The sequence below is a fragment of the Mobula hypostoma genome (assembly GCF_963921235.1).
Source record: "Mobula hypostoma chromosome 30 unlocalized genomic scaffold, sMobHyp1.1 SUPER_30_unloc_6, whole genome shotgun sequence".
In the NCBI taxonomy this organism is placed as follows: domain Eukaryota; kingdom Metazoa; phylum Chordata; class Chondrichthyes; order Myliobatiformes; family Myliobatidae; genus Mobula; species Mobula hypostoma.
In genome coordinates this window covers 54,802-126,890 of record NW_026948163.1, presented here as the reverse complement: position 1 = coordinate 126,890, position 72,089 = coordinate 54,802, and the positions used below count along the sequence as shown (strand labels likewise).

At 48.9% G+C, this 72,089-nt stretch overlaps 1 protein-coding gene across 2 annotated transcripts; it reads right to left on the bottom strand.

The window, feature by feature from the left end:
• Nucleotides 1-15,852: 15,852 nt before the first annotated feature.
• On the bottom strand, nt 15,853-70,257 carry stx5a (syntaxin 5A). Of its 2 annotated transcripts, none has more exons than XM_063039227.1 (11): nt 70,053-70,257; nt 43,971-44,181; nt 41,881-41,951; nt 39,941-39,996; nt 32,484-32,554; nt 27,894-28,010; nt 27,723-27,779; nt 27,152-27,236; nt 24,424-24,524; nt 20,755-20,876; nt 15,853-19,996 (listed from the first exon to the last, which is right to left on the bottom strand). In XM_063039227.1, exons 2-11 carry the CDS (start codon nt 44,160-44,162, stop codon nt 19,837-19,839), a joined length of 1,032 nt encoding a protein of 343 aa, XP_062895297.1. In that variant the 5' UTR covers nt 44,163-44,181; nt 70,053-70,257; the 3' UTR covers nt 15,853-19,836. The 2 variants fall into 2 exon arrangements, with proteins under 2 accessions (XP_062895297.1, XP_062895299.1); XM_063039229.1 differs by lacking the exon at nt 70,053-70,257 and adding an exon at nt 69,846-69,934.
• Nucleotides 70,258-72,089: the final 1,832 nt, after the last annotated feature.

Below are 72,089 nucleotides of genomic sequence, written 5' to 3'. Positions count from 1 at the left end.
AATGGGATCAGTTCAGAGATGAGGTTATCCTCACTGGTTCAGGAGCCTGATGGTTGAGGGGTAATAACTGTTCCTGAACCTGGTGGTGTGGGACCTGAGTCTCCTGTACCTCTTCCCAATGGGATCAGTTCAGAGATGAGGTTATCCTCACTGGTTCAGGAGCCTGATGGTTGAGGGGTAATAACTGTTCCTGAACCTGGTGGTGTGGGACCTGAGTCTCCTGTACCTGCTTCCCGATGGGATCAGTTCAGAGTTGAGGTTATCCTCACTGGTTCAGGAGCCTGATGGTTGAGGGGTAATAACTGTTCCTGAACCTGGTGGTGTGGGTCCTGAGGCTCCTGTACCTCCTTCCCGATGGGATCAGTTCAGAGTTGAGGTTATCCTCACTGGTTCAGGAGCCTGATGGTTGAGGGGTAATAACTGTTCCTGAACCTGGTGGTGTGGGACCTGAGGCTCCTGTACCTCCTTCCCGAGGGAATCAGTTCAGAGTTGAGGTTATCCTCACTGGTTCAGGAGCCTGATGGTTGAGGGGTAATAACTGTTCCTGAACCTGTTGGTGTGGGACCTGAGTCTCCTGTACCTCTTCCCAATGGGATCAGTTCAGAGATGAGGTTATCCTCACTGGTTCAGGAGCCTGATGGTTGAGGGGTAATAACTGTTCCTGAACCTGGTGGTGTGGGACCTGAGTCTCCTGTACCTGCTTCCCGATGGGATCAGTTCAGAGTTGAGGTTATCCTCACTGGTTCAGGAGCCTGATGGTTGAGGGGTAATAACTGTTCCTGAACCTGGTGGTGTGGGTCCTGAGGCTCCTGTACCTCCTTCCCGATGGGATCAGTTCAGAGTTGAGGTTATCCTCACTGGTTCAGGAGCCTGATGGTTGAGGGGTAATAACTGTTCCTGAACCTGGTGGTGTGGGTCCTGAGGCTCCTGTACCTCCTTCCCGAGGGAATCAGTTCAGAGTTGAGGTTATCCTCACTGGTTCAGGAGCCTGATGGTTGAGGGGTAATAACTGTTCCTGAACCTGGTGGTGTGGGTCCTGAGGCTCCTGTACCTTCTTCAAGATGGGATCAGTTCAGAGTTGAGGTTATCCTCACTGGTTCAGGAGCCTGATGGTTGAGGGGTAATAACTGTTCCTGAACCTGGTGGTGTGGGACCTGAGGCTCCTGTACCTCCTTCCCGAGGGAATCACTTCAGAGTTGAGGTTATCCTCACTGGTTCAGGAGCCTGATGGTTGAGGGGTAATACTGTTCCAGAACCTAGTGGTGTGGGACCTGAGGCTCCTGTACCTCCTTCTGGATGGAATCCGTTCAGAGTTGAGGTTATCCTCACTGGTTCAGGAGCCTGATGGTTGAGGGGTAATAACTGTTCCTGAACCTGGTGGTGTGGGTCCTGAGGCTCCTGTACCTCCTTCCCGATGGGAATCAGTTCAGAGTTGAGGTTATCCTCACTGGTTCAGGAGCCTGATGGTTGAGGGGTAATAACTGTTCCTGAACCTGGTGGTGTGGGACCTGAGGCTCCTGTACCTCCTTCCCAATGGGATCAGTTCAGAGATGAGGTTATCCTCACTGGTTCAGGAGCCTGATGGTTGAGGGGTAATAACTGTTCCTGAACCTGGTGGTGTGGGACCTGAGTCTCCTGTACCTCTTCCCAATGGGATCAGTTCAGAGATGAGGTTATCCTCACTGGTTCAGGAGCCTGATGGTTGAGGGGTAATAACTGTTCCTGAACCTGTTGGTGTGGGACCTGAGTCTCCTGTACCTCTTCCCAATGGGATCAGTTCAGAGATGAGGTTATCCTCACTGGTTCAGGAGCCTGATGGTTGAGGGGTAATAACTGTTCCTGAACCTGGTGGTGTGGGACCTGAGTCTCCTGTACCTGCTTCCCGATGGGATCAGTTCAGAGTTGAGGTTATCCTCACTGGTTCAGGAGCCTGATGGTTGAGGGGTAATAACTGTTCCTGAACCTGGTGGTGTGGGTCCTGAGGCTCCTGTACCTCCTTCCCGATGGGATCAGTTCAGAGTTGAGGTTATCCTCACTGGTTCAGGAGCCTGATGGTTGAGGGGTAATAACTGTTCCTGAACCTGGTGGTGTGGGACCTGAGGCTCCTGTACCTCCTTCCCGAGGGAATCAGTTCAGAGTTGAGGTTATCCTCACTGGTTCAGGAGCCTGATGGTTGAGGGGTAATACTGTTCCAGAACCTAGTGGTGTGGGACCTGAGGCTCCTGTACCTCCTTCTGGATGGAATCCGTTCAGAGTTGAGGTTATCCTCACTGGTTCAGGAGCCTGATGGTTGAGGGGTAATAACTGTTCCTGAACCTGGTGGTGTGGGACCTGAGTCTCCTGTACCTCTTCCCAATGGGATCAGTTCAGAGATGAGGTTATCCTCACTGGTTCAGGAGCCTGATGGTTGAGGGGTAATAACTGTTCCTGAACCTGATGGTGTGGGACCTGAGTCTCCTGTACCTCTTCCCAATGGGATCAGTTCAGAGATGAGGTTATCCTCACTGGTTCAGGAGCCTGATGGTTGAGGGGTAATAACTGTTCCTGAACCTGGTGGTGTGGGACCTGAGTCTCCTGTACCTGCTTCACGATGGGATCAGTTCAGAGTTGAGGTTATCCTCACTGGTTCAGGAGCCTGATGGTTGAGGGGTAATGACTGTTCCTGAACCTGGTGGTGTGGGTCCTGAGGCTCCTGTACCTCCTTCCCGATGGGATCAGTTCAGAGTTGAGGTTATCCTCACTGGTTCAGAAGCCTGATGGTTGAGGGGTAATAACTGTTCCTGAACCTGGTGGTGTGGGACCTGAGGCTCCTGTACCTCCTTCCCGAGGGAATCAGTTCAGAGTTGAGGTTATCCTCACTGGTTCAGGAGCCTGATGGTTGAGGGGTAATACTGTTCCAGAACCTAGTGGTGTGGGACCTGAGGCTCCTCTACCTCCTTCTGGATGGAATCCGTTCAGAGTTGAGGTTATCCTCACTGGTTCAGGAGCCTGATGGTTGAGGGGTAATAACTGTTCCTGAACCTGGTGGTGTGGGACCTGAGTCTCCTGTACCTCTTCCCAATGGGATCAGTTCAGAGATGAGGTTATCCTCACTGGTTCAGGAGCCTGATGGTTGAGGGGTAATAACTGTTCCTGAACCTGTTGGTGTGGGACCTGAGTCTCCTGTACCTCTTCCCAATGGGATCAGTTCAGAGATGAGGTTATCCTCACTAGTTCAGGAGCCTGATGGTTGAGGGGTAATAACTGTTCCTGAACCTGGTGGTGTGGGTCCTGAGGCTCCTGTACCTCCTTCCTGATGGAATCAGTTCAGAGTTGAGGTTATCCTCACTGGTTCAGGAGCCTGATGGTTGAGGGGTAATAACTGTTCCTGAACCTGGTGGTGTGGGTCCTGAGGCTCCTGTACCTCCTTCCCGATGGGATCAGTTCAGAGTTGAGGTTATCCTCACTGGTTCAGGAGCCTGATGGTTGAGGGGTAATAACTGTTCCTGAACCTGGTGGTGTGGGTCCTGAGGCTCCTGTACCTTCTTCAAGATGGGATCAGTTCAGAGTTGAGGTTATCCTCACTGGTTCAGGAGCCTGATGGTTGAGGGGTAATAACTGTTCCTGAACCTGGTGGTGTGGGACCTGAGGCTCCTGTACCTCCTTCCCGAGGGAATCAGTTCAGAGTTGAGGTTATCCTCACTGGTTCAGGAGCCTGATGGTTGAGGGGTAATACTGTTCCAGAACCTAGTGGTGTGGGACCTGAGGCTCCTGTACCTCCTTCTGGATGGAATCCGTTCAGAGTTGAGGTTATCCTCACTGGTTCAGGAGCCTGATGGTTGAGGGGTAATAACTGTTCCTGAACCTGGTGGTGTGGGACCTGAGTCTCCTGTACCTCTTCCCAATGGGATCAGTTCAGAGATGAGGTTATCCTCACTGGTTCAGGAGCCTGATGGTTGAGGGGTAATAACTGTTCCTGAACCTGTTGGTGTGGGACCTGAGTCTCCTGTACCTCTTCCCAATGGGATCAGTTCAGAGATGAGGTTATCCTCACTGGTTCAGGAGCCTGATGGTTGAGGGGTAATAACTGTTCCTGAACCTGGTGGTGTGGGACCTGAGTCTCCTGTACCTGCTTCCCGATGGGATCAGTTCAGAGTTGAGGTTATCCTCACTGGTTCAGGAGCCTGATGGTTGAGGGGTAATAACTGTTCCTGAACCTGGTGGTGTGGGTCCTGAGGCTCCTGTACCTCCTTCCCGATGGGATCAGTTCAGAGTTGAGGTTATCCTCACTGGTTCAGGAGCCTGATGGTTGAGGGGTAATAACTGTTCCTGAACCTGGTGGTGTGGGACCTGAGGCTCCTGTACCTCCTTCCCGAGGGAATCAGTTCAGAGTTGAGGTTATCCTCACTGGTTCAGGAGCCTGATGGTTGAGGGGTAATACTGTTCCAGAACCTTGTGGTGTGGGACCTGAGGCTCCTGTACCTCCTTCTGGATGGAATCCGTTCAGAGTTGAGGTTATCCTCACTGGTTCAGGAGCCTGATGGTTGAGGGGTAATAACTGTTCCTGAACCTGGTGGTGTGGGACCTGAGTCTCCTGTACCTCTTCCCAATGGGATCAGTTCAGAGATGAGGTTATCCTCACTGGTTCAGGAGCCTGATGGTTGAGGGGTAATAACTGTTCCTGAACCTGTTGGTGTGGGACCTGAGTCTCCTGTACCTCTTCCCAATGGGATCAGTTCAGAGATGAGGTTATCCTCACTGGTTCAGGAGCCTGATGGTTGAGGGGTAATAACTGTTCCTGAACCTGGTGGTGTGGGTCCTGAGGCTCCTGTACCTCCTTCCTGATGGAATCAGTTCAGAGTTGAGGTTATCCTCACTGGTTCAGGAGCCTGATGGTTGAGGGGTAATAACAGTTCCTGAACCTGGTGGTGTGGGTCCTGAGGCTCCTGTACCTCCTTCCCGATGGGATCAGTTCAGAGTTGAGGTTATCCTCACTGGTTCAGGAGCCTGATGGTTGAGGGGTAATAACTGTTCCTGAACCTGGTGGTGTGGGACCTGAGGCTCCTGTACCTCCTTCCCGAGGGAATCAGTTCAGAGTTGAGGTTATCCTCACTGGTTCAGGAGCCTGATGGTTGAGGGGTAATACTGTTCCAGAACCTCGTGGTGTGGGACCTGAGGCTCCTGTACCTCCTTCTGGATGGAATCCGTTCAGAGTTGAGGTTATCCTCACTGGTTCAGGAGCCTGATGGTTGAGGGGTAATAACTGTTCCTGAACCTGGTGGTGTGGGACCTGAGTCTCCTGTACCTCTTCCCAATGGGATCAGTTCAGAGATGAGGTTATCCTCACTGGTTCAGGAGCCTGATGGTTGAGGGGTAATAACTGTTCCTGAACCTGGTGGTGTGGGTCCTGAGGCTCCTGTACCTCCTTCCTGATGGAATCAGTTCAGAGTTGAGGTTATCCTCACTGGTTCAGGAGCCTGATGGTTGAGGGGTAATAACTGTTCCTGAACCTGGTGGTGTGGGACCTGAGTCTCCTGTACCTGCTTCCCGATGGGATCAGTTCAGAGTTGAGGTTATCCTCACTGGTTCAGGAGCCTGATGGTTGAGGGGTAATAACTGTTCCTGAACCTGGTGGTGTGGGTCCTGAGGCTCCTGTACCTCCTTCCCGATGGGATCAGTTCAGAGTTGAGGTTATCCTCACTGGTTCAGGAGCCTGATGGTTGAGGGGTAATAACTGTTCCTGAACCTGGTGGTGTGGGACCTGAGGCTCCTGTACCTCCTTCCCGAGGGAATCAGTTCAGAGTTGAGGTTATCCTCACTGGTTCAGGAGCCTGATGGTTGAGGGGTAATACTGTTCCAGAACCTAGTGGTGTGGGACCTGAGGCTCCTGTACCTCCTTCTGGATGGAATCCGTTCAGAGTTGAGGTTATCCTCACTGGTTCAGGAGCCTGATGGTTGAGGGGTAATAACTGTTCCTGAACCTGGTGGTGTGGGACCCGAGTCTCCTGTACCTCCTTCCCGATGGGATCAGTTCAGAGTTGAGGTTATCCTCACTGGTTCAGGAGCCTGATGATTGAGGGGTAATACTGTTCCTGAACCTGTTGGTGTGGGACCTGAGGCTCCTGTACCTCCTCCCCGAGGGAATCAGTTCAGAGTTGAGGTTATCCTCAGTGGTTCAGGAGCCTGATGGTTGAGGGGTAATACTGTTCCAGAACCTAGTGGCGTGGGACCTGAGGCTCCTGCACCTCCTTCCCGATGGAATCCGTTCAGAGTTGAGGTTATCCTCACTGGTTCAGGAGCCTGATGGTTGAGGGGTAATAACTGTTCCTGAACCTGGTGGTGTGGGACCTGAGTCTCCTGTACCTCCTTCCCGATGGGATCAGTTCAGAGTTGAGGTTATCCTCACTGGTTCAGGAGCCTGATGGTTGAGGGGTAATAACTGTTCCTGAACCTGGTGGTGTGGGTCCTGAGGCTCCTGTACCTCCTTCCTGATGGAATCAGTTCAGAGTTGAGGTTATCCTCACTGGTTCAGGAGCCTGATGGTTGAGGGGTAATAACTGTTCCTGAACCTGGTGGTGTGGGACCTGAGTCTCCTGTACCTGCTTCCCGATGGGATCAGTTCAGAGTTGAGGTTATCCTCACTGGTTCAGGAGCCTGATGGTTGAGGGGTAATAACTGTTCCTGAACCTGGTGGTGTGGGTCCTGAGGCTCCTGTACCTCCTTCCCGATGGGATCAGTTCAGAGTTGAGGTTATCCTCACTGGTTCAGGAGCCTGATGGTTGAGGGGTAATAACTGTTCCTGAACCTGGTGTTGTGGGACCTGAGGCTCCTGTACCTCCTTCCCGAGGGAATCAGTTCAGAGTTGAGGTTATCCTCACTGGTTCAGGAGCCTGATGGTTGAGGGGTAATACTGTTCCAGAACCTAGTGGTGTGGGACCTGAGGCTCCTGTACCTCCTTCTGGATGGAATCCGTTCAGAGTTGAGGTTATCCTCACTGGTTCAGGAGCCTGATGGTTGAGGGGTAATAACTGTTCCTGAACCTGGTGGTGTGGGACCCGAGTCTCCTGTACCTCCTTCCCGATGGGATCAGTTCAGAGTTGAGGTTATCCTCACTGGTTCAGGAGCCTGATGATTGAGGGGTAATACTGTTCCTGAACCTGGTGGTGTGGGACCTGAGGCTCCTGTACCTCCACCCCGAGGGAATCAGTTCAGAGTTGAGGTTATCCTCACTGGTTCAGGAGCCTGATGGTTGAGGGGTAATACTGTTCCAGAACCTAGTGGCGTGGGACCTGAGGCTCCTGCACCTCCTTCCCGATGGAATCCGTTCAGAGTTGAGGTTATCCTCACTGGTTCAGGAGCCTGATGGTTGAGGGGTAATAACTGTTCCTGAACCTGGTGGTGTGGGACCTGAGTCTCCTGTACCTCCTTCCCGATGGGATCAGTTCAGAGTTGAGGTTATCCTCACTGGTTCAGGAGCCTGATGGTTGAGGGGTAATAACTGTTCCTGAACCTGGTGGTGTGGGTCCTGAGGCTCCTGTACCTCCTTCCCGATGGGATCAGTTCAGAGTTGAGGTTATCCTCACTGGTTCAGGAGCCTGATGGTTGAGGGGTAATAACTGTTCCTGAACCTGGTGGTGTGGGACCTGAGGCTCCTGTACCTCCTTCCCGAGGGAATCAGTTCAGAGTTGAGGTTATCCTCACTGGTTCAGGAGCCTGATGGTTGAGGGGTAATACTGTTCCAGAACCTAGTGGTGTGGGACCTGAGGCTCCTCTACCTCCTTCTGGATGGAATCCGTTCAGAGTTGAGGTTATCCTCACTGGTTCAGGAGCCTGATGGTTGAGGGGTAATAACTGTTCCTGAACCTGGTGGTGTGGGACCTGAGTCTCCTGTACCTCCTTCCCGATGGGATCAGTTCAGAGTTGAGGTTATCCTCACTGGTTCAGGAGCCTGATGGTTGAGGGGTAATAACTGTTCCTGAACCTGGTGGTGTGGGTCCTGAGGCTCCTGTACCTCCTTCCCGATGGGATCAGTTCAGAGTTGAGGTTATCCTCACTGGTTCAGGAGCCTGATGGTTGAGGGGTAATAACTGTTCCTGAACCTGGTGGTGTGGGTCCTGAGGCTCCTGTATCTCCTTCCTGATGGAATCAGTTCAGAGTTGAGGTTATCCTCACTGGTTCAGGAGCCTGATGGTTGAGGAGTAATAACTGTTCCTGAACCTGGTGGTGTGGGACCTGAGGCTCCCGTACCTCCTTCCTGATGGCGGCACGACCTGCGTGGTAGGGGTCCCTGATGATGGATGCTGGTTTCTTGCAACAACACTCCAGTAGCTGTGCTCAATGGTGGGGAGGGCTTTACCACCATGGACTGGGCCGTACTTTTGCAGGGTTTTCCATTCAAGGGTATCGATGTTTCCAAACCAGGCTGTGATGCAGCCAGTCAATGTACTCCCCACCACACATCTGCAGAAATTTTAGATGATATGCCAAAGCTTTGCAAACTTCTGAGGAAGTAGAGACACTGTTATGCTTTCTTCATAACTGCACTTACCTGCTGGGCCCAGGAGAGTCCTCTGAAATAATGACACTGAGGAATTTCAAGTTGCGGAGCCTGTGCATCTCTGATCCTCCGGTGAGTCTCATGGACCTCTGGTTTCCTCCTCCTGAAGTCAACAGTCAGCTCCTTGGTCTTGCTGGCATTGAGTGAGAGACTGTTGTTGTGATACCACTCAGTCAGACTTTCAATCACCCTCCTGTAGGCTGAGTCATCACCACCTTTGATTTGGACAATGACAGTGGTGTCGTCAGCAAACTTGAACATGGCTTTGGAGCTGTGATTAGCCTCACAGTCGTAGGTGTAAAACGAGTTGAGCAGGGGGCTGAGCACACAGCCCTGTGGGGCACCTGTACTGATGGAGATCGGGGAGGAGGGTGTTGTTCCCAATTTGAACTGCCTGGCGTGTCGCCTTCACAGGTCACTCCATAGGTTAAGCACATTGCGATGGTACAGGGGGGAAAACAGAACAGAAATGCATTTCTAATCTACCGGCAGCTTTTGCAAAGATTCACCACATCACAGCATCACCCTGGGTGGAAGAGGCATCAGACACGGGAGCAGAATTATGCCATTTGGTCGATCAACTCTGCTCAGTCATTCCATCATGGCTGAACCAAATTTCCCTCCACTCCATTCTTCTGCCTTCTCCCCTCAACCTCTGACTCATCAATCAACCCCTGCTTTAAATATACCTGATGACTTGGCCTGTGGCAATGGATTGTCAGGTTCACCACTCTCTGGTTACAAGTGTGGGAGGGTGTTGCCAGATGCTCTGGTTTCCTCCTACCGTCCAAAGCTGTAGCAGTGAGTAGCTCTGGTCCTAGACTCCCCCACTTCAGGGAACATCCTCTCCAAATCCACTCTATCTGTGTCCTCTGGTCCTAGACTCCCCCACTATAGGAAACATCCTCTCCACATCCACTCTATCTGTGTCCTCTGGTCCTAGACTCCCCCACTATAGGAGACATCCTCTCCCCATCCACTCTATCTGTGTCCTCTGCTCCTAGCTCCCCCACTATGGGCAACATCCTCTCCACATCCACTCTATCTGCGTCCTCTGGTCCTAGACTCCCCCACTATAGGAAACATCCTCTCCACATCCACTCTATCTGTGTCCTCTGGTCCTAGACTCCCTCACCATAGGAAACATCCTCTCCACATCCACTCTATCTGTGTCCTCTGGTCCTAGACTCCCCCACTATAGCAAACATCCTCCCCACATCCACTCTATCTGTGTCCTCTGGTCCTAGACTACCCCACTATAGGAAACATCCTCTCCACATCCACTCTATCTGTGTCCTCTGGTCCTAGACTCCACCACTATAGGAGACATCCTCTCCCCATCCACTCTATCTGTGTCCTCTGCTCCTAGTCTCCCCCACTATGGGCAACATCCTCTCCACATCCACTCTATCTGCGTCCTCTGGTCCTAGACTCCCCCACTATAGGAAACATCCTCTCCACATCCACTCTATCTGTGTCCTCTGGTCCTAGACTCCCTCACCATAGGAAACATCCTCTCCACATCCACTCTATCTCAGCCATTCAATAAGACTTTTCTGAACTCCAGTGCAATTTACTTTGACAACATTGTGGCCATACTGTTCCGTACGCCACGTTCCGTCAGTCAGGTGTCTGTTCTTTACTCACACTGTGTAATTTCTTTCAGAGGCTGCTGCTGAAGAGGTTCCTACACTAAGCGACGCACTGGAGTCAGGGCCAGGGCCAGAGTCTGAGCCAGGGCTGGATTCAGGGCCAGGGCCAGGGCTGGTGTCAGGGCTAGGGCTAGGGCCGGAGTCTGAGCCAGGTTCAGGGCTGCAGTCAGAGCTGGCAACCCCAATGCCTTTAACTACAGAGGATGAGAGCCAGCTCACCTTCGGATCGGAACTTGAACTGTCAGCAGCCAGCGCGGACTCCGGACAACCCCGTCGGTGCAGGGTCGTCAGAAAGGTGAAGAAGAAGAAGGGCAAGGGGACGCGGCCACAGGAGGCCCCGCAGTCCCAGATGCCCGCTGAGTGAAGCCGTGTGGGAAAATTGAAGATGGGTGAGAAGCTGGGAAGTGGAACTTGTAACTCGGTTAATCTCGGGGTCCTTGGCATAAAAAAGGTTGGAAGCCCCTGCTCTAAACCTTTCCCATCCATGACCTGTCCAAGTGTCTTTTTACGGCTTGTAATTGTAGCTGCCTTTACCACATCCTCTGGCAACTCGCTCCGTGTACCCACCTCCCTCCGTGTGAAGGGAGCGCGGCCTTCTTTAAAGTTTTCTCCTCTCACCAATTACCAATTCTCTCTGTCACCTCTTTGAAAGAAAAAGAAACGCAGATTTGTAAGACACGATTTCCCACACACAAGCCAGTCAGTCCACACATTTCCGAACGCTGGGAGATCCTGTCCCTCCAATAACATCCCCACTACTGAACTTAGGCTCACGGGCCTGGAGTCCCTGACTTGACCTTGCAGTCCACAACATCAGCCACCCTCCTTTCCTCCGGTGCTTTCACTGGTAACTGAAGATGATACTAATATCTTTACCGGGGCCCCTTCACTTGCTTCTCACTGCGTCCCAGGACTGAGGCCTGTGACCAATGGAGTGCTACAGGGATTGGTACTGGGTCCATTGTTGTTTGTCATCTCTATGAACAATCTGGACGATAACGTGGTTAACTGGATCAGCAAGTCTGCGGATGACACCGAGACTGACAGCGATCTGGACCAGCTGGGGAAATGGCAGATGGAATTTAACGCAGACAAGCGCGAGGCACTGCACCTTGATAGGACCAAACTGGGTCAGACTTACACAGTAGGGTGCTGAGGAGTGTGGTAGAACAAAGGGAGCTGGGAACGTAGGTCCATAATTCATTGAAAATGTCATCACAGGTAGATAGGGTCAGAAAGAAAGCTTTTGGCACATTGGCTTTCATAAATCAAAAGTATTGAGTACAGGAGATGGGATCTTGTGTTGAAGTTGTATAAGACATTGGTGAGGCCCAATTTGGAATATTGTGTGCAGTTGTGATCACCTACCTACAGGAAAGATGTAAGTAAGGTTGAAAGAGCGCAGAGAAAAATGACAAGGATGTTGCTGAGTGTTGAGGGCCTGAGTTAGAGGGAAAGGTTGAACAGGTTATCCCCTGGGGCGCAGGGGAATGAGGGGAGATTTGATAGAGGCATGCAAAATTATGAGTGATATGGACAAGGTGAATACAAACTGGCTTTTTCCACTGAGGTTGGGCGAGACTAGAACTCGAGGTGGTGGGTTAAGGGTGGAAGGTGAAATGTTGAAGGGGAACATGAGGGGGAACTTCTTCACTGAGAGTGTGGAACGAGCTGCCAGCCGAAGTGGTGGATGTGGGTTTGTTTTCAACTTTTAGGAGAAGTTTGGATAAAGACATGGATGGAAGCGGGGTATGATGCAGGTGCGGGGCAAGTGGACTGGGCCAGTTAACAGTTCAGTACCTGCTAGATGTGTCTGATGGCCTGTTTCTGTGCTGTATTATACACTTGGTCAGACCCTGCGGATAGGTCCAATAATATGGCTTAAGACTACCTGCACCACCTCCTCTGTATAGTGGATTAATTCCCCGAGATGCCCCCACTGCTCGCTGCCATGTTAAACCCTTCTGTATCCGTAGGGTGGTCAGGGAGAATTTCCAGGGACATTTCACTGTGAAACACGAGGTGCTGAACTGCGGGTTCTTTGGCAAGTCCTTTCATTCACAAGAATGCACAGAGGGAAAGTAAAATTTAAAGGCAGAATTGAAGACAGGATTCTGAGCAGATAGGAGGAACAGAGGGATCACATGTCCACAGATCCCTCAAAGTTGCTGCACCAGTTGACAGGGTGGATAAGAAGGCGCAAGGTGGGTTGAGTTCAAGAGCCTCAAAGTAATGTTGCAGCTCTTTAAAACGCTGGTCAGTCCACCCTTGGAGTATTGTGTTCCGTTCTAGTCACCTCTTTATGAGAAGGATGTGGAAGGTTTAGAGAGGGTGCAGAGGAGATTCACCAGGATGCTACTGCCTTTTGAGGATAGCTATAGATACTGTGCTGTAATGTTCTAAGAGCAGCTGATGGGCATCTGGCCCCTCAAGTCTGCCCCATTCCCGTGATCAGAACTGATCTCCTCCCTCAGCTCAGCTCTCCAGAGTTTAAAACTGTGCCCTCCGGTTTTTGACTTCCCTTCCCAACGTTCCCTATAATTATTTCACAGGGCTACGCGGGCTATGTGCGGGGTGGGGGGAAGCATTTCCGTTAGTGTGCGAATGTGCAGCTTAGTGCCCCTTCGATAGACAACAACACTATCTGTGGCCCTGGTGGTTTTAAAAGCCTCCACAAGGCCACCCTTCAGCCCCCTCCTCTCCAGGGAAATCACGTTCTGATAAATCCCCACTCTCTCTTTGTATGGCAGTCGGCCGTCCCAGGAACCACGCTGGTGGAGCTTTGCTGCACTGTCTCTGCAGAACAGGCAGAGTTCAAAACCGTACACTCATGTGGTACCATTGAGGCTTCCTGTGACCACAATAGCAACGTTCTGTATATGGGTGAATTTATTATGTGCATCCTGTGGAGGAAGGAGAACAAGGAGGGGACAGCCAGCAGCCGGCCTGGTTCAGAAGAGACTGAAATGACTAGAAACTCCGCTGAAGGGTGACAGGCCTGAGATTCTGTGAGGCGTACCTCCCGCTCTGTGAACGGATTCATTTTTAAACATCTCCGCTTCTCCAGTTGTCAGCAACTCCAGATGCAACATCAGTCACAAAGGCACGATACTCATCCCTCACCATCTTTCATATGTCTGTTACCGTCTCGTGGAGCAAGAACCATAATGGAGAAGTATGATTAAATGTTTTTTTAAAACTCAGTAATGTTAGCAATGGTACATGCTGGTAACTAACATTGTGGCCGTTCGCTCAGGAGGCCCAATCATAAGACCTGAAGACTTGGGAGCAGAATTAGGCCATTTAGCCCATCAAGTCTGCTCTGTAATTTCCATCCATTCCCCTCTCAACCCCATTCTCCTACCTGCTCTCATAACCCTTCACACCTCTGCTAGTCAAGAACCTATCTACCTCTGCCTTAAATATACCCAATGACTTGGCCTCCACAGCCATCTGTAGTAATGAATTCCACAGATTCACCACTCTGGCTAAAGAAATTCCTCCTAATCTCCATTCTATATGGATGTCCCTCTATTCTGAGAGTGCCCTCTGGTCCTAGACTCCCCCAATGCAGGAAACAGTCTCTCCACACCCACTCTATCTGTGCTCTCTGGTCCTAGACTCCCCCACTATAGGAAACATCCTCTCCACATCCACTCTATCTGTGCCCTCTGGTCCTAGACTCCCCCACTATAGGAAACATCCTCTCCACATCCACTCTATCTGTGTCCTCTGGTCCTAGACTCCTCCACTATAGGAAACATCCTCTCCACATCCACTCTATCTGTGTCCTCTGGTCCTAGACTCCTTCACTATAGGAAACATCCTCTCCACATCCACTCTATCTGTGTCCTCTGGTCCTGGACTCCCCCACTATAGGAAACATCCTCTCCACATCCACTCTATCTACGTCCTCTGGTCCTAGACTCCCCCATGATAGGAAAAATCCTCTCCACGTCCTCTCCTCTCGAGTCTATCCAGGCCTACAACATTTGATGCACTTCAATGAGATCTCCCTATCTCTCCCCATTCTTTTAAATTCCAGCGAGTACAGACCCAGAGCCTTGAAGCACTGGAATGATTCTTGTGAACCTCCTCTGGATCCTCTCAAATATCAGCAAGTCCTTTCTTAAATGAGGGTTTCACAATACTCCCGAGTGAGGCGTCACTAGTGCCTCATAAAGCCTCAGCATTACATCCTTGCTTTTCCATTCTTGACCTCTTGAAATGAGTGGGGAACATTGCATTTGCCTTCCTCAACACTGATTCAACATGCAAATTAACCTTTTGGGAATCCTGCATCCACTTCACCTGAAATTTTTGAATTTTCTCCCCGTTTAGAAAATAGTCTATGGTTTTATTCCTTCTACCAAAATGCATGCCCATACACTTCCCGACACTGTATTCCATCTGCCACCTCTTTGCCCCTCCTCATCTGTCCAAATGTTCTGCAGCCTCAACAATCGAGTCACTGCGCAATCAAAGCCTGCAATCGCTCTGATATGGCATAATGGTCGTGGCTGATTTATGCTGGTCTCAACTCTTTTGTGTGCCAGCTTGCCCCTGTAACCCTCTGACTGTAAAGCAGATGGGAAGGCCGTTTCTCGATGTTAGTTCACTTTGGGTTTGAGAGAGTCCGGACCCTTGTCCATGGTCTCCTGAAGCACCAAAAATGATCATTTAACTCCTCCCCTTCCACCTGGTTCATAAGACCAGAGGACACAGAAGCAGAATTAAACCATTCGGTCCTTTGAGTCTGCTCCACCTTTCCATCATGGCCGATTTATTATCCCTCTCAACCCCATTCTCCTGCCTTCTCCCCATAATCTTGACTAATCTAAGACCTATCAACCTCCAGTTTAATTATACCCATTGATTTGGCCTCCACAGCCATCTGTGGTGAACTCCACAGCTCCACTACACTCATCATCTCCATTACACATGTGCCTCTCGACCTCCATCACTTCTTTGCCTCGTCAGGCACAGCAGAGCCCAAGGGAAAGACCAGCCTTCAACGCCAGCAGTGAGGATGTGTCAAGGTACTGCTGGTTTGAGGTGCAGTCCATGGTTTAAAGCAGAGGTTCCCAACACTTTTAATGCCATGGGCCAATACCATGAAACAAAGGGTCCGGAAACCCCAGAGAATCTGTGGAATTCACTGCTGTGGAGGCCAAGTAATCGGGTAAATTTAAGGTGGTGGTTGATACATTCTTGATTCGTCAAGGTTAGAAGGTAAGTGAATGGGGTTGAGGGCAATATGCATTAGCCATGATCAAATGGCAGAGCAGACTCGATCGGCTGAATAGCCTAATTCTGTTCCTGTGTCTTATGGTCAGATCCACTGTAGCATAAAAACACGCATTAACAAAGTACATCATTCAAACATGGATCTCGGGATCTGGGAGGTACCATGCCGCCACATTGTAGATAGGGATGCTAACCCATCCCATGCCAGTGTGGAGAGGTCGGAGCAGACGCAACTCTTAAATATTGTAGACCGAGCTTCAATCCTATGGAACCAGTGCTGCCTCCCACCCGGGAGTTCAGAGGGGACTTCATCCTGCGTCTAAGCCATGCTGTCCCTGACCGAGAGTGCGTGATGCTGAATCAAGAAATTACACCAACCTCCACCTTTATGAGAAAGGACTCGCAAAACTCCATGTCTGAATGACAGATGTATGCACAGTACATGCTTTATTGGGGAAGCGGAACTGAACTTGGAGGTAAAGTTAGTACATATTATACAATAGCTTTTATAAATTTGGTCTATATAAAGTACAAAGGTGCTTCGAACACAGATACGGACTTCAGAGCAGAGAGAAAAGTCAGGACACTTTCCGTGCTGATTCAGTCAGAACCTCCTCCCACTACCTCCCTCATATCTGCCGCCTGCCATTGACACACAAGCCTGGCCTGTGTCGGAGGACATGCAGGGGAGGGGTCCCGCAGGCAAAGGAGGGAGGTTTGGGTCTCTCCCAGCCACCCGCCCCTCTGGCTCTGCCTGTGCTTGGTCACTCATGGCCACCCCTGGGCTCTGCAGTTGTAGCTGGGAGGGTGTGGGGAGAGGACGAGAGTGAGTGAGTGAATGGTGGTGGTGGGAGTCAGGTGATAATCAGCTACTGAAGGGAAACATTGAGAGTTTAACACAGTGGAAGGGAGATAGGTGGGGTTGGGTTCTGTATATACACTGCAGCAGAGCTTTGAGAACTGGCAGATACAAACTGAACACATTTCTCCGCAGAAACAGTGGGACAGGCTACCGTGAGTAGACTTTGACAGAGTGCCGGCTCGTTTCTGGGGAAGAAAAGCAGAGCTTGCCACCAAGCCCAGCTGCAGATCAACACTGGTCTGTAGGGCCACAAGACAAAGGAGCAGAATTAGGCCATTCAGCCCATCAAGTCTGCACTGCCATTCCACCATGGCTGATCCTGGATCCCACCAAGCCCACGAACAGTGTATCATGCCCAAGCTTTCCCCAGCTCGCAGACCGTGCTGTCTCCCCTCACCTCGAGCACTCCCGGTCCCCTGACACTGCAACCGAACGTTAGCAGCAGAGTCAGCAATGCGGAGGTGGGGCAGAAGCCAGAGAGGTAGGAAGCTGCGGGCCAGGCTGGCAGAACGCCCTTCTTCTGTGACAGTAGGATTCACAGCCAGCAGCCAGGAAGTGTTCTACACATCTCATGTGGTGCTTATCGTGCGAGGACCCTGGTTTGCTCCTTCAACTATGGAACAAGGGAGAACTATATAGGCTCTGCAATCTGGTGTCTAATTGAAACCTATCAAGTGCTGAAATCTCTAGATAGAGTGGATGTGGAGAGGATGTTTCCTACAGTGGGGGAGTCTAGGACCAGAGGACACAGATAGAGTGGATGTGGAGAGGATGTTTCCTATAGTGGGGGAGTCTAGGACCAGATGACACAGATAGAGTGGATGTGGAGAGGATGTTTCCTATAGTGGGGGAGTCTAGGACCAGATGACACAGATAGAGTGGATGTGGAGAGGATGTTTCCTATAGTGGGGGAGTCTAGGACCAGAGGGCACAGATAGAGTGGATGTGGAGAGGATGTCTCCTATCGTGGGAGAGTTTAGGACCAGAGGGCACAACCTCAGAATAAAGGGATGTCCATTTAGAACGGAGATGAGGAGGAATTTCTTCAGCCAGAGGGTGGCGAATCTGTGGAATTCATTGCCAGAGGCGGCTGTGGAGGTCGAGTCATTGAGTGGTCAGAGCATGAAGGGTCACGGGGAGAAAGCAGGAGGCTGGGGCTGAGGGGGAAGTGGATCTGTAATGATGAAGTGGCCAGATTCTGCTCCTACCTCTTATGGTCTTATTGGAATTAGTTAATTTTAAATAAATACATTTTAAAAATCTATCAATTAAAACAAAGAAAAAAAATCTCCTTCAAAATATTAAAAATTCTTAGAGCAGAGGCTAACTCACCTCTGACCCCCCCCCCCACCCCCGAGATGCATACTTTATGCAAGCTCACCTTAATGGATTGGAGGGACCTGTTTCCGTTATTGCCGGAGTGTGTTCGCTGAAGTCCTACCTCACCTTGCCACCCTGCCTGCTGAGGGGGAGGGCTGTGGTTTCCCCAACAGTGTCAGTCACAGCCTGGCAGAGAAGGACGGTGATGCCAGGTTAGCACTCGAAGAGATTGGAGCAGATGGAGCGGGCGAGATCGATCGTTGGCATTACAGACCGTGCTCTGCTGGCACAGAGGGTGGGGGGCTTGGGGAGACAGCTTCACATTCAGGGGCTGATCCATACAGAACGTGCTGGGCACATCAAACAGGAAGCAGCCCAGCGGGGGGGGGGAAGGCGGCCACTCTACCTGTGCTGTAGAAAAGTAGTGACCACCCCCCCCCAACCCCGAACTCATGCTACCCGCCTGGACTTTGCACGCTCTGCCCCCGCCAGCCTTCTAGCGTCCCCCACAAAAAACTCACTGGTTAATCATTCACTGTGGGATGCCCCCACTGCCACCCCTCCCTGCCGTGTGTGTGTGTCTGTGTCTGTTTTTGTGTGTGTGTGTGTGTGTGTGTGTGTGTGTGTGTGTGTGTCTGTGTCTGTCTGTGTGTCTCTGTCTGTGTCTCTGTGTCTGTGTCTCTGTGTCTGTGTGTGTGTCTGTGTCTGTGTGTGTGTCTGTGTCTGTGTGTCTGTGTCTGTGTCTCTGTGTGTGTGTGTGTGTCTGTGTGTGTGTGTGTGTGTGTGTGTGTGTGTGTGTGTCTGTGTCTGTCTGTGTGTGCGCGCGCAATTTGGTGGGAATGTGGGGAGAATGAAAAAGGGCTACAGTAGGACTACTCTGAGAATGGGTGCTCGACAATCAGGAGGGTTGAAGGGCCAATTTTGCATCTTCCCTTGAAATGGGGCGGGAAGCAAGCCCCTTGTTGATACCCTACTCTGGAACCGATGGCGAGAGGGTCTCCCACCAGATCCTGCAAGACAACCAGACATTTTTGTTTTTTTAAACTGCTTCCAAGTAAAAGTGCTCGCTCCCTGCAGAAATAACAAAATTGTTACTGACCATGGTTAGCTAATCCTCAACAGATTTACTTTCATTTATTTGTTGAAGGTAGACAATTTACAGAATCATCCGGAACAGAGTCAGGACTCATTTTCTTGGCATCTCCTTGGCTATCGAGTAACCACCACACTTTCCTAACCGGGTGGATCTGAGAGAGCAGTAGAGAGGGGTCATTAATACAGAAACACTGTTCATGATGGAATGACCCAGTTTTTACTAACTGGGCTCCAACTCAGGGCACCTTGAGAACCAGTTAGCAGCTTTGACACCTACTGACACAGAGTGAAGGATAGAAAGTAAAATGCAAGGGACATGGTGGTGGCGGTTGTGGGGGGGGGGAGCGGTGGTTCTTTTTCGGGGAAAGATGGAGGACCCAGGTAGGTTCCACTCAAAGTCTCTGGTCTTGTCCCAGTCCCTGTTACAAAATCAAAGTGTGAAGAACAAGTCAACTTGATTTTAGAGGGAGGAGAAGATGAAGTTTAAATTAGACCTCGAATGTATAGCTCAAAGTCTCAAATCCGTCAGATCAGCAGTCCCTAGTCATCTTGAGCTGCTGGTAACCTCCAAACTTCAAGGTGCCCCTTCAGTGCCAATCCTTGGGACTTAATAAGGAATACAGTTGCCGTTGACAGACGGTCAAGATTGGAGGAGGGGTTGTCGGCAAATTCCAGAAGTCTGAATGAACAGCTGTCTGTGCTGGGGAAAAGTTAACCTCCAACAGTGACTTCCAATGGCCAATCGGCTCTGGGGAAGTCCACCTCCTCGGTGACTTCCAACAGCAACAAATGGTCCAGCTGTCAGAAGGCTCAGTGGTCTGTAGAGAAGATGCTATGAACAGAGCCGGGGAGAGGGACAGATTGAAGTTCCAGGGAGGGAAGGAGTCACAGTAACTGATGTCCGTGGGCTTGCTGCGCACTCCCTGAATTTTTGGCTCATCGCGGGCCACAGCTGGCACCGGTGGGGTGAGAATGGGTAAAGGGGGTGGCTGGCTGAGACCAGCAACACCCCAAAGACAGCAGCGCAGTTGGATTCCAAGGTCAATCCCGCTGCGCGCCCTTCCATGTCCTTCAGCACCATCTGCGGAGGAGAGCACGCAGGTGGGGGGGTCCAGGAGCTGGTTCTAGGCCAGGAACACCACGAACACAACGAAGAAGACGGCGAGGATGAGGAAGATCTTGATCATGAGCCAGCGGTTGGAGGTGACAGACTGGAAGTACTTCAAGATCTCTGAGTGAGCCGCCTCCACGTTCAGCTGGGTGTCCTCGATGTTGGCGTCAATCCTGTAGATAGAGCACAGGTCAGCAAGCGCAGTCGTGCACCAGAGCTGTCATCCAATCCTCCCTACGCTCAACCTATCGCACCTCATTCTTCCTTGCAACATAGAGAGTCTACGTTGGCTCTCAGTAAACTATCTCTCAACACACACAAAATTCCGGAGGAACTCAGCTTGGGCAGCACCCATAGAGGGGAATAAACAGCAGACGTCTCGGGCCAACAGCCTTCAACTCCTTGCTGACCTGCTGAGTTCATCCAGCATTTTATGCATTGCTCGAAATTTCTAACATCTGCAGAACCTTTTGTCTTAAACCTACTTTCTCACGTGCCTGTTAATCCCTTCCAGTGGCAACACGGTTAATCCCCTGACCCCACACATACACTCACTCTATGGTAGGTGGAATGATCCAAGCCTGCTGTGAACCGAGATTATACCCCAGACCAGTGCACCCCCAGTGCCAGCAGGATAGGAGCAGCCGAGAGCAAATTTGGCCACAATGTTCCCTCCCCCAGAAGGAGAGCAGAGACAGTCACAGTAGCGGATACACTAGCAGTCTTGTCAACACCCAGTTGGCGCGTGGCCAAGTGGTTAAGGCGTTGGACTAGTGATGTAAAGGTTGCGAGTTCGAGCCTCAGCTGAGGCAGCGTGTTCTGTCCTTGAGCAAGGCACTTAACCACACATTGCTCCTGCACGTCTATAGCCCAGTGGCAGCAGTTGGTGCAGTATGGACAGTACAGGACACACAGAACAGTTGATGCCTACCTCTGTATGGTCTCCTCCTGTTCCTTAACCATGTGGGCCAGCTGCTGGAATATGGAGCCCAGCTCAACGATCGTGGCTTCAATGTTCTGCATGGTGTCTGCTCTGCTCTGGATGTAGGAATCCTGCGGGGAAACAACAGCAGTTACACGGACTAGTCCCTGGCGAGGCTCCACGAGTGGGCAGCATGGTCTGGGTTCCCCAGGCGTGTACCTGTAGGTGAGCGGATGAATCTAGGATTTACTGCTGTACAGACAGAGAATGGACAGGCCCTTCTTGCCCACAGCAATCCCCGAGTTAACCCTAGTCTAATCACAGGACAATTTACAATGCTCAATTAACCTCCTAACCGGTAGGAAACCCATACATTCCACGGGGAGAATATAAAAACTCCTTACAGAGGACGCTGGAACTGATCTCCTAGCTCCGACACCCCCAGCTGTAATAACGTTGCACTAACCGCGACGCTACCACGGTGAAGTTGCGAACGCAAACCGCACTTTTTCCGATGTACACGTGATTATTAAATGTGAATCAGATCGGAAACACAGGATGGATAATGGAAGTCTACTGGGCACTTAACATAAAACAGACTTCTGTGGGGAAAGACTAACAAGGGCCATTGTGTGTCCCTTGGAGACAGAGAGAGGAGAAACTCCAGTGGGAGTCGAAATGAGAGGAGTGAACTTTGTGCTTTCATACGAAGCACGCTGCACATCAGAGTGGTTTGTGGTATCCCACCGCTGTTACCAGGTGGCTGGCCATCGTTCTGTGAATGTTGTAAATCTGCCTGGTGTAAGAACATAAGAAATGGGAGCAGTTAGGCCACTGAGTCTACCCCACCATTTCATCATTACTGATCCATTTACCTGACAACCATACTCTCCTGCTTTCTCCTCATAACCCTTCATACCCTGACTAATCAGGTACCTATCCACCTCCGCTTCAAATATACCAGATAACTGGCCTCCACAGCCACCTGTGGCAACGAATTCCACAGATCCATGATTCTCTGGTTAAAGAAATTCTTCCTCATCTCCATTCTAAATGGACATCTCCCTTTTCTGAGGCTGTGTCCTCTGGTCCTAGACTCCCCCACTATAGGAAACATCCTCTCTACATCCACTCTTTAGAGACCTTTCAACATTTTGATAGGTTTCAATGAGATCCTCTCCTTCATTCTTTTGAATTCCAGTGAGTACAAAACCAGAGGCTTCAATCGCTCCTCATACGGTAACCTTTTCATTGCTGGAACCACTCTGCTTTGAACCCTGTGCAATGCCAGCACATCCCTTCTTAGAAAAGGGGCCCAAACCTGCAAGGGTCTCAGCCCGAAACGTCGACTGTACCTCTTCCTAGAGATGCTGCCTGGCCTGCTGCGTTCACCAGCAACTTGGATGTGTGTTGCTTGAATTTCCAGCATCTGCAGAATTCCTCGTGTTTGCACAATACTCACCAGAGCTTTATAAAGAAAGCCTCAACTTTCCATCCATCCCAACAGAAGGCAGTGACCTCCAGTGGACAGATGGGGTGTGGGGTTGGATCAGACTGTTTAATTTTCGGTTCAGACTGTTTAATTGTTATTTTCTTTGCAGATTAACAATTAATTATCCTCTTGTATTTTAGGCGTAACAGTTTAATATGCCTCTCCTGGTTATGAAGGGTATAATTCTGGGAGCCTGTATGTTCTCCATTTAGTGAATAAGTGTTTTCCCCATTGGTTCCTTTTTACTGCAGTATTGACTAACTGAGTAATTTTATCAATATAATTTTGAATGGAGTTTTTCTCATCTCTGCTCAACACAAAGTAACGTCACTTTAATCATCTTTAGTGTCTTGTCTGTAAGCCATCTGCTACTAGAGTTAAAGAAAGCTGGAGCACGGAAACAGGACCTTCAGTCCACCTCCTCTGCACTGAATCATTCGAACTGCCTACTCCCACTGACCAGTTTCCACACCCTCCCATCCACGTACCTGTCCAAACTTCCACACCCTCCCATCCACGTACCTGTCCAAACTTCCACACCCTCCCATCCACGTACCTGTCCAAAGTTCCACACCCTCCCATCCACATACCTGTCCAAACTTCCACACCCTCCCATCCACGTACCTGTCCAAACTTCCACACCCTCCCATCCACGTACCTGTCCAAACTTCCACACCCTCCCATCCACGTACCTGTCCAAACTTCCACACCCTCCCATCCACGTACCTGTCCAAACTTCCACACCCTCCCATCCACGTACCTGTCCAAACTTCCACACCCTCCCATCCCTGTACCTGTCCAAACTTCCACACCCTCCCATCCACGTACCTGTCCAAACTTCCACACCCTCCCATCCACGTACCTGTCCAAACTTCCACACCCCTCCCAACCACGTACCTGTCCAAACTTCCACACCCTCCCATCCACGTACCTGTCCAAACTTCCACACCCTCCTATCCATGTACCTGTCCAAACTTCCACACCCCTCCCATCCATGTACCTGTCCAAACTTCCACACCCTCCCATCCACGTACCTGTCCAAACTTCCACACCCCTCCCATCCACATACCTGTCCAAACTTCCACACCCCTCCCATCCACGTACCTGTCCAAACTTCCACACCCTCCCATCCACGTACCTGTCCAAACTTCCACACCCTCCCATCCACGTACTTGTCCAATCTTCCACATCTTCCCATTCCTGTACCTGTCCAAACTTCCACACCCTCCCATCCCTGTAACCGCCCAGACTTCCACACCCTCCCATCCCTGTACCCGTCCAGACTTCCACACCCTCGCATCCATGTACCCGTCCAAACTTCCACACCCTCGCATCCACGTACCTGTCCAAACTTCCACACCCTCCCATCCACGTACCTGTCCAAACTTCCACACCCTCCCATCCACATACCTGTCCAAACTTCCACACCCTCCCATCCACATACCTGTCCAAACTTCCACACCCTTCCTATCCATGTTCCTTTCCAAACTTCTTAAACGTTGAAATAAAAAACACGTCCACTTCCACTGGCAACTCGTTCCACATTCTCACCATCCTCTGAGCGAAGTATCACCTCTCACGTTCCCCTTAAACATTTCACCTTTCAACCTTAACCCATGACCTCTGGTTATAGTCTCAGTGGCAAAGGTCTCTCCGTACCCCTCACCTGGGTGGCAGGGTGGAGGTACATCTCTACCAAAGGAGGCGTGAGGTGCTCCTTCCCTCCGCTGGCCTGCAGCTCACCCTTGGACAAGGTGTAGCACCTGATTAGCCCCCCATCAGGGTCATGTGAAGCTGTGGGATCAGGTGATGGATGGTCGTATGAGCAGCCGGTGCAGATCACAAGTCCTGATTATGTGACCATTGACACCAGACACTGCCCAGAAGGCAGCAATGGCAAGCCACTTCTGCAGAAAAATTTGCCAGAACAATTATGATGGCCCACATCATACGACATGGCACATAACAAAGGAGGCAGCTATAAAGGACGTTGTGAGATAAGTACAAAGCAGACTTGTCTTTAAGCCTTTGGCTAATAGCTTCTGCTCCTCTTTCCCAGTTCTATCATGAAGCAACAGGTTTTGTGCCTCGTTCCTGACTTCCAAAAGAACCTTAGGTTTAAACACCGAAGTCCATCTGGGTGTGGGATAGGTGCAGTCTCACAGGCCAGGCACAAACCTCCTTACCTGCTCGTCGACGAGCTGCAGCTGCTGGCTGGACCTGGCGTCCATGTCGATGGCGACATCCCCCGACCTGCGCGCATCGTCCTTCAGCAGCACCGACCCACCTGCGGACGGCAAGAGCGAGATGTGGATGGAGGCGCCAGCAGTCAGCTATCGCCAGGCGGGCAGATGGCATCTTGCCGCGATTGACGATAAAAATGACTCCTCGGCTTTGTGCCAAGCTCGGCCCAAAGATCACAGTGTGACATTGGACCGAGGGGAGCGGGGTCCACTGGCGATCCAGAGGATAGCATCCAGCCGCAGTAACACAGTGCTGCGGTGACTTTATTGAGAACATTGGGAGCATGAGGGCGTGACCCTTCGGAGGCTTATCAAACCATGAGGGATGTGGATAATGTCAGTCTTTCTCTCCAGTGCAGGGGAGTCTAAAACTGGATGGCACTGGTTAAGGGTGAGAGGAGATAGATTTAAATGTGTGCAGTAAAGCTCCTTGTTGACATAAAGCTCAGAGTTAACAGTGTACATGGTAATAATACAGAACTGAGCAAAACTCTCAGGCACACATATATGCAGCTCAGGTGCCTAAGATATTTGCACAGTACTGTAGTAATTTTATGTATTGCACTGTACTGCTGTCACAAAAAAAACAAATTTCATGACATGTGTGAGTGATGATAAACCTGAATCTGATCTGGGTCTCTATTGTGGACTGAGAGTGGGAAGGGGGCAGGGAGAGGGGAATCATGTTTGGGAAAAGGGGAAGGGAGAGGGGAGGGAGCGGGAAGCACCAGAGAGACATTCTGTAATGATCAATAAACCAATTGTTTGGAGTCAAATGACCTTGCCGGGTGTCTCAGGGCTGGGTGTGTCTGTACCCACCCCTAACACTCCTTCTCTGCCCCCTGTCCCACACCCCTCCCACGGTGCTCCACCTTCACATCCCCAACATCCTTTGCTCCCGCCAGATTTACAAACTCACTCTCCGCTCCACATTGACAAACACAGTACTGTGTGAAAGTCTCAGGTGACATAACGTGGCCGAGAGAGGCAGAGGTAAGAGGTTGTGAAAACAGTTCAGAGATTTGACAACAGTAGATCCCAAATACTGGACACTTTCACCAACGCCCCAGCACCTCCATCTACCCTCCTGGTCGAGAGCCCCATACGAAGAAGTGACTTCTTCCCCAAAGAGCGGTGGCAGACCTGGAACTCCTTGCTCCCGTCAGCCCCAACCTGTTGTGGCTGAAGATCAATTAACGGCTTGGAATCAAGATGGATGGACTTTGGTGTGACGGGAGTTTTCAGGGCGATGGGGGCAAGACTCAGACCAAATCAGCAGAGCTGCTGCCCTACGGCGACCTCTGTCACCTCACCGGTTTGCTCCCACATCCCCAGGGCGTCCGTGTCAGGAGGCTCATTGACCCCAGTGTGGAGCCCTCTGGGGAGGGGGTTTAGGGTGCAGTTGACAGGAATGTGCAGGCATTGACTCGGATGTAGGTGGAAATATACAGTGAAATGCATAGTTTGTGTTCACCAACACCGCTGGGGGCAGCCTGCGAGAGTCACCGCCGAGTCCTGTGCCAACACAGCCCGCCAACAGAACACAACATGGGTGGGAGGGTTTGTTCTTGTGATGTAGGCATGAACTGACAGTTTGGGAGCTGCTTTCAGGGGAGGGAGTTAGCCGAACTGGTCCTGCATGCCAGCACAAGGTTATTCCACACACGTACAATGACAAAACGCTGCTTTCACTCCTGATCTTTTCTAGCCCAATTCCCTGAAACAATCACTCCTTCACTTCACTCGCCAGCACCTGGACACCGGTATAAAGGCCGCTGAGCCTCATTCGAACCACAAGAGATCCTACAGATGCTGGAGGAACTCAGCAGGTCAGGCAGCATCCACGGAGGGGAATGAACGTTGACATTTCAGGTTGACACCCTTCATCAGGATGGGGCAGAGGCCAGAATAAGGTGGCAAGGGGGGTGCGAGGGAAGGAGTAGAAGCTGGCAGGTGATAGTGGAAAAGGTAAAGCGCTGAAGGAGGAATCTGACAAGCTGAGAGTGGACCATGGAAGGAAAGGGGGGGGGTGCTCCAGAGGGTGGTGTCGGACAGGTGAGAAGGGGAAGGGGGAAGATATTATCAGAAGCTGTAAAATTGACTGTTCATGCCATCAGGTTGGAGGCCACCCAGACAGAATATGAGGCGTTGCTCTGCCAACCTGAATGTTGCCTCACCATGTCAGAATTGGAATCCGAAGCAGAATTGAAAGGGGTGGTCTCCAGGAAATCCCACCTTTTATGGCGGATGAGGCAGGCCACCAATTTACGGCAGGTCTCACCGTTGTAGGACAGGTCACACCAGATACAGGAGACACCCCCAAAAATCCGGCAGGCAAGTTGTCGCCTCACCTGGAAGGAGAGTTTGAGGCCCTGAATGATGGTGAGGGCGAGGTGTAGCACTTGTCCCACTTGCAGGTTTAAGTGCCAGGATAGATATCAGAGGAAAGGAATAAGTGGACATGGGACTCATGGAGAGCGCGATCCCTAGGTACAGTCCCATTGTAGATGGTGGAGAAGGTCACACCAGATACACCAGGCAACCCTGAAAATCCCTCAGAGCTGCTCCTGGCTCCCCTTATCCACAACGGCCAGAAATCTGCTCTGAGAGGAACAATGACCAAGGTTCATCGCTCCCTGACGTGCGACAATTGAGAATGCAAGGTGCTTACCGTAACCATTAGCGGCTGAAGGAGGGAGACTGGATACCGTGGCTAGTGAGAACTGTTCTCTCCTGTTCCGTTGCATTTTGAGGTTCTGTTGGTCGGGGAGAGAACAAATAACTTTAAAAGATAAAATGACCCCAGTGTTTGCTCCACATTCCCACTCCTTACACACTGAATCGTGTTGGTCCTGTTCTCCTTGTCCATACCACCCCATACAGTGCCGTGTGACCCACATCCCACAGACAGCAGCCCAAGCAGTGACCCGTGTCCCAATGTGCAAAAGATGATAAACTGTCCAAATAATGAATAAGATAGTAAATATTTCTAGAGTCCTTGAAAGCAAGTCTGTAGGGTGTGGAATCAGTTCAGAGCTGAGGTGAATGAAGTTATCCACACTGGTTCAGGAGCCTGATGGTTGAGGGGTAATAACTGTTCCCGAACCTGGTGGTGTGGGACCTGAGATTCCTGTACCTAACTCTATTGCTTTCTCTGCCAGCACCCTCCTTGTGTCTCAAAGACCCCGCCATTCCCGGTCACGGCACACTAAACACGCTACAGGAAAAGCAATGTTCATTACCTCTGTCCTCACTTCAAGGACCGATTTGAAGTCGTTTGACATGGAGGCCAGCCTGGACTGCGAGAGGGAAGAAAAGAACAAGCTAAACATATTTCAGCACAAGCACTGCTGGGCTCAGTCTGGACAGGACGCTTGCGTTCCTCGCGGGTTCAGGGACGTAGGTGGGTTTACCTGCAGCGAGACCACGATGGTGTTGGAATGCGTCTGTAAATGCCGCCCGTTCTGGCTCCCCTTGGCTCTGACAAAGTCTTGCAGTTGTGCAATCTGCTTGTTCAGGCTGTTGATATCCTGGAGGAGACAGGAGCGAATGACGTGGTGAACACTGGGAACCCATACAAACCCCCCTGGATCCTGCCGTTTGGCCCTTTGGGGACTCACACAAGCCCAGGGTCCCTGAGCTGCACACCGTTTTCCCTTCTGTTTGAACCTGAGGTACCACGTACGAGATTGTCGGACTGGATCGGCTTCCTGTCATGCTACTCGTCGCTGATTGATTGACAGGATTAATGGCTTTGAGGATGATAGAGGGGCAGAAAAGTGTTGAGGAAGCACAGTGTGCACAAAAGGACTTAGACAGATTAGGAAAGTGGGCAAAGTGATGGGAAGTATATGGCCACGTGCTTTAGTACAAGGAATAAAGGCGCAGACTATTTTCCAAATGGACAGCGAATTGAGTCAGCGGTGAGGAAGGCAAGCTGTTCCAGAGAACTAGCATATAAAGCAAAAATGTAATGCTGAGGCTTTATAAGGCATTGGTCAGAATACGTTTGGAGTATTGTGAGCAATTTTGGGCCCTTATTTGAGAAAGGATGTGCTGCCATGAGAGGACCCAGAGGAAGCTCATGAGAATGATCCCAGGAATGAAAGGGTTAACATATGAGGAGATTTTGATGGCTCTGGACTGGACCAATACTCACTGGAGTTTAGAAGAATGAGGGCAGGGGATGGGGGGAAATGATCTCATTGAATCCTATCAAATACTGAAAGACCTAGATAGAGTGGATGTGGAGAGGATGTTTCCCGTAGTTGGGGAGTCCAGGACCAGAGGACACAGACAGAGTGGATGTGGAGAGGATGTTTCCTATAGTGGGGGAGTCTAGGACCAGAGGACACAGATAGAGTGGATGTGGAGAGGATGTTTCCTATAGTGGGGGAGTCTAGGACCAGAGGGCACAGATAGAGTGGGACATGGAGAGGATGTTTCCCGTAGTTGGGGAGTCTAGGACCAGAGGACACATTAAGAGTGGGTATGGAGAGGAGATTTCCTGTAGCGGGCCAGTCTAGGACCAGAGGACACATCCTCAGGAAGGGACGTCCCTCTACTTTTTAACAGAGATGAGGAGGAATTTCTTTAGTGTGGTGGATCTGTGCAATTCAGCTGTGGAGGCCAAGTCACTGGGTATATTTAAAGTGGAAGTTGCTCGTTTTTTCATTAGCTGGGTTGTTAAAGGCTAAGAGAGAAGGCTGGAGAATGGGTTTGAGAGGGATAATAAATTAGGCCACTTGGCCCATCAATTCTGTTCCACATTGCCATCACGGATTATTTATTAACCCTCTCAACCCCATTCTCCTGTCTCCCCACAATCATGCCCTGACTAATCAAAAACCTATCAACATCCACTTTAAATATAGCCAGTGACTTGGCCTCCGCAGCTGTTTGTAGGAATAATTTCCACAGATTCGCCACCCTCTGACTAAAGAAATTCCTCTTCATCTTTGTTCAGCCTTGCCTCTATGGTCCCAGACTCCCCCACTATAGGAAACATCCTCTCCACATCCACTCTATCTGTGTCCTCTGGTCCCAGACTCCCCCACTATAGGAGACATCCTCTCCACATCCAACAGGAATTCTGCAGATGCTGGAAATTCAAGCAACACACATCAAAGTTGCTGGTTAACGCAGCAGGCCAGGCAGCATCTCTAGGAAGAGGTACAGTCGACGTTTCAGGCCGAGACCCTTCGGCAGGACTAACTGAAGGAAGAGTGAGTAAGAGATTTGAAAGTTGGATGGGGAGGGGAGGATCCAAAATGATAGGAGAAGACAGGAGGGGGAGGGATGGAGCCAAGAGCTGGACAGGTGATTGGCAAAAGGGATATGAGAGGACGAGAGGATCATGGGACAGGAGGTCCGGGAAGAAAGACGGTGGGGGGGGGGGGACCCAGAGGATGGTCAAGGTGCATATTCAGAGGGACAGAGGGAGAAAAAGGAGAGTGAGAGAAAGAATGTGTGTATAAAAATAAGTAACAGATGGGGTACGAGGGGGAGGTGGGGCATTAGCGGAAGTTAGAGAAGTCGATGTTCATGCCATCAGGTTGGAGGCTACCCAGACGGAATATAAGGTGTTGTTCCTCCAACCTGAGTGTGGCTTCATCTTGACAGTAGAGGAGGCCGTGGATAGACATATCAGAATGGGAATGGGATGTGGAATTAAAATGTGTGGCCACTGGGAGATCCTGCTTTCTCTGGCGGACAGAGCATAGGTGTTCAGCAAAGCGGTCTCCCAGTCTGCGTCGGGTCTCGCCAATATATAAAAGGCCACATCGGGAGCACTGGACGCAGTATATCACCCCAGCTGACTCACAGGTGAAGTGTCGCCTCACCTGGAAGGACTGTCTGGGGCCCAAAATGGTGGTATGGGAGGAAGTGTAAGGGCATGTGTAGCACTTGTTCCGCTTACACGGATAAGTGCCAGGAGGGAGATCAGTGGGGATGGATGGGGGGGGACGAATGGACAAGGGAGTCGCGTATCGAGCGATCCCTGCGGAAAGCAGTGGGGGGGGGGGAGGGAAAGATGTGCTTAGTGGTGGGATCCCGTTGGAGGTGGCCGAAGTTACGGAGAATAATATGTTGGACCCAGAGGCTGGTGGGGTGGTAGGTGAGGACCAGGGGAACCCTATTCCTAGTGGGTGGCAGGAGGATGGAGTGAGAGCAGATGTACGTGAAATGGGGGAGATGCGTTTAAGAGCAGATTTGATAGTGGAGGAAGGGAAGCCTCTTTCTTTAAAAAAGGAGGACATCTCCTTCATTCTGGAATAAAAAGCCTCATCCTGAGAGCAGATGCGGCGGAGACGGAGGAATTGCGAGAAGGGGATGGCGTTTTTGCAAGAGACAGGGTGAGAAGAGGAACAGTCCAGATAGCTGTGAGAGTCAGTAGGCTTATAGTAGACATCAGTGGATAAGCTGTCTCCAGAGACAGAGACAGAAAGATCTAGAAAGGGGAGGGAGGTGTCGGAAATGGACCAGGTAAACTTGAGAGCAGGGTGAAAGTTGGAGGCAAAGTTAATAAAGTCAATGAGCTCAGCATGCGTGCAGGAAGCAGCGCCAATGCAGTCGTCGATGTAGCGAAGGAGAAGTGGGGGACAGATACCAGAATAGGCACGGAACATAGATTGTTCCACAAAGCCAACAAAAAGGCAGGCATAGCTAGGACCCATATGGGTGCCCATAGCTACGCCTTTAGTTTGGAGTTTCAGCAAAGCGGTCTCCCAGTCTGCGTCGGTCTCGCCAATATATAAAAGGCCACATCGGGAGCACCGGACGGAGTATAGCACCCCAGCCGACTCTGTCCGCCAGAGAAAGCAGGATCTCCCAGTGGCCACACATTTTAATTCCACGTCCCATTTCCATTCTGACATGTCTATCCACGGCCTCCTCTACTGTCCAGATGAAGCCACACTCAGGTTGGAGGAACAACACCTTATATTCCGTCTGGGTAGCCTCCAACCTGATGGCATGAACATTGATTTCTCTAACTTCCGCTAATGCCCCACCTCCCCCTCGTACCCCATCTGTTACTTATTTTTATACACACATTCTTTCTCTCACTCTCCCTTTTCTCCCTCTGTCCCTCTGAATATACCCCTTGCCCATCCTCTGGGTTCCCCCCCCCCCGCCACCGTCTTTCTTCCCGGACCTCCTGTCCCATGATCCTCTCGTATCCCTTTTGCCAATCACCTGTCCAGCTCCTGGCTCCATCCCTCCCCCTCCTGTCTTCTCCTATCATTTAGGATCTCCCCCTCCAACTTTCAAATCTCTTACTCACTCTTCCTTCAGTTAGTCCTGCCGAAGGGTCTCGGCCTGAAACGTTGACTGCACCTCTTCCTAGAGATGCTGCCTGGCCTGCTGCGTTCACCAGCAACTTTGATGTGTGTTGCTCTCCACATCCACTCTATTTGTGTCCTCTGGTCCTAGACTCCCCCACTATAGGAAACATCCTCTCCACATCCACTCTATCTGTGTCCTCTGGTCCTAGACTCCCCCACTATAGGAAGCATCCTCTCCACATCCACTCTATCTGTGTCCTCTGATCCTAGACTCCTCCACTTTCGAAAACATCCTCTCCACATCCACTGTGTCCTCTGGTCCTAGACTCCCCCACTATAGGAAACATCCTCTCCAAATCCACCCTATCTAGTGTCATTCAATATGTGGTAGGTTTCAATAAGGACCGCTCGCCTACCCCCATTTTTCTATAGGTCAGCAAGAACAGGCCCAGAGCCATCAACTCACTCCTGATATGTTAACCCTTTCATTCCTAGGATCATTCTCACCCACAAAGGGAGAAAAAAAAGCCTTGCGTTTCAATCACACTTCTCATGAATCTTTGCAAGTCATTCCTGCCCTTTGAAAATGGTTTGAGAGAGAGAGAGAGAGAGAGAAGATGCAGAGCATGTTGTGTCAATGTTTCCTGACATGGTGAAAAGGGATTGGGGCAGCACGGTTTAATGAAATAAGCCCCAAGGTATTTTAACTCCCCAAACCTGTTTGATGATGTACGTCAGCTCTTCAATTTCAACTGCTTTGTCATCAAAGAGTGATTTCCGCTTTGCAACTGCAATGAAACCAGAAGAGACTGTCAGTATGAGTTGGAACTAATGGAAAACAAGAGTCCCTACAACAACCTCACCACAGGCTGGGGTTCATATTCTACAATAGAAAACACAGAGCGAGTTTCAGTTCCACAGAGAAAGGTCAGAGCCTCAGTGCATCACAGTGGGACACAAGACAGCAACGGGTAGTTAAAACTGCAGCAGCCCATCTGCCAGCAGGGAAATGTGCTGGAGACATCAGTAAGATGGTGACAGACCCCACTCACTCTGCTGCCCTCAGGGAGGAGGGGACGTAATGTCTACTGCACTGGAAGACACCCATGAACCCACCCTTACATAAACATCACCTAATGTACATACAATCAGTGTGTGTGTGTGTGTGTGTGTGTGTGTGTGTGTGTGTGTGTGTGTGTGTGTGTGTGTGTGAGAGTGTGTGAGTGAGAGAGAGAGAGAGAGAGAGATTTGTACATTGTGATCTATAGGACTGCTTTCATACTTGTACTTCTTCTGTCGAACAATAGGTCATATTTGGCCTCACAATTATTTCATTCTCCTTTACACTCATGTGCTGAAGAATAACAAAACCATCTTGAACCTTGCTACTCCTAAAGACTGAAAAAGGCGGTGTCCATCATTAAGGACCCCCACCACCCAGGACATGCCCTCTTCTCATTGTTACCATCAGAGAGGTGGTACAGGAGCCTGAAGACACACACTCAGCATTAGCTATCAGATTTCTGAACAGACAGCAAACCCATGGGCACTATCTCACTGTTTTGTGCTCTCTCTTCGCACTACTTACTTATTTCTTATTATAATTTATAGTGCATCTTGTGTATTGTACTGTACTGCTGCCTCAAAACAACAAATTCTGATTCTTGTCTTCGCCGAGAGAAAGCAGTCCTGTTAGAGAAACTGACAGGGGAAATGCAAACAAGTTTTTTTCCACTGAGATTGGGTGGGACTACAACCAGAGGTCATGGGTTAAGGGTGAAAGATTTAAGGGGAACAAGAGAGGCAACTTCTTCACTCAGTGGGTGGTGAGAGTGTGGAACGAGTTGCCAGAGTAAGTGGTGCATGCGAGCTCAAGTTGAACGTTTAAGAGAAACTTGTTTAGGTACATGTTTAGTAGGGATATGGAGGACTATGGTCCGGGTGCAGGTTGATAGGACGAGGTAATTTTAAATAGTTTCAACATGGACTAGATGTGCCAAATGGCCTGTTTCTATGCTGTACTTTTCGATCGACTCTAAACGAAGGGGGAAGAAGCCAAAGTATAAACTTCATTCATGATAAAAAGTATTCACAAAAATAAACCGTGCACGGCCTTTTCAGGCTTGCATTCATAGCCTGTTTATTCCTCTCCACTGATGCTGCCCAACTTGCTGAGTTCCTCCAGCAGTCCATGGGTATTGCTCTGGATTTCCAGTCTCTCCTGTGTGCATATGACAGTCGCCCTTCCTATCCAATCTTTCAAAGACCTTTTCAGATCATCCTTCAACCGTCTCTGTGATACTGAAAATCTAAAACCAGTTCAATCACAGCAACTTTTACACAAACACTATAATATGCAAAGGAAACTGTATGCAAATCAGACTCCAAATGTCACAGGAAACCAAAGGAAAATTTTCTCTGAATTTACTGTTTTGTACAGGATTATGAAGATTTTTTACCAAAATAAATTTAATCCATAATAACAAATGATCTACAACAATAAACTGCGCAATACCTCTCAACCTTATTTCATTTACTCATTTACTGACACAGTCAGGAGTTGGCCCTTCCTGCCTTTCAAGATGCACCAACCCCACAACCCTGATTAACCCTTACAATGACCAATTAGCCATTGTAAAAACAACAGTGAAGAATCCTTCTACATCTGAGTGCGACGGTATTCCTGAGTCTCCACCCGGGACTTGCATGGCTGACAGTAGTGAAAACCGAGAGGAGGCTATGGACACGATGAACACCACTAGACACCGAGGACCTTCACCACAGCCAGCAAGACACCTGGAGCACCATTCCTTTACAATTATTGACATTTTGCAGGCTTTTGGGCAAGTACATGAACAAGCAGCGGATGGAGATAGATGGACCACATGTTGGCAGATAGGATTTCTCTCTCCTTCTCGTGACCACTTGAGCAGAGTGTGATGTTCTCCTGAAGGGTTGTCTACTGGTAGATCCTGAGGTGGGTCCTCGCATCGAATATCATGTTCTTCTGAAGGGTTGTCCACTGATAGGCGAGGGACCTGTTCCGTGCTCTGAAAATAACTTCCATAATAAATTTACTTTGAACTTTGAAATAGAGTAGGGCATACCTCTAGGTGATGGGGGAAAAGTACAAAGGAGATTTATGAGGCAAGTTTTGTTTAAAAACACAGAGGTAGACATCTAGGTCTCCAAGAGGACCATGACCTTGTTATTGGGTTTGGAGGCTTGCGTGCCTCAACGCCCCAGAGAACTACGCTGTCTGGAGTCTGCGTTTTAAAGCTTTGGCTCTTGATAAGGTCAGCCAGATTAAGAGCGGTCCCCTGGTCCCCCAGGTCTGGGGAGTGCTTAGCTCAGGGCAAACAATCCTGATGTCAGACAAAACTGTTACTGGAACAGCAATAAGGATCCTTTCTGTGTGGCCAAGGACAGACAGAGATGGAGGACCTTCATTGCTGACCTAAAAACCAGGAGTGTAACCATGCATTTAGTTAATTAATAATCTAAAATTCCTGAGCTGCAGAAGTGCCCTGCTACACTACCACTACACTACCGTGATTCTTTCAGTAGTGTTCTATTACATTCCTTAAAACCAATAGGACTGCTGGGACCCACGTGGCCGCCGGGGGTGGAACACTCCTATAATAACTGAGGGGCTTCCTCCCTCTCCAGTAGCTGAGGAACCCTTGCGATGGCTGCACTGAGCACATGCTCTGGCGGTATAAATGTTGCTGTGACTGAACTGGCTTTAGATCTTCAGTCTAGCAAAGAGACGGTGGAAGGAAGGTCTGATGAAGGCAGAGCGAAGGGAGTTGATGATCTGTCAGCAGCAGCTGACCTCTGTCCCTGCAAACAGCCCATAGATCATTGCTCACAACACTGGCGCCATCTGCTGCTCAGTGGAGGAATTTCTTCCTCTTCAAACTCTTCAACAGTGACATACATCAAAGTTGCTGGTGAACGCAGCAGGCTAAGCAGCATCTATAGGAAGAAGCGCAGTCGACGTTTCAGGCCGAGCCCCTTCGTCAGGACTAACTGAAGGAAGAGTGAGTAAGGGATTTGAAAGCTGGAGGGGGAGGGGGAGATGCAAAATGATAGGAGAAGACAGGAGGGGGAGGGATGGAGCCGAGAGCTGGACAGGTGATAGGCAGAAGGGGATACGAGAGGATCATGGGACAGGAGGTCCGGGAAGAAAGACGGGGGGGGGTGACCCAGAGGATGGGCAAGAGGTATATTCAGAGGGACAGAAGGAGAAAAAGGAGAGTGAGAGAAAGAATGTGTGCATTAAAAAGAGTAACAGATGGGGTACGAGGGGGAGCTGGGGCCTTAGCGGAAGTTAGAGAAGTCAATGTTCATGCCATCAGGTTGGAGGCTACCCAGACGGAATATAAGGTGTTGTTCCTCCAACCTGAGTGTGGCTTCATCTTTACAGTAGAGGAGGCCGTGGATAGACATGTCAGAATGGGAATGGGATGTGGAATTAAAATGCGTGGCCACTGGGAGATCCTGCTTTCTCTGGCGGACAGAGCGTAGATGTTCAGCAAAGCGGTCTCCCAGTCTGCGTCGGGTCTCACCAATATATAAAAGGCCACATCGGGAGCACCGGACGCAGTATATCACCCCAGTCGACTCACAGGTGAAGTGATGCCTCACCTGGAAGGACTGTTTGGGGCCCTGAATGGTGGTAAGGGAGGAAGTGTAAGGGCATGTGTAGCACTTGTTCCGCTTACACGGATAAGTGCCAGGAGGGAGATCAGTGGGGAGGGATGGGGGGGACGAATGGACAAGGGAGTTGTGTAGGGAGCGATCCCTGCGGAATGCAGAGAGAGGGGGGGAGGGAAAGATATGCTTAGTGGTGGGATCCCGTTGGAGGTGGCGGAAGTTACGGAGAATAATATGTTGGACCAGGAGGCTGGTGGGGTGGTAGGTGAGGACCAGGGGAACCCTATTCCTAGAGGGGTGGTGGGAGGATGGAGTGAGAGCAGATGTACGTGAAATGGGGGAGATGCGTTTAAGAGCAGAGTTGATAGTGGAGGAAGGGAAGCCCCTTTCTTTAAAAAATGAAGACATCTCCCTCGTTCTAGAATGAAAAGCCTCATCCTGAGAGCAGATGCGGCGGAGACGGAGGAATTGCGAGAAGGGGATGGCGTTTTTGCAAGAGACAGGGTGAGAAGAGGAATAGTCCAGATAGTTGTGAGAGTCAGTAGGCTTATAGTAGACATCAGTGGATAAGCTGTCTCCAGAAACAGAGACAGAAGGATCTAGAAAGGGGAGGGAGGTGTCAGAAATGGACCAGGTAAACTTGAGGGCAGGGTGAAAGTTGGAGGCAAAGTTAATAAAGTCAACGAGTTCTGCATGCGTGCAGGAAGCAGCGCCAATGCAGTCGTCGATGTAGCGAAGGAAAAGTGGGGGACAGATACCAGAATAGGCACGGAACATAGATTGTTCCACAAACCCAACAAAAAGGCAGGCATAGCTAGGACCCATACGGGTGCCCATAGCTACACCTTTAGTTTGGAGGAAATGGGAGGAGCAAAAGGAGAAATTATTAAGAGTAAGGACTAATTCTGCTAGACGGAGCAGAGTGGTGGTAGAGGGGAACTGATTAGGTCTGGAATCCAAAAAGAAGCGTAGAGCTTTGAGACCTTCCTGATGGGGGATGGAAGTATATAGGGACTGGACATCCAAGGTGAAAATAAAGCGGTGGGGGCCAGGGAACTTAAAATCATCGAAAAGTTTAAGAGCATGAGAAGTGTCACGAACATAGGTCGGAAGGGATTGAACAAGGGGTGATAAAACAGCAGTGACCCAGAGTCACAAGACCACAAGACATAGGAGCAGAATTAGGCCTTTCAGCCCATCAAGTCTGCTCCGCCATTCCATCATTCAATCCCTTACACCTGCCCTCTCACCATATCGCCTGATGCCCGACCAATCAGGAATCTAGCAACTTCCGCTTTAAATATACCCACAGACTTGGCCTCCACCACAGTCTGTGGCAGAGCATTTCATCACTCTTTGGCTGAAATAAAACCTCCTTACTTCTGTTCTAAAAGGTTGCCCCTCAATTTTGAGGCAGTGCCCTCTAGTTCTGGATACCCGCACCAGAAGAAACATCCTCTCCACATCCACCCTATCTAGTCCTTTCAACATTCGTTAGGTCTCAATGAGATCCACACATATTCTTCTAAATTCCAGTGAGTACAGCCCAAATCTGCCAAACGCAACTCGTATGTTAACCCATGCATCCCACAATCATCCTCATGAACCTCCTCTGGTGTCTCTCCAATGGCAACATCCTTTATGAGATATGGAGCCCAAGACTGTTGACAATACTCCAAGTGACATGCGGGTGGCAACGTCAGATCAGTGTGATAGGATTTCCCCCATGCCAAGTCACGCTGACTAAATCTCATGTAGTGATTAGAGGAAGAATTTCTTCCCCAAACACCAGTCAGCATGCTTTCTTCCACGAAAGGCATTCCAGCCTGCAAGTCAGCAAGATTACTGAAGCACAATGGCTGAATCTTAAACAGCGGACAAACTGCTGGAGGAACTCAGATGGGATGGGTTGGGCCAAGACCCTGACACTCCACAGGAATATCGACACTCACAGATGGCATTCACAGAGGCAAAGGGATGGGTCGAGACACTGCCCGATACTGACACTCCACAGGAATATCGACACTCACAGATGGCATTCACTGAGACAATGGGATGGGTCGAGACCCTGCACAACACTGACACTCCACAGGAATATCGACACTCACAGATGGCATTCACTGAGACAATGGGATGGGTCGAGACGCTGCCCGATACTGACACTCCACAGGAATATCGACACTCACAGATGGCATTCACAGAGGCAATGGGATGGGTCGAGACGCTGCACAATACTGACACTCCACAGGAATATCGACACTCACAGATGGCATTCACGGAGACAATGGGATGGGTCGAGACGCTGTCCGATACTGACACCCCACAGGAATATCGACACTCACAGATGGCATTCACTGAGACAATGGGATGGGTCGAGACGCTGCCCGATACTGACACCCCACAGGAATATCGACACTCACAGATGGCATTCACAGAGGCAATGGGATGGGTCGAGACCCTGCACAACACTGACACTCCACAGGAATATCGACACTCACAGATGGCATTCACTGAGACAATGGGATGGGTCAAGACGCTGCCCGATACTGACACTCCACAGGAATATCGACACTCACAGATGGCATTCACAGAGGCAATGGGATGGGTTGAGACGCTGCACAATACTGACACTCCACAGGAATATCGACACTCACAGATGGCATTCACGGAGACAATGGGATGGGTCGAGACGCTGTCCGATACTGACACCCCACAGGAATATCGACACTCACAGATGGCATTCACAGAGGCAATGGGATGGGTCGAGACGCTGCACAATACTGACACTCCACAGGAATATCGACACTCACAGATGGCATTCACAGAGGCAATGGGATGGGTCGAGACGCTGCACAATACTGACACTCCACAGGAATATCGACACTCACAGATGGCATTCACGGAGACAATGGGATGGGTCGAGACGCTGTCCGATACTGACACCCCACAGGAATATCGACACTCACAGATGGCATTCACAGAGGCAATGGGATGGGTCGAGACGCTGCACAACACTGACACTCCACAGGAATATCGACACTCACAGATGGCATTCACGGAGACAATGGGATGGGTCGAGACGCTGTCCGATACTGACACCCCACAGGAATATCGACACTCACAGATGGCATTCACAGAGGCAATGGGATGGGTCGAGACCCTGAACAATACTGACACTCCACAGGAATATCGACACTCACAGATGGCATTCAGGGAGGCAATGGGATGGGTCGAGACACTACCTGATACTGACACTCCACAGGAATACAGGCCATCCCTTTGCCTTTACAGAAGCTGCTTGACCTGCTAAGCTTTGCACCAGAGTTTTAAAGTTCAATTTAGCATTGCATTCTGGACGTGGACTTGAAATCTCACCCTTATTTAGCCTTGTATATTTTTAAACACTTCATCCAATGGTGGCTGATCAGAATGTGGGAGTGTCCCTTCAGCCTGACCCAGCCACTATATCTACTGTGACGGGTTCGCCCGTTATTCTGCTTGGCGGTATTACTTACGTATAGTGAGCTTTTCCAGTTTGGAGAATGTGTTACTCAAATCTTTGCCAATTCGTCTGCAACGAAAAACAAAGTGACATTTACAGAAGCCTTTTAATTATTGTTCATAAACACAAGAGATTCTGCAGATGCTGGAAACCCAGAGCAATACACACAAAATGCTGGAGGAACTCAGCAGCTCAGGCAACATCCACAGTACTCTGCAAGAATCTGAGGACATAAGGGTGAGCTAGGGTGCCTAAGACGGTTACACAGTACTATATTTGTCAACGTAGAGTGATGAGCCAGGTTGTAAATCTGGCAGGAGCAAAGGATGTTGGAAATGGTGACGGTGGAGGTAAGTGGGACAGGTGGCAGAGGAGGAGTAGGTGTGGGTGCAGACACACCCAGCCCTGAGCTACCAGGTAAGGTAATTTGATTATCAGTCCCCCCTCTCCCTTCCCCAATCCTCCATTTTTCTATCATCAATGTACCCATCTCAGAATCTCTTACGTGTACCCAATCATGGATGGGAAAAAGGGGAAGGGAGAGGGGAGGGAGCAGGAAGCACCAGAGGGACATTCTGTAATGATCAATATACCAATTGTTTGGAATCAAATTATCTGCACCCATGTCACCCCACACTGGCCTCTGCCCCCTGTCCCACACCCCTCCGCCCTCATTCTCAACATCCTTTGCTCCCGTCAGATTTACAAACTCACTCTCCGCTTCATGTTGATAAATACAGTACATGTAAGAGTCTTAGGCACCCCAGAGATATACAATATATGTGCCTAAGGTTTTTGTGCAGTACTGTTCACTCAAATAGTTGGGCAACAGCCAGCAGGGGCACCTTCATGGCAGTACTGAACAAACATGGAAGGGTGAGCAAAAGCACAAAGGGAGGGGGGCCCCAAATTGGGGAAGATGTGAAGAAGATCTCCCCAAACAAAGTCTTGAATTAGGGCCCGGCTGCTCACCACTTGAGACTGGCACAAGGATTAATTTTGGTCTGAGCTGTGAACATTTGGATTTCTGTGACTGACCGATGAAGTATTTTCAAAGCTGAATAAAGATTTCAGCATGACCAAGGCTTCAGGACTGGGCAGGAAGGTAGATCTGAGGCAGAAGCTCAGATCAGCCCCAGTCTTACTGAACAGTGGAGCAAGTCCAAAGGAACACAGCATAGGGGAGTGTATGGTCAGCACTTTGCTAGAAGGAATAAAGGTGTAGACTATTTTCTAAACAGGGAACAAATTCAGAAATTAGTGGCGCAGAGGGACTTTGGAGTCTGAGTGCAGATTCCATGAAGGTTAATTTGCAGGTTAAGTTGCTGGTAAAGAAGGCAAATTTCGAGAGGCAGAGAATACAAGAGCAAGGATGTAACTCTGAGGCTTTTTAAGGCGTTGTTCAGACCACACTTGGAGTATAGTGAGCAGTTTTGGGCCCCTTATCTAAGAAAGGATGCGCTGTGCTGGCTTTGTCGAGGGTCCGGGGGAGGGTTCATGGGAATGTTCCCAGGAACGAAAGGGTTAACAGCTGGGAAGCGTCTGATGGCTTTGGGCCTGCACTCGCTGGAGTTTAGAAGAATGGGGGGGTTCTCATTGACACCTATCGAATATTGAAAACCTCAACAAAGTGGGTGTGGAGAGAATGTTTCCCATTGTGGGGAGCCAGCCAAGATGGAAGGGCAGAACAGACCCCATAGGCTGAATGGTCTAATCCCACCCTTGCAGCCTAATGGTCGAAGAGACCCGAGAGACTGCAGATGCTGAAGTCAAGATTCAGACCCAAGGCATTGACAATTCCCCCTCCCACCTGCTCCAGGGATGCCAGATGACCTGCCAAGCTCATCCAGCAGATGACTGGCTACTCAGGACGCTATGGCCAAGTCATTATGCCTGTCGGATGGTCTGTCCCGCGCCCACTCCCAGACACAATGTGTTGGTAGTCACACTCACTTGGCCATGACTGTGAATTCACTCCGCTGACGGACTGCATTCAGGTGAGGTTTGTTAACCTGTAATCCATTCTGAGAAAGAAACACCGGAACTTTATAACAAAAGACAACAGCCTCTCTCCCTTCTCCAAATCACCCTCATCAAATTAACCACCCCCTACAATAATCTTATAAATTCCAGAGAACAGAGCTCCATTTTGTACACCTCCACCCACCATTCAACCCACACGTCACTAGTAAATCCAGGATGCTTCTCCCCAAGCATTTTCTTCCTGCTCTCAAAGATGATGCAGAATTTCTTTTCCTTTGAATTCCACTTAGACCTTAAGATTTTTAAACTTCTTTCCCTAACTGACCATGACTTTTTTTTAACAGACACACCATCCTGAGTTTCTTTTGACCTTCCCTACTTCCAGCTTCTCACGGTTCAGAACGTAAAACCCCCAGTTTAAGATGAGGGAGACCCCTAGCTTACTCAACCCATTTTAAAAGAAGACGACTGCCAAACTCCCAAAGTGCAAACAATAAAAGTAAGCAACTAGCACTCAGAACTGAAGTTCACAAAAGTGAGCCCATGGCCACGAAGCCAGTTCATCACTACAGCCGATCCGGGAGCCCTTTAGTTGCAGGCCACAATGCCAGTTCAGCACAGACTTGAGTAAACTCACACAGCAACGAGCCGAATACTGGCCCATCCCTCACCTCCAGCCCCGACACCATGACCTTTTCAACCTGGCCCGGTGCTTAAATCAATCGTCCAAAACTCCGGTTGTTCCGGGTGCCACCCCCATCCTGCATCTTCATGTCCTCAGCTCACACCGCAAAAATGCCAGGTCCAAAAACACAACTCCGAAAGGGAGGTTACAGGCAGTGATCGTTGACCAGAAAAAGTAGGATTGACAGTCAGTTGTTTGGTTTTGTGTGATACCGACAAGTAGTCGATGTGCTCACCTTCTGTGAACTCCAAAGCACAGCCAAAACAAAGTAAACTACTGCCTACTTTACCTATCACACTTTCTCAATAAAACCCATCTAAGCAGATCGGCTGCAGCGATGAACTGGCTTTGTGGCGGTGGGCTCACAGTTCTGAATGTCAGTTGCTTAGTCTTATTAGTTTGCACATTGGAAGCTTGGCAGCCTTCTCTTTTGTTAAAATGGGGTCTATTGGTCTATTGTGTTTCTTTGTTTCACGGCTGCCTGTAAGGAGACAAATCTCAATGTTGTACATAGTACATGTACCTGGTTAATAAATATACTGTGTAACCCATCCTGAGTACAGAGGAATGAGCTGAAAGACTATCCTCAGCACTTGCAGTATTGCGAGCAGTTTGAGCTACTCCTTTAAGGAGGAATGTGCTGGCACCGGAAAGGGACCAGGTGAGTTGGGAGAGGGGGGGCTCATACAAAATGGAGCCGTGTTCTCTGGACTTTATAAGATTATTTAGGAGAAATTTGGTCAGAAGAATGAAATGGTTAATGTACGAGGACTATTTGATGGCTCTGGGCCGGTACTCGCTGGAACTTAGAAGAAGCGGGTGTTGGGGGTGGAGATTGCTTGAAGGAAAATGGCTGAAGTGGTCATTACAGGAAGAATGGCCAGACTGGTACAAGCTAACAGGAAGGCAACATTAACTCAAATAACCATGTGCTACAACAGTGGTGGGCAGAAGAGCATCTCTGAACACACCACACGTTGAACCTTGAAGTGGATGAGCTACAGCAGACCGCACCGGGTTCCGCTCCTGTACCTAATAGAGTGAGTCTGCGTCTGAGTGTATAACAGTCACACCCGCAGACAGCTTTTGGGCCAATGTGTCTCTGTTGTAAATTTGACATAATTCTCGGCAATGAAGCCCATGATATGTTCTTTGTCTGGGTTGGTGTGTGGGCAAGGGGCACACTAGGGCAATGGCATCATCTGACATCTTGTTCACCGGGTCGTTCATGTAACGCTCTGTGTACATTAATTTTATTCAAACATTCTTACAAGTCCTTCCTCCACAGCCCCACCATTTACCCTCACACCAGATCTGTCCCACCACCACTTCCCAGCCACTCTGTGCTCGTAACTGGAAGTTGCTGAGTGCTCACCTGTCTGCTTTGCATCGACTTGCAGGCAGCGAAGAACTCCTGCGTGCGATCACGACACGACATGTTGTCCTGGAGAATGGAGGAGACGGGGGCTGACGAGGAGGAGTTGGAGGAGAGTACTTGTGTCTGCGCTGGCCCGAGGTACACTCCCTGATCAGTACTGGAGGGACCGTGACGTCTTCGCGTATTCATCGAGGCTCATAACCTCTGCCTGGGGTTGAGAATGCATCTTGTGAGAAAAAGTACTTGTACTTGCATACACTGAGCACCCCACACATTTACCGATAAAGGGGCAATCAAACAATGGGATGTTGAAACTGGCTCAAAGTAAATTTACAACCAGGGATTCGTTTTCTTGGAGGTAATTACAAGTAAACAAATACAATAGAATGTATGAAAAACTATAAATAAAAAGACTGACTAAAAAACAGCAAGTCATCATACAAAGAATAAAAAATAAATAATAAGTCATAGAAAAGTACAGCACAGAAACAGGCCCTTCAGCCCATCTAATCCACACCAAACCATTTAAATTGCCCACTCCCATCGAACTGCACTGGGACCATAGCCCTCCGCACCCCTCCCATCCATGTACCTATCTGAACATCTGCTAAATATTGAATCGAGCTTGCATCCATCACTTGCACACTCTCACCACCCTCTGAGTGAAGAAGATTCTACCCAATACTGAGTTGTAGAGTCCATAGCAGTGAATCTGTAGGCTGTGCAATCAGTTCAGAGTTGAGGTTATCCTCACTGGTTCAGGAGCCTGATGTTTGAGGGTAATAACTGTTCCTGAACCTGGTGGTGTGGGACCTGAGGCTCCTGTACCTCCTTCCCGATGGAATCAGTTCAGAGTTGAGGTTATCCTCACTGGTTCAGGAGCCTGATGGTTGAGGGGTAATAACGGTTTCTGAACCTGGTGGTGTGGGACCCGAGGCTCCTGTACCTCCTTCCCGATGGGAACAGTGAGAGGAGAGCATGACTGAATCATGTGAGGCTGATTTTTTGTGACTGCACTTCTGGTACATGTGCTTGCTGCTGGAAGGGGGCGCAAGGCTGGTGACCATTGCAGGAGGGAGGATCGGTGTACTGTGGAGAGAATTACAAAGCTTAGGGTCCAGATGCCCAAGGTATAGCGGTTACAAATGGGATCTTACAAGAGACAAAATTTGCATTACACCGGCCAAACGTTTTAATTCCCATTCCCATATGTCGGTCCACAGCCTCCTCTTGTACCTCACGTTGGAGAAGCAACACCTTGTAGTCCATCTGAATGGCCTCCAACCTGATGACATGAGTACTGATTTCTCCTCCCTCCCCTCCCCTCTTCTGTTATTCCCCACTCTGACCTCTTCACACCTCCCCTGTCTCCCCTCCTCCTTCCCTTTCTCCCACGGTCCACTCACCTATCAGACTTCTTCCTCTCTAGCCCTTGACCTTTCCCACCCACCTGGCGTCACCCATCACCTTCCAGCTATCCTCCTTCCCCACCCCCTACATTTTATTCTGACGCCTTCCCCCTTCCTCTCCAGTTCTGCTTACTCATTTCCATCAATGCTGCCTGACCGGCTGGGTTCCTCCAGCATTTTCTGTGTGTTGTTTTGCATTTCCAGTACCTGCAGAAGTTCTCCTGTTTAAGGTAGAGGAGTGCTCGGTGCCCTAAGTGCTGGCTGGGCCTGATCATTTCAGAGGTACCCTCAAATGCAAGTAATGAACTAACATTACTCACTACCTCAAGTCACACAAGCAGAATGATCAAGATAGTCAGACTTTGGGATGCATCCCAATCAAGTCTGGACAGGTACATGGATGGGAGGGGTATGATGGGTTATGGTCTAGGTGCGGGTCAACAGAACTGGACAGAATAACTCTTTACCACATGCATTTTGAATTACATGAACCTAATTAAGGTGTAATATTTTGTTTAGGTGCTGCGTGTGATACATGTTGTGTGGGTGCTACCATGGTCTCATTTGGTTGTATATATGACCAGTCAGAAAACATTAAACTTGAAGGCATTTTCAACAATAAATTGGACAAAGAGCCAAGGTGTTTAAGATGATGAGAGGCGTTGATCGTGTGGATAGTCCCAGGGCTTTTTCTCAGGGCTGAAATGGCTAACACGGAAGGGCACAGTTTTAAGGTGCTTGGAAATAGGTACAGAGGAGATGTCAGGGGTATGTTTTTTATGCAGAGAATGGTGAGTGCGTGCAATGGGCTGCCGGCAACGGTGGTGGAGGCGGATACGATAGGGTGTTTTAAGAGTCTCCTGGATAGGTATGTGAAGCTTAGAAAAATAGAGGGCTATGGGTAACCCTAGGTAATTTCTAAAGTACATGTTCGGCACAGCATTGTGGGCCGAAGGGCCTGTATTGTGCTGCAGGTTTTCTATGTTTCAAATTGTAGCGATGAAAACAAAATTATCAGCATGTCCACTCATCCAGCTGGCTCACCACGTACAGAATGTCGCATTCTCACACACAAATTAAGTGTAAAGTAAAAGTGTGTCTGATGCCCAAGCAGAGTTACAACCAATTTTAAATACAAAAACTAAGTATACAGTAGGTTGGTGACAGATACAGTAGTTTGATAAGATAAATAGGGCCAAACACAGCAAAGCTATTTGAGAAAATACCACAAGACATAGAAACAGAAGTGGGCCATTCAGCCCATCGACCCTGTTCCACCATTCCATTGAGGCTGATTTATTAACCCTCTCAACCCCATTCTTCTGCCTTCTCCCGATAAACTTAGGTTGTTGATTAATCAGGGCATCAATAAACCTCCAAGAACCGTACAGGAAGGTTTTAGGACCATACTAAATTTGCTGGAATCAAGCAGAGTCCTGATGAGGGGTCTCGGCGTAAAACATCAACTGTTTATTCCCCTCCATGGATGCTGCCTGACCTGCCGAGTTTCTCCAGCATTTTCTGTGTACTGCTTTGTGTGTGCCAGAACAAAAAAGGTGTGGGGAGGAGGAGAAGGATAGAAGGCGAATGTGTCAGGTGGGTGGGGAAGATAAAGGAGGAGGAGGGGGCCCAGGGGGAGCTGATAGCCAGGTGAGAAGACGCAAGACCCAGAGTGGCAAATAGAAGGAGGAGGAAGGGGATGGGGACTTTTTTTAAACCAGAAGGAGAAATCGATATTCATGCCATCAGGTTGGAGTACAAGGCGTACTCAGAGTACTCAGGCGGAATACAAGGTGTTGCTCCTCCACCCTGAGGGTGGCCTTCTCTTAGCTCAAGAACAATGACACCACCCTCAGAACACTTAAGTCTTCTTGGAACGGGAATCAGAAATAAATTGTTTGGCCACAGGTGAATTTCTGGCTTTTGGGATATGGAGTGGAGGTGCTCAACAAAGCAGTCCCAAATTTACAACGGGTTTCACCACTGTAGAGGAGGCCACATCGGAAGCACCAGACACAATAGATGACCCTATCAGATTTGCAGACGAACTGCTACCTCATCTGGAAGGACTGTTGGGGGCCCAGAATGGAGGTGAATGGGCAGGTGCAGGGGTAAGTGCTGGGGGGGGAGATTAGCGGGTAGGGACAAGTGGACAAGGGAAATCACAGAGTAGTGATTCCTGCGGAAAGCAAGGGGGGGGGAAGGTAAAGGTATGTTTAGTTGTAGGATCCCTTTGGAGATGGCGGTAGCTGCAGAGGATGGTGTGCTAGATGCGGAGGCTCATGGGTGGTAGGTAAGGACAAGGGGGGTGAGCACTGATGATAAGGAAATCAAGGCAATGCACACGAGGGCAGTGAACTGTGGTCCTCAGTACGATTTAACAAAAGGAAGAACGAGAAAATAAAGGCACACACAAAACGCTGAAGGAACTCAGGAAGTCAGGCAGGAGAGCAAACCGTCAACAGTTCAGGCTAAGAGCCTTGTAAAGGAGATAAGGCCAAGATGAGAAAGTTTTACAAATGGTGCAAACCAGACAGACGTATATAAACTTCAGTCAGAACAAGTATTATAACAGCAAACAGGACAGCCACAGAACACAAAAGCTTCCGTAAACCTTGACTGATTATGAAGGTGAAATACTGCAGCTTAGTCAGGGGATTCAGGTTTATAAAGTCTGAGAATGTTGAGGGACAAAGGAGGTCAGCATCCTTCTTTGAGGAGGGAAAGGCGAAAGAGTTGATAGAAGCATTTAATATGATAGAAGTACCATATCAGATCAATTAGGCCTCTGTGGGGCCCCTCACTTTTCGAGTGTGCATGGTTTTTGCCCTGGCGGGCCTGCTTTGTTGCTCTAGCACTTTTAAGTTGCCTGTGTGTACCGTGGCTAACAGGGTCAGTATAAACATTTAAGCCTAATACTCCATTGTCATTCTCGCTTTGCACACAATAGAGAAAAGCAAACTGAGAATCTCTTCCCAAGACACATTACGATGATCCGGAGGATACCAATCAAAAAGGGATGTGCCAGCATATTCACAGAATCAGATAAGTACCCAAATGTAAAATTACAAGGACAAAAATTGGGACTAACTGGACATTTCTTTCAAAGCTCCAGCTCTGTGTTTGTGTGATCTGTAAGAGTCCATACGGAAACACAGCCGGTAGTGTGGTAGTGTTACAGCTGGAATTCAGAGCTCGATTCCATACGGAAACACAGCCGGCAGTGTGGCAGTGTTACAGCTGGAATTCACAGTTCGATTCCATACGGAAACACAGCCATTAGTGTGGCAGTGTTACAGCTGGAATTCAGAGCTCGATTCCATACGAAAACACAGCCGGTAGTGTGGTAGTATTACAGCTGGAATTCAGAGCTCGATTCCATACGGAAACACAGCCGGCAGTGTGGCAGTGTTACAGCCGGAATTCACAGTTCGATTCCATACGGAAACACAGCCATTAGTGTGGCAGTGTTACAGCTGGAATTCAGAGCTCGATTCCATACGGAAACACAGCCGGCAGTGTGGCAGTGTTACAGCTGGAATTCACAGTTCGATTCCATACGGAAACACAGCCGGTAGTATGGTAGTGTTACAGCTGGAATTCAGAGCTCGATTCCATACGGAAACACAGCCGGCAGTGTGGCAGTGTTACAGCTGGAATTCAGAGCTCGATTCCATACGGAAACACAGCCGGCAGTGTGGCAGTGTTACAGCTGGAATTCACAGTTCGATTCCATACGGAAACACAGCCATTAGTGTGGCAGTGTTACAGCTGGAATTCAGAGCTCGATTCCATACGGAAACACAGCCGGCAGTGTGGCAGTGTTACAGCTGGAATTCACAGTTCGATTCCATACGGAAACACAGCCATTAGTGTGGCAGTGTTACAGCTGGAATTCAGAGCTCGATTCCATACGAAAACACAGCCGGTAGTGTGGTAGTATTACAGCTGGAATTCAGAGCTCGATTCCATACGGAAACACAGCCGGCAGTGTGGCAGTGTTACAGCCGGAATTCACAGTTCGATTCCATACGGAAACACAGCCATTAGTGTGGCAGTGTTACAGCTGGAATTCAGAGCTCGATTCCATACGGAAACACAGCCGATAGTGTGGTAGTATTACAGCTGGAATTCAGAGCTCGATTCCATACGGAAACACAGCCGGTAGTGTGGCAGTGTTACAGCTGGAATTCAGAGCTCGATTCCATATGGAAACACAGCCGGCAGTGTGGCAGTGTTACAGCTGGAATTCAGAGCTCAATTCCATACGGAAACACAGCCGATAGTGTGCTAGTGTTACAGCTGGAATTCAGAGCTCGATTCCATACGGAAACACAGCCGGCAGTGTGGCAGTGTTACAGCTGGAATTCAGAGCTCGATTCCATACGGAAACACAGCCGGCAGTGTGGCAGTGTTACAGCTGGAATTCAGAGCTCGATTCCATACGGAAACACAGCCGGTAGTGTGGCAGTGTTACAGCTGGAATTCAGAGCTCGATTCCATACGGAAACACAGCCGGTAGTGTGGCAGTGTTACAGCTGGAATTCAGAGCTCGATTCCATACGGAAACACAGCCGGTAGTGTGGTAGTGTTACAGCTGGAATTCAGAGCTCGATTCCATACGGAAACACAGCCGGCAGTGTGGCAGTGTTACAGCTGGAATTCAGAGCTCAATTCCATACGGAAACACAGCCGGTAGTGTGGTAGTATTACAGTTGGAATTCAGAGTTCGATTCCATATGGAAACACAGCCGGTAGTGTGGCAGTGTTACAGCTGGAATTCACGGTTCAATTCCATACGGAAACACAGCCGGTAGTGTGGCAGTGTTACAGTTGGAATTCAGAGCTCGATTCCATACGGAAACACAGCCGTTACCTCGGAAGTAGTATTACAGCTGGAATTCACAGTTCGATTCCATACGGAAACACAGCCGGTAGTGTGGTAGTATTACAGTTGGAATTCAGAGCTCGATTCCATATGGAAACACAGCCGGTAGTGTGGCAATGTTATAGCTGGAATTCACAGTTCAATTCCATATGGAAACACAGCCGGTAGTGTGGTCATATTACAGTTGGAATTCAGAGCTCGATTCCATACGGAAACACAGCCGGTAGTGTGGTAGTATTACAGTTGGAATTCAGAGCTCGATTCCATACGGAAACACAGCCGGTAGTGTTACAGTTGGAATTCAGAGCTCGATTCCATACGGAAACACAGCCGGTAGTGTGGTAGTATTACAGTTGGAATTCAGAGCTCGATTCCATACGGAAACACAGCCGGTAGTGTGGTAGTATTACAGTTGGAATTCAGAGCTCGATTCCATACGGAAACACAGCCGGTAGTGTGGCAGTGTTACAGCTGGAATTCAGAGCTCGATTCCATACGGAAACACAGCCGGTAGTGTGGCAGTGTTACAGCTGGAATTCAGAGCTCGATTCCATACGGAAACACAGCCGGTAGTGTGGTAGTGTTACAGCTGGAATTCAGAGCTCGATTCCATACGGAAACACAGCCGGCAGTGTGGCAGTGTTACAGCTGGAATTCAGAGCTCAATTCCATACGGAAACACAGCCGGTAGTGTGGTAGTATTACAGTTGGAATTCAGAGTTCGATTCCATATGGAAACACAGCCGGTAGTGTGGCAGTGTTACAGCTGGAATTCACGGTTCAATTCCATACGGAAACACAGCCGGTAGTGTGGCAGTGTTACAGTTGGAATTCAGAGCTCGATTCCATACGGAAACACAGCCGTTACCTCGGAAGTAGTATTACAGCTGGAATTCACAGTTCGATTCCATACGGAAACACAGCCGGTAGTGTGGTAGTATTACAGTTGGAATTCAGAGCTCGATTCCATATGGAAACACAGCCGGTAGTGTGGCAATGTTATAGCTGGAATTCACAGTTCAATTCCATATGGAAACACAGCCGGTAGTGTGGTCATATTACAGTTGGAATTCAGAGCTCGATTCCATACGGAAACACAGCCGGTAGTGTGGTAGTATTACAGTTGGAATTCAGAGCTCGATTCCATACGGAAACACAGCCGGTAGTGTTACAGTTGGAATTCAGAGCTCGATTCCATACGGAAACACAGCCGGTAGTGTGGTAGTATTACAGTTGGAATTCAGAGCTCGATTCCATACGGAAACACAGCCGTTAGTGTGGCAGTGTTACAGCTGGAATTCACGGTTCGATTCCATACGGAATCACAGCCAGTAGTGTGGCAGTGTTACAGTTGGAATTCAGAGCTAGATTCCATACGGAAACACAGCCGTTAGCTCGGAGGTAGTATTACAGCTGGAATTCAGAGCTCGATTCCATACGGAAACACAGCCATTAGCTCGGAGGTAGTATTACAGCTGGAATTCACAGTTCGATTCCATATGGAAACACAGCCGGTAGTGTGGTAGTATTACAGTTGGAATTCAGAGCTCGATTCCATATGGAAACACAGCCGGTAGTGTGGCAATGTTACAGCTGGAATTCACAGTTCAATTCCATACGGAAACACAGCCGGTAGTGTGGTCGTATTACAGTTGGAATTCAGAGCTCGATTCCATACGGAAACACAGCCGGTAGTGTGGTAGTGTTACAGTTGGAATTCAGAGCTCGATTCCATACCGAAACACAGCCGGTAGTGTGGTAGTATTACAGTTGGAATTCAGAGCTCGATTCCATACGGAAACACAGTCGTTAGCTCGGAGGTATTGCAGTTGGAATTCAGAGTTCAATTCCAATGCTGTCTGCAAGGAGTTTGGTGATCTTTCCCGTGAACATACAGGTCTCCTCCCACAATCGAAAGACATTTGTTTAGTAGGCTAACCGCTCATAGTAAATTGTCCTGCAATTAGACTAGGGTTAAATAGGCAGGTCGCTGGGCTGTGCAGCTCGTTGGCCCAGAAGGGCCTGTTCCTTGTTGCATCTTAAGAGTAAATTTATTATCAAAATAGATACATGTCACCATATACAGTCCGGAGATTCATTTTCCTGCAGGCATGCTCAATAAATCCAAGAATCAATGACAGACCACACTCAACAGAAAGGATAAACAATCAACGTGCAAAAGACAACAAATATAAAGGAAAAGAAAGAATAATAAATAAATAAAATTGAGAACATGAGGTGAAGAGTCCTTGAAAGTGAGTCCATTGGTTGTGGGATCGTTTCAGTGATGGGGCAAGTGAAGTTGAGTTGAGGTTATCCTCACTGGTTCAGGAGCCTGATGGTTGAGGGGTAATAACTGTTCCTGAACCTGGTGGTGTGGGACCTGAGGCTCCTGTACCTCCTTCCCGATGGAATCAGTTCAGAGTTGAGGTTATCCTCACTGGTTCAGGAGCCTGATGGTTGAGGGGTAATAACTGTTCCTGAACCCGGTGGTGTGGGTCCTGAGGTACATTTTATTTTATCATACAAGGTAACTCAAATAAAAACCTTTGTATCATTTGTAATTGTAGTCACTGCACTCATGCTCCAGAGTTACAGATCATTTATATGTACACAGTAAATAAACCAGGCCCCGCACAGACTTGCATCACTGTTCACAGAAGTGTGTCGTGTGATCACATTATTCAGCTCTGGTGATAATCCTTAGTCATCTAGTTCATTGTCAAACTGTTCAGAGGAATTACACCACATTTGCTACTGAAATCCACCACCAAGTTGCTGGCAAGTTCCTTTGTCAGCCCCCAAGTTAAAGTGGGCCTCCCCGACATGACAACTTTGGTTATGTTTTGATTTTGTTTCAATCCAAACCCCCAGATTCAATATTATTTATCATGTGTACGTCAAAACATACAGTGAAATATGCAGTTTGCGTTAGTAACTAACATGCCCGGGGGAGGGGGGGCAGCCTACAAGTGTTGTCACACATTCTGGTGTGTCACATTGTTGGTAGAATCTCAGGTGGTGACGAGAGGGCGTACAGCAGTGAAATATGCCAACTGGCGGAATGGTGCCATAGCAACAACCTGACACTCACCGTTAGTAAGATGAAAGAGCTGATTGTGGACTTCAGGAAGGGTAAGATGAAGGAGCACATACCAATCCTCATAGAGGGATCAGGAGTGGAGAGAGTGAGCAGATTCATGTTCATCGGTGTCAAGAGCTCTGAGGATCTAACCTGGTCCCAACGTACCGATGTAGTTACAAAGAAGGCAAGACAGCAGCTATACTTTATTAGGAGTTTGAAGAGATTTGGCATGTCGAAAAATACACTCAAAAACTTCTATAGTTGTACCATGGAGAGCATTCTGACAGGCTGCATCACTGTCTGGTATGGAGGGGCTACAGCACAGGACCGGAGGAAGCTGCAGAAGGTTGTAAATCTAGTCAGCTCCATCTTGAGCACTAGCCTACAAAGTAGCACTCACAACACGCTGGAGGAACTCAGCAGGTCAGGCAGCATCCATGGAAAAGAACAGACGTTTCCAGCCGGAACCCTTCGTCAGGACACCAGGACATCTGCAGGGATCAGTGTCTCAGAAAGGCAGCGTCCATTATTAAAGACCTCCAGCACCCAGGGCATGATGTCCTTTTCTCACTGTTACCATCAGGTAGGAGATACAGAGGCCTGAAGGCACACACTCAGCGATTCAGGAACAGCTTCTTCCCCTCTGCCATCTGATTCCAAAATGGATATTGAAGCTTTGGACACTACCTCACTTTTTTTAATATACAGTATTTCTGTTATTGCACATTTTTAAAATCTATTCAATATTGATTTCCTTGTTTATTATTATGTTTTATTTTATTTATTTTTTTCTCTCTCTGCTAGATTATGTATTGCATTGAACTGCTGCTGCTAAGTTAACAAATTTTGCATCACATACCAGTGATAGAACATAGAATAGTAGAGCACAGTACAGGCCCTTCAGCTCACAATGTTGTGCTGACCCTCAAACCCTGCCTCCCATATAAGCCCCCACCTTAAATTCCTCCATATACCTGTCTAGTAGTCTCTTAAATTTCACTAGTGTATCTGCCTCCACCACTGACTCAGGCAGTCCATTCCACGCACCAACCACTCTCTGAGTAAAAAACCTTCCTCTAATATCCCCCTTGAACTTCCCACCCCTTACCTTAAAGCCATGTCCTCTTGTATTGAGCAGTGGTGCCCTGGGGAAGAGGCGCTGGCTATCCACTCTATCTATTCCTCTTATTATCTTGTACACCTCTATCATGTCTCCTCTCATCCTCCTTCTCTCCAAAGAGTAAAAAGCCCTAGCTCCCTTAATCTCTGATCATAATGCATACTCCCTAAACTAGGCAGCATCCTGGTAAATCTCCTCTGTACCCTTTCCAATGCTTCCACATCCTTCCTATAGTGAGGTGACCAGAACTGGACACAGTACTCCAATTGTGGCCTAACCAGAGTTTTATAGAGCTGCATCATTACCTTGCAACTCTTAAACTCTATCCCCCGACTTATGAAAGCTAACACCCCATAAGCTTTCTTAACTACTCTATCTACCTGTGAGGTAACTTTCAGGGATCTGTGGACATGAACCCCCAAACCCCTCTGCTCCTCCACACTACCAAGCATCCTGCCATTTACTTTGTACTCTGCCTTGGAGTTTGTCCTTCCAAAGTGTACCACCTCACACTTCTCCGGGTTGAACTCATCTGCCACTTCTCAGCCCACTTCTGCATCCTATCAATGACTCTCTGCAATCTTCGACAATCCTCTACACTATCTACAACACCACCAACCTTTGTGTCGTCTGCAAACTTGCCAACCCACCCTTCTACTCCAACATCCAGGTCGTTAATAAAAAAAAAAATCACAATAAGTAGAGGTCCCAGAACAGATCCTTGTGGGACACCACTAGTCACAACCCTCGAATCTGAATGTACTCCCTCCACCACCACCCTCTGCCTTCTGCAGGCAAGCCAATTCTGAATCCACCTGGCCAAACTTCCCTGGATCCCATGCCTTCTAACTTTCTGAATAAGTCTACTGTGTGGAACCTTGTCAAATACCTTACTAAAATCCATATAGATCACATCCACTGCAGTACTCTCATCTATATGCCTGGTCACCTCCTCAAAGAACTCTATCAGGCTTGTTAGACATGATCTGCGCTTCACAAAGCCATGCTGACTGTCCCTGATCAGACCACGATTCTTTAAATGCCTATAGATCCTATCTCTAAGAATCTTTTCCAACAGCTTTCCCACCACAGACGTAAGGCTCACTGGTCTATAATTACCTGGACTATCCCTACTACCTTTTTTGAACAAGGGAACAACATTCGCCTCCCTCCAATCCTCGGGTACCATTCCCGTGGACAACGAGGACATAAGGATCCTAGCCAGAGGCTCAGCAATCTCTTCCCTCACCTCGTGGAGCAGCCTGGGGAATATTCCATCAGGCCCTGGGGACTTATCCGTCCTAATGTATTTTAACAACTCCAACACCTCCTCTCCCTTAATATCAGCATGCTCCAGAACATCAACCTCACTCATATTGTCCTCACCATCATCAAGTTCCCTCTCATTGGTGAATACCAAAGAGAAGAATTCATTGAGGACCTCGCTCACTTCCACAGCCCCCAGGCACATCTTCCCATAATAAATCTGATTCTCATTACATAGTAGGCCCACGACTATGATTTCCACAAAAGAAGCCGAGGTGGACAACAATAGTCTCTTAAGTTCTGGGTTCCTTAGGGTTGTCATAGTCAGGGGTGGTGGGAGTGTTAGTGGAGATGAGCTCCCACTACCTATTAAATGCTCCCAATGGCATGCGTCTCAAATAGCCTCTGACAATCAAATCCAGCTTCTCGCCTTCACATGTAGCTTAGCTACTAAGACTGGTGGAACAGCTTCTACCGATAGAAGGAGCAAAGGTGGGTTACTGTCATCTTAAAACCAGTTGCTTTCGGCATATGGGGCTCGTTCGCCACGGGTGGCAGTTCATCTGGAAGGAAAACTGATCTCAGACCTCCCGCTGCCTTGCGGCTAGACCCCCTCATGGGGAAGGCTTCGGGAGTAAACCCCAAGGAAAAATCCAGAGCTGGAGTCCCTAAGGCAGTCCAAACTGGAGTTCAGTGCTGACTGGCAACTCCTGCAACGCTGCTGGTACCAAACTGTGTTGGTCTTTGCCGATCAGCTGCGTGGAGAGGGGGAGTCTGCTATACGGGCAGCAGCTTGCTCTCTACATCGTATTGCCCTGACTTGCGTATCACGTAAACAGCTAGAATGGAATGTCCACGGTCGGCCCCGAACAACAGAGGACTCCCTCCAGTTTTCAGTGATTTGCACAGACGCTGGAACACATTGTTATCTGATCTCGGAGATTACTCTGCCTCGCCCGCACAGCTACTCAGCAATCACGCAGGTAATGACGTGAACGGTCGCAATTCACCTGTGCAGCACCCTTTTATCTGCACCCATTTCCTCCCTGGCATACATCCACTCGCTCTGTTGCTGTGCTGTTGACTGTGATCGTAAATGGGCCACATCAGTAACACTAATTGGTTTTTTAAAATCTGACTGCACGACAAGAAAAGCTGACTAGCCAATAGCCAGGGTGGCAGGGTCAGCGATCCCGTTTGGCTTTCAATTCCTACTGCTGTCTGTGAGGTGTTTGCAGGTTCTCCCCGTGACCGTGTAGGTATCCTCCCACAGTCCGAAGATGTACCGTCAGGGTTAGCGAGTTGTGGGCATCATCCTGCGCTGGTCACTTTCATTGCTGCTGTTTCACAGAGTTATACCACTGCTTCTTCCATTACGACAGTGTCAGTAACTTTGTACGGTCTTACAGAGACACGCAGCTAGCAGCTGTCAACCTTCAGGCCGTGTCACTCAGGGTCCTGTGTTAATGTAATTTGTGAGTGTACCTGTCTGCATTGTGTGTGACTATACGTGCTGTCTTTTGTACCTCGTTTAGCTGTCTATGAACTAGACTGCTACGTTGGCACCGCAAGCACAGCCACACTTCTGGGCTATGCTCACTGATTTGATTTAACACAAATGACGTATTCCACTGTATGTTTCGATGTACTTGTGACAAATAAAGCTAATCTTCAATCTTTAATTTATTGGGATACAGTGCAGACAGGCCCTATGAACCGCACCTCCCAGCAACCCCCGATTTAACATCAGCATAATCACTGGACAAGTTACAATGACCAGTTAACCTACCAGCCAGTACATCTTCAGACTGTGGAAGGAAACCGAAGCACCCGGAGGAAACCCACACAGTCACAAGGAGAACGTTGCGATGGAAATCGAACCCCGGTCGCTGGTACTGTAAAACATTGTGTTAACCACTACACTACCGTGCGATGGGAATCGAACCCGGGTCACTGGTACTGTAAAACGTTGCAACACACATAAAAGTTGCTGGTGAACGCAGCAGGCCAGGCAGCATCTATAGGAAGAGGCGCAGTCGACGTTTCAGGCCGAGACCCTTCGTCAGGACTAACTGAAGGAAGAGTGAGTAAGGGATTTGAAAGCTGGAGGGGGAGGGGGAGATGCAAAATGATAGGAGAAGACAGGAGGGGGAGGGATAGAGCCGAGAGCTGGACAGGTGATAGGCAAAAGGGGATACGAGAGGATCATGGGACAGGAGGTCCGGGAAGAAAGACGGGGGGGGGGGTGACCCAGAGGATGGGCAAGAGGTATATTCAGAGGGACAGAGGGAGAAAAAGGAGAGAGAGAGAAAGAATGTGTGCATAAAAATGAGTAACAGCTGGGGTACGAGGGGGAGGTGGGGCCTAGCGGAAGTTAGAGAAGTCAATGTTCATGCCATCAGGTTGGAGGCTACCCAGACGGAATATAAGGTGTTGTTCCTCCAACCTGAGTGTGGCTTCATCTTTACAGTAGAGGAGGCCGTGGATAGACATGTCAGAATGGGAATGGGATGTGGAATTAAAATGTGTGGCCACTGGGAGATCCTGCTTTCTCTGGCGGACAGAGCGTAGATGTTCAGCAAAGCGGTCTCCCAGTCTGTGTCGGGTCTCACCAATATATAAAAGGCCACATCGGGAGCACCGGACGCAGTATATCACCCCAGTCGACTCACAGGTGAAGTGATGCCTCACCTGGAAGGACTGTTTGGGGCCCTGAATGGTGGTAAGGGAGGAAGTGTAAGGGCATGTGTAGCACTTGTTCCGCTTACACGGATAAGTGCCAGGAGGGAGATCAGTGGGGAGGGATGGGGGGGATGAATGGACAAGGGAGTTGTGTAGGGAGCGATCCCTGCGGAATGCAGAGAGAGGGGGGGAGGGAAAGATGTGCTTAGTGGTGGGATCCCGTTGGAGGTGGCGGAAGTTACGGAGAATAATATGTTGGACCCGGAGGCTGGTGGGGTGGTAGGTGAGGACCAGGGGAACCCTATTCCTAGTGGGGTGGTGGGAGGATGGAGTGAGAGCAGATGTACGTGAAATGGGGGAGATGCGTTTAAGAGCAGAGTTGATAGTGGAGGAAGGGAAGCCCCTTTCTTTAAAAAATGAAGACATCTCCCTCGTCCTAGAATGAAAAGCCTCATCCTGAGAGCAGATGCGGCGGAGACGGAGGAATTGCGAGAAGGGGATGGCATTTTTGCAAGAGACAGGGTGAGAAGAGGAATAGTCCAGCTAGCTGTGAGAGTCAGTAGGCTTATAGTAGACATCAGTGGATAAGCTGTCTCCAGAGACAGAGACAGAAAGATCTAGAAAGGGAAGGGAGGTGTCGGAAATGGACCAGGTAAACTTGAGGGCAGGGTGAAAGTTGGAGGCAAAGTTAATAAAGTCAACGAGTTCTGCATGCGTGCAGGAAGCAGCGCCAATGCAGTCGTCGATGTAGCGAAGGAAAAGTGGGGGACAGATACCAGAATAGGCACGGAACATAGATTGTTCCACAAACCCAACAAAAAGGCAGGCATAGACAAACAGTCCTTCCAGGTGAGGCATCACTTCACCTGTGAGTCGACTGGGGTGATATACTGCGTCCGGTGCTCCCGATGTGGCCTTTTATATATTGGTGAGACCCGACGCAGACTGGGAGACCGCTTTGCTGAACATCTACGCTCTGTCCGCCAGAGAAAGCAGGATCTCCCAGTGGCCACACATTTTAATTCCACATCCCATTCCCATTCTGACATGTCTATCCACGGCCTCCTCTACTGTAAAGATGAAGCCACACTCAGGTTGGAGGAACAACACCTTATATTCCGTCTGGGTAGCCTCCAACCTGATGGCATGAACATTGACTTCTCTAACTTCCGCTAGGCCCCACCTCCCCCTCGTACCCCAGCTGTTACTCATTTTTATGCACACATTCTTTCTCTCACTCTCCTTTTTCTCCCTCTGTCCCTCTGAATATACCTCTTGCCCATCCTCTGGGTCACCCCCCCCCCCGTCTTTCTTCCCGGACCTCCTGTCCCATGATCCTCTCGTATCCCCTTTTGCCTATCACCTGTCCAGCTCTCGGCTCCATCCCTCCCCCTCCTGTCTTCTCCTATCATTTTGCATCTCCCCCTCCCCCTCCAGCTTTCAAATCCCTTACTCACTCTTCCTTCAGTTAGTCCTGACGAAGGGTCTCGGCCTGAAACGTCGACTGCGCCTCTTCCTATAGATGCTGCCTGGCCTGCTGCGTTCACCAGCAACTTTTATGTGTGTTGCTTGAATTTCCAGCATCTGCAGAATTCCTGTTGTTTGCTGTAAAACGTTGTGTTAACCACTACACTACCGTGGAATGGGAATCGAACCCGGGTCACTGGTACTGTAAAACGTTGTGCTAACCACTACACTACTGTGTCCTTGAGCACCCCTCAGGATGAACACACAGAGTTTCCACACGGATGAATCTTAAAAGTCAGTTCCATTCCTGTACTGAGTGTAACTCCACCACACAGCGGGGGACGGATAATTGTCCCTTACTAGTTTTCTAGGCAATCACGGGAAACAAATTATCGAGCTATTTGTTGCATGGCTTGACAAGCAACAGAGAGAAGGTGGTTGAAACTCTGAACTAAAATGAGATGTGCTGCAAATACTCAGCAGTTCAGTCAGCATCTGTGGAGAGTGAATCTACAGTGTTCCAGACCGATCATCATCATCGTCATGTGCCGTGTTGTATGACATGAGCGATCAGACTGTTCCAGACCGATCATCATCGTCATGTGCCGTGTTGTATGACATGAGCGATCAGTTACTGTTCCAGACCGATCATCATTGTCATGTGCCGTGTTGTATGACATGAGCGATCAGTTACTGTTCCAGACTGATCATCATCATCGTCGTGTGCCGTGTTGTATGACATGAGCGATCAGAGTTACTGTTCCAGACCGATCATCGTCGTCATGTGTCGGGTTGTATGACGTGAGCGATCACGGTCTTCCATCTGTCGTTCATCTGAGTTGTAATGAGTCCTTCAAAATTGATCCCCTCTATTCACCATGCGAATGGTCACAACATCATTTTATCGAGAAAATTATATCACTCATTTCCTCCTTCAGGCAGATCCAGAAAATATATTCATATTTATTTAAATGTGGCAGGTGGAAGTTTGCTGTTAGCAAATTACAGAAATAACTGTATTTAAAGTACTCCAGTGGCCTTTTGGGACATTGAGGTCAGCAATACAACAAATTCTTTCTACAGTTCTGTGCAAAGGACTTAGGCACATAAATATATCGCTCGGTTGCCTGGGACTTTTGCACAGACCTGTATTTGTCAACGTGGAGCGGAGAGCCAGTTTGTAAATCTGGTGGGAACAAATGATGTTGGGAATGGTGAGGGTGGATTGCTGCGAGGAGGGGGGGCAGGGGGCAGAAAGGAGTGTCAGGGGTGGGTACAGACACACCCAGCCCTGAGACACCAGGCAAGGTCATTTGATTCCAAATAATTGGTTTATTGATCATTACAGAATGTCTCTCTGGTACTTCCCGCTCCCTCCCCTCTCCCTTCCCCTTTTCCCAACCATGATTCCCCTCTCCCTGCCCCCTTCCCACTCTCAGTCCACAACAGAGACCCAGATCAGAATCAGGTTTATCATCACTCACACGTCATGAAATTTGTTTTTTTTGTGACAGCAGTACAGTGCAATACATAAAATTACTACAGTACTGTGCAAAACACGAGGAAATCTGCAGATGCTGGAAATTCAAGCAACACACACAAAATGCTGGTGGAACGCAGCAGGCCAGATGGCATCCATTGGAAGAAGCACAGTCGACGTTTCGGGCCGAGACCCTTTGCCCTGACATTTTAATGTGCTCAAGAGCAATCTAACCCTTCCCACCCACATAACCCTCCATTTTTCCATTATCCATGTGCCTATCTCAGAATCTCTTAAATGTACCTAACCATGTTGGGGAAAAGGGGAAGGGAGAGGGGAGGGAGCGGGAAGCACCAGAGAGACATTCTGTAATGATCAATAAACCAATTGTTTGGAATCAAATGACCTTGCCTGGTGTCTCAGGGCTGGGTGTGTCTGTACCCACCCCTGACACTCCTTCTCTGCCTCCTGTCCCACACCCTCACCACCCACCCATTCCCCCCCTGCGCGCGGCTCTCCACGCTCACCACTCCCAACATCCTCTGCTCCCAACAGATTTCCAAAATCATTCACTGTGGGCCTTCAGGTTCCTGATTTCCACCCCAATGATACCCATGAGAAGCAGCGTGTTCCGGTTGGAGACCAGAAGAGGGTTTGTACTGAGACACTGCCTCTTGATGGTGGGGAGGAACGTGGCTGTGATGGAGCTGGCTGAGTCGACAAAGTGAATTAGACTTTTCCCACGCATCGGCAGGAGAAGTTTCCCCCTCCACAGTTCATCGCCAAAGTCCCAACACCTCAGCATAGGTCAGGATGGGAACTGCCTCAACTCTAACCACATCATTGATCTGTATCACAACATTTCAATATTAGGGAGCGCTCTTAGCTCTCATAGCCAAATGGCAAACGCAGCTCCCAAAACATGCAGAGCAGAATTCCAAAACAGCAACAACCTAATCTGTATTCTGAGGCGTAATTTATTCTGGATCATTTTGCCTAGTATAGAGTCATAGAGCACAACAGCAGAAAGACAGTGCTGGCAGGGCGAGGATAGCGGAAATCAGATCTTTGGTGATGTGCACCAAGAGAGCAAATTCGTAAAGTAACTTTGAAGGTGAGTTCCTGGTTGCAATATCCCTTAAAAAGTGCAGATCAGTGAGATTCCCTGATTTCTTCATCACTATCCATCAGTATCAGCGTAATCTGATAATCTCAGCCAGTCCGCATATCGGCCGCTGTTCACTGTGACGGTTTCTTCAGCATAATCTGACAATCACGGCCAGTCCGCATATCGGCCGTTGACTGTTACTTCAGCATATCACTGTGACGGTTACTTCAGCACTGTAGAGTGCGCCAGGGTCCCGAGATTATGAACTACACTACATCTGTGCAGACTCTCTTCCCATAGGGTCGAGGAAGCTGATTATCACAGGACAAAGGAAACCAGGCAGACCTGAAAATCCTTACTGAGAATTCTCAATAGATGCACCCTCAGCCCCCGCTATACAAGGTCAAACTGAAGTTTATTATCAGAGTATTGGTGGCAGGGTGGAGATACATCTCTATCAAAGGAGGTGTAAGGTGCTCCTTCCTACTGCTAGCCCAGAGGTCACCCGTGGGCAAGGAGTAGAACCTACTTTTGAAAGACTTTGAGAGTTATTTTTACCCTGCCCATGGCCTGTTCTTTATCTAATTACAGTATTGCTTTGTACTGTTGTAACTATACGTTATAATGATGTGGTTTTTCTCAGTTTTTTTAGTCTTGGTTTATCTTGTGTTTCTGTGATATCATTCTGGAGGAACATTGTACCATTTCTTAATGCATGCATTACTAAATGACAATAAAAGAGGACTGCGTCCTCATAGTCTACAAATCTAAATCTTAGCTAAGCCTCCCCACCCGATCAGGGTCATGTGAAGCCGTGGGAGCAGGTGGTGGATGGTCGTATGAGCAGCCGGTGCACATCACAAGTCCTTGTTATGTGACCGCTGACTCCAGGCAGAAAATCTCTGACGAGTATTGATAATGGCTGGGGTCACCCCGTCCCTAGATTAAGATCGATTCTTGACCTCACAATCTACCTTGTTATGGCCCTTGCACCCGGTAATCTGCATGCGTTACACCTTCTGTGTAACTGTAACACTCTATTCTGCATTCAGTTATTGCTTCTCCCTTGCACTACCTTGAAGTACTGGTGTGAGGAGATGACCTTGATAGTTGGAATGCAAAACCAAGTTTTTCACCGTACCTCAGTATATTTGATAATAACACAACAGGAATTCACTGTACCTCAGTATATTTGATAATAATAACACAACAGTAATAAACATGAGAAATCCTGCTGATCCTGGAGATCCAAAACAGACACAAAAATGCTGGAGGAACTCAGCAGACCAAACAGCAACGACAGGAAAGACATTTCGGGCGAAGACCTTTCTTCCTAATAATTGCAAGACTGGTTGCTAAGAGACAGGAAAAGTCATGGGGGGGGGCGTTTACATTTTAAACTACATTTCCCTGATGGGAAGCCAACATAGCTGTCAGCTTGGGATGAGGTGTGAAAGGAACTTGATGTGGTGTGTGATATAAACGGCAGTTTTGTCCTCCCAGTTCAGAATTGATTTACTCACAACCAGTACACACCCTCATTCTTTAGAAGGTATGCACAAGAAACTAAATCAATCGCCTACGGAGTTAACTCTGACTAGATTAACCCTAGCATTTTTCATGCCTACCAGATGACGACAATTCAGACGAGTTAATGACACTTTCACTTTCAAATCTCTAAACTAATTCACCAGAAACCTGCACCCTGTACTCACAGATTCTCTGTCACTTCGTCTATGTGAGGACTTCAGCGACCTATACTCACTAGTTCTGAAAGACTCAGAATTGCAGACGACTCTGGGCATAGTGTGGTTCGTTTAGTAACTGTGCTGGGTTGACATGCTGTGTAGTGGTTAGCACTGCAATTTACAGTGCAGACGACCCAGGTTCAATTCCCAACACTGCCTGTAAGGGATTACACGTTTCCCCCTTGACCATGTGGGTTTCCTCCGACAGTCTAAAGATGTACCGGTTGGTAGGTTGGGGTGGGGCTCGGGTTAACTCAGGGGATTGCCGGCGGGGGGGGCGGGGGGTGCAGCTTGAATTCCACGATGTCCTTCAATGAATAAATGCACTGATGATGTTGCTGCTGGGTAACGAAACATCTGCAAGCTAACAAGCCGGCTCGGCGAGCCACTCAACAACAACAGCTATGCTGCAATATCCGTATGTTTAACTGGGAAACGAGCACTCAGCAATGGCCTGTTTCCGTTGCCCAATACGTTTGTATCACTTCCCTTCCCTTTGACCCTGGGATGAATGAAAGCCTCGCACCCCAAGCACAGCAGCTGTCACGGCCACAAGGTGCCTGCATCTGAGATTGCCTGTCGAAGCAGAACACCAACAGCACACAGCACTTCCCCTTTTCACAGCCTGTAACACTGGACACTAGAAGGCCACGCACATCCATCCTGGACACGGCTCTGAACGGTTCCCCTCGTAGAATGAGGAAAGATTTCATAGAGGTATATAAAATAATGAGGGGTATTGAGAGGGTAAATGCAAGCAGGCTTTTCCCATTGAGACCACAACTAGAGGTCATAGGTTAAGTGTGAAAGGTTAATTATACTTCTCTCAAGAGCATGGTTCGAGTATTTCCGCTGGAAGTAGTGGATGACTGAAGAAATTTGGATGGAAGGGGTATGGAGGGCTATGGTCCGGATGGGATGAGCCAGAATAACAGTTTGGCACAGACTGGAAGGGCTGGGAGAGTCTTGGACCAGAAGGCATAGGAAACATAATAGGACGTTTCTTTGGAACAGAGAAGAGGAGCATTTCTTTTGCCAGAGGGTGGTGAATCTGTGGCATTCATTGCTCCAAATCAGCCATGATTGAATGGTGGGGTAGGCTTGATGGGCAGAATGGCCTAATTCTGCTCCAACGTTTATGGTCCTCAGTCTCAAACATACCTGGGAGTTTTTACTGTGGGTTAAATGCTCCATCCAGGGAACAGTCTGTCTGCCTGAGTTGCCAATAAGACTCTGCAACTCCACACAGTTACACAGCTATGTCTGTTCCCAACTGTTCAAAGCACAGATCCCATATGTAAATCCCAAAGTGAAAAGGCCAGTGTGGTCACATCTGCCTCCATCCGTACCAAATAATTAGGCAGAAAACCAGTTCAGCATACCCAGTCTGATAAAGCAGTACACATTTGCCTGAAAGTCCCACCAAACGCTGAAAGAGCAAACCTGCAAAAATGACTCTATTCACATCCCCAACCACTTCACTACATAAGGAATACTTTGAATGCAGCCAAACTGCGCACAGTCTTATTGTACAAACTGCTGTGGCTGTGTTTCAGAAGGAAGAGAAAACACTTTTCCTCTTACATTCTACCGAATGTGCAGATGAGAGTTAAAATCTCTACCTTCCACCGGGTTATCAGACCAGATTGCTCACTGACCACTTTGATCAGCGTCCTCCTGTACCTAACAAAATGGCCACCAAGTGTATGTTCATGGGCTTCTGCTGCTGTAGCCCGTCCACTTCAGGGTTCAACGTCTTGTGTGTTCAGAGACGTTTTTCTGCACACTGCTGTTGTAACGTGTGGTTATTTGAGTTACTGTCAGTTTGATCCAGTCTGGCCATTCTCCTCTGACCTCTCTCATTAACAGGGCATTTTCACCCACAGAACAGCCGCTCACTGGATGTTTTATTTTGTTTTTCACACCATTCTCTGTAAACTCTGCATGACAATTCCAGGAGATCAGCAGTTTCTGAGCTACTCAAACATGGCCCCACCAATCATTCTGGGGTCAGAGTCACTTTCGTCACATTTCTTCCCGATTCTGATGTTTGCTCTGAACAACAACTGTTTCAATGGTACTGTGATGTTTTCTATTCGGTGTTTTTGGCCCTTTGCGCGATTCTGTCAGCTTGAACCAGTCTGTCCATTCTTGTCTGACCTCTCTCATTAACGAGGCGTTTTCACCCACAGAACTGCTGCTCACTGGATGTCTTCTGTTTTTCACACCATTCTCTGTAGACTCTAGAGACTGTTGTGTGTGTGTGTGTGTGTGTGTGTGTGTGTGTGTGTGTGAGAGAGAAGATCCCAGGAGATCAGCAGTTTCTGAGATACTGAAACCACCCCATCTGGCACCATGATCAAAGTCAGTCAGATCACATTTCCTCCCCATTCTGGTGTTCGGTTTGAACAACAACTGAACCTCTTGACCACGTCTGCATGCCGATTAGATATCTGCATTAACAAGCAGGTGCACCTAATGACTGTGGACACTCAACCCCCACGTAGATTCTCAAACTTTCAGCTCCCTGGCTGCAAGGCAAGGGAGCTGTACCACACATTTAGCAACAATAACATCAAGCTGACATTGAAGTGCTGCCTTGAAGAAAACACCCAGTACTTTGAAACCAAGCATGACGCAAATTCATGGAAATATCCAGTGCAAGGTTCGCTCGAGCTTGAAGATTAGCAGGTGATACCATGCAATGAGTCTGTCTATTAATAACTGTGAAGAAACAGTAATATTTAAATAGACAATTTCTACAGCTTGAAGTCCCTCCCCATTAACTTTGTAACCAGCTAATTATACTGTACAACATGCTAACAGGGAAATGCAGACCCATTTCAAGTTCCCACAACCAGATGTGCTGATTATAAATAATTTCTGCTCATGAGTTATGGAAAACTCCCTTGCATTTTATCCCCTAATTCTACAGAACCTTTTACAATTGTCAAAGGTAAAAGTACAGGCAACACACACAAAATGCTGGTGAAACGCAGCAGGCCAGGCAGCATTTATAGGAAAAGTATAAATCACCATATTTATCAACCAACAGATTCATTCTCTTGCAGGCATACTCAGTAAATCCTATAACCATAATAGAATCAACAAAAGCTGCACCCAACAGGACAGACAACCAGTGCGCAAAAGACAACCAACTGTGCAAATACAAAAGGAAAAAAACTAAGTAATAAAAATAAATAAATAAGCAATAAATATTGAGAACATGAGATGAAGAGTCCTTGAGTCCATAGGTTGTGGGAGCATTTCAGTGATGGGGCAAGTGAAGTTATCCTCACTGGTTCAGGAGCCTGATGGTTGAGGGTAATAACTGTTCCTGAACCTGGTGGTGTGGGACCTGAGGCTCCTGTACCTCCTTCCCGATGGAATCAGTTCAGAGTTGAGGTTATCCTCACTGGTTCAGGAGCCTGATGGTTGAGGGTAATAACTGTTCCTGAACCTGGTGGTGTGGGACCTGAGGCTCCTGTACCTTCTACCTGATGGCAGCGGCGAGATGAGAGCATGTCCTGGGTGGTGGGAGTCCCTGATGTTCGCTGCTGCTTTCCAACCTCAGTGCCCTTTGTAGTCATCAGTGAAGGCAACAGATGAAGGCACAAGCACAAGGTGGGGGCAGAATTAAACCATTCGGCCCATTAAACCCTGGTTTCGGATCTCATCCAGCACCATACGACAGGAGCACAATGCTGTACGTGTGCTCTTGCCCTGAACGCAGGGACCAATGTACCTCCGGAGGGCACGGAAGGGGGGAAAGGAAAGGAGGCTCATCCCTCCCCCCTTTGTCCTGACTCAAGCACCATCATTAAAAACAGATGATCCATGTAATATCGCTGTGCATGGGATGGCTGGCAAACTGCAATCAGCAATCTACTTCATAGTAAGTTGCTGGGTATAAGACATGGGTATAAGCAAGTCAGCCCATCGAGTCTACTCCACCATTCGATCTTAACCCCATTCTCCTGTCTTCTCTCCATAACCTTTGAAGTCCTGATGAATCAAAAACCAACCAGCCTCCACTTAAAATACACCAGCTGTTTGTGGCAATGAATTCCACAGATTCATCACCCTCTGGCTAAAGAAATTCCTCCTCATCTCTCTTCTAATTGGACGTCCCTCTATTCTGAGGTTGCGTCCTCTGGTCCTAGACTCCCCCACTATAGGAAACATCCTCTCCACATCCACTCTATCTGTGTCCGCTGGTCCTAGACTCCCCAGCTATAGGAAACATCCTCTCCACATCCACTCTATCGGTGTCCTCTGGACCTAGACTCCCCCACTACAGGAAACATCCTCTCCACATCCACTCTATCTGTGTCCTCTGGTCCTAGACTCCCCAGCTATAGGAAACATCCTCTCCACATCCGCTCTATCTGTGTCCTCTGGTCCTAGACTCCCCCACTACAGGAAACACCCTCTCCACATCCACTCTGTGTCCTCTGGTCCTAGACTCCCCAGCTATAGGAAACATCCTCTCCACATCCACTCTATCGGTGTCCTCTGGACCTAGACTCCCCCACTACAGGAAACATCCTCTCCACATCCACTCTATCTGTGTCCTCTGATCCTAGACTCCCCCACTATAGGAAACATCCTCTCCACATCCACTCTATCTGTGCCCTCTGGTCCTAGACACTCCCACTATAGGAAACATCCTCTCCACATCCACTCTATCTGTGTCCTCTGGTCCTAGACTCCCCCACTATAGGAAACATCCTCTCCACATCCACTCTATCTGTGTCCTCTGGTCCTAGACTCCCCAGCTATAGGAAACATCCTCTCCACATCCACTCTATCGGTGTCCTCTGGACCTAGACTCCCCCACTACAGGAAACATCCTCTCCACATCCACTCTATCTGTGTCCTCTGATCCTAGACTCCCCCACTATAGGAAACATCCTCTCCACATCCACTCTATCTGTGCCCTCTGGTCCTAGACACTCCCACTATAGGAAACATCCTCTCCACATCCACTCTATCTGTGTCCTCTGGTCCTAGACTCCCCCACTATAGGAAACATCCTCTCCACATCCACTCTATCTGTGTCCTCTGGTCCTAGACTCCCCAGCTATAGGAAACATCCTCTCCACATCCACTCTATCGGTGTCCTCTGGACCTAGACTCCCCCACTACAGGAAACATCCTCTCCACATCCACTCTATCTGTGCCCTCTGGTCCTAGACACTCCCACTATAGGAAACATCGTCTCCACATCCACTCTATCTGTGTCCTCTGGTCCTAGACTCCCCCACTATAGGAAACATCCTCTCCACATCCACTCTATCTGTCCTCTGGTCCCATTCTCCCCCACCGTAGGAAACATCCTCTCCACATCCACTCTGTCTGTGGATTCTGGAATCATGCTGGGTCAGAGAGACTGTGTTGCTCGGATTTCCAGCAACCGCAGATTTTGTCCAGCCCGTTCCATGTCAAGCCTCAGCCCAAAGCCAGTGGCTACAGATGACACAACCGCAGCCTGACACCGGAAAAAACAGGCACGGTAACTGAGAGCCGGCGGGGACGGAGCAGGTCGCCCCCTGCGGCGCGGGGAGGGGGGAAAGGAAAGGAGAGGCAAAGAGATTAAATACATTAAAACTGACTCACAGGGTTTGACTGGTAGCGTCGGGGCGACATAACGTTGTCGAGTGACGGCCACCTCACCAGCCTTCTCGCCCTTTGATTGGACGCTTCAGAGCATGACCACACAGCTATTGGACGAGCCGAGCGTCCATCACCTGCCCCGCTCCCTCCGTCCCTCCCACCTCCCTTTAACGGCCCCCCCGGTTTAACGTCGGGACGAGGAAGACTCACCACCCCGGGCTCGGAGTCTTTCCGATGGCTGACCGGCCGCCCCCACCAGCTCGACGGCGTCGCTTCGTTGGCGACTGAACGGAAGGTTCGCCGGCCTCCGGTCTCTCTCAGCGTCGATGGCGGCACCAGACACGTCTTCCCGATCCCCCTCCCCCCGCGCTCGAGCGGAGACCTGCTGCCGTCAGCCGAACCCACGTGACTGCCACGTCGCCCGACGCATGCGCGTCTCCCGCTGAACCCCCGCAGCGTCCGCCCGCCCCCTGTCGTGAGAGAGGCGGGGCCACGATTTAAAGGGATCCTGTCCTTAGAAGCTGGTTTAATATCAAAGTTCAAATTAAATTTATTATCAAAGTGCATGATTATATATACAACTCTATTTATATACACCCCTGATATTCATTTTCTTGCGAGAATACTCAATTAATCCATATTAGAATAATATTCATAACAGGTTTAATGACAGACCACACCAACTTGGGCGCTGAACCAGTTTGCAACAAACGACAAAAACTGCGCAAACACAAAACGAAGGAAATAATAATAGATACAATAAAGCAATAAATTAATAAGCAATAAATACGGAGAACCTGAGATGAAGAGTCTCCCTAGAGCGAGGGGTTTAGATGGGCTGGAGTTTGCTAGGTGTGTTCAGGAAGGTTTCTTGACAGAATATGTAGATAAGCCTACAAGAGGAGAGACTGAACTTGATTTGGTATTGCGAAATGACCCTGGTCAGGTGTCAGATCTAAGTGGTAGAGCATTTTGGAGATAGTGATCATAATTCTATCTCCTTTACAATAGCATTGGAGATAGACAAGTTAGAAAAGGGTTTAATTGGAGTAAGGGGAATTATGAGGCTATCAGGCAGGAAATTGGAAGCTTAAATTGGAAACAGATGTTCTCAGGGAAAAGTACGGAAGAAATGTGGCAGATGTTCAGGGGATACTTGTGTGGAGTTCTGCATAGGTGCATTCCAATGAGATAGGGAAAGTTATGGTAGGGTACAGGAACCATGGTGTACAAAAGCTGTAATAAATCTAGTCAAGAAGAAAAGCTTACAAAAGGTTCAGAGGGCTAGGTAATGTCAGAGAGCTAGAAGATTATAAGGCTAATAGGAAGGAGCTTAAGAAGGAAATTAGGAGAGCCAGAAGGGGCCATGAGAAGGCCTTGGTGGACAGGATTAAGGAAAACCCCAAGGCATTCTACAAGTATGTGAAGAGCAAGAGGATAAGACGTGAAAGAACAGGACCTGTCAAGTGTGACAGTGGGAAAGTGTGTATGGAATTGGAGGAAATAGCAGAGGTACTTAATGAATACTTTACTTCAGTATTCACTACGGAAAAGGATCTTGGTGATTGTAGGGATGACTTGCAGTGGACTGAAAAACTTGAGCATTTAGATATTAAGAAAGAGGATATGCTGGAGCTTTTGGAAAGCATCAAGTTGGATAAGTCACTGGGACCGGATGGGATGTACCCCAGGCTACTGTGGGAGGCGAGGGAGGAGATTGCTGAGCCTCTGGCAATGATCTTTGCATCATCAATGGGGATGGGAGAGGTTCCAGAGGATTGGAGGGTTGCGGATGTTGTTCCTTCATTCAAGAAAGGGAGTAACCCAAGAAATTATACACCCGTGAGTCTTACTTTAGTGGTTGGTAATTTGATGGAAAAGATCCTGAAAGGCAGGATTTATGAACATTTGGAGAGGTATAATATGATTAGAAATAGTTGGTATGGCTTTGTCAAAGGCAAGTCGTGCTTTATGAGCCTGATTGAATTTTTTGAAGATGTGACTAAACACATTGATGAAGGAAGAGCAGTAGATGTAGTGTATATGGATTTCAGCAAGGCATTTGATAAGGTACTCCATGCAAGGCTTATTGAGAAAGTAAGGAGACATGGTTTCCATGGGGACATTGCTTTGTGGATCCAGAAATGGCTTGCCCACAGAAGACAAAGAGTGGTTGTAGATGGGTCATATTCTGCATGGAGGTCGGTGACCAGTGGTGTGCCTCAGGGATCTGTTCTGGGACCCCTA

What these genes read in the sequence shown, in the direction of transcription:
- stx5a (XM_063039227.1), bottom strand. Translation starts at nt 44,162, where the DNA reads ATGAATACGCGAAGACGTCACGGTCCCTCCAGTACTGATCAGGGAGTG. An exon ending in TGACGTACATCATCAAACAG is followed by an intron (nt 28,011 to 32,483) that starts GTTTGGGGAGTT and finishes TGTCTCCTCCAG; the next exon opens with GATATCAACAGCCTGAACAA. An exon ending in TCCTTGAAGTGAGGACAGAG is followed by an intron (nt 27,237 to 27,722) that starts GTAATGAACATT and finishes CCCGACCAACAG; the next exon opens with AACCTCAAAATGCAACGGAA.